We start from the raw sequence: 64812 nt of genomic DNA, 5'->3' as shown, positions 1-64812 counted from the left end.
CACAGAAGTGAGACGTTTAGTGAGGAAAATTGTTGTATGAAAAATTATTAAAGATTTTTTTAAATGTTTGCACATCACTCACGCTTCTTCTTCTTTTTACTAATTTCCTACAGAAATTTCGAGGTATTTTTGGGAAATATTTTTTACATTATAATTAAATTATAAGGGATTCTTCAAGCTGTACAATCATTGATGTCAACATTTGTAAAAGAGCAAGCAGAGCAAATTGGAAATCTTCCAGAAAGTGCATCAGACCTTCTGTTAAAGAGATAAGGATAAAGATGTTTTGAAATAGTTTGTTCGACTGGATAAAGTTAGAAGATAATTAAGGTTTGATGCTTAGATGATGTTGCTGACTATTGTTTGTATGTCTTATCAGATGAATGCGTTGATCACTCTCTGAGAATCACACAGACAGTTCACCTACCTCAACAGACTTCCAAAAGAAAATCGATGCCTAGATAAGCAGAAACACGTAATAAAAAGAAAGGAAATTTTCTAAATATAGTACTAAATTAAGGAAATTATAAGAAATGTTTATGTAAGTAGTGTAGTGCGCGTTATACACGGTTTCAGGGTTTAGTAAGCGCTCAGTTACTTTTATTGATTTAAATATGTAGTTAGATAATAAATATGCTTAAAACATTTATATTTATTTTAAAGTTAAAATAGCACGCACTAAATATTGCAACATTAATAACTAAATTTTTCGTAATTGTAAATATCCCTTTTTTTTTTATGTTTTCAAAGATACTTTTCAGTACACGTGTACTGAAAGGTAGGTGCATGTGAACTAGAGAAAGCTATCAACGTCCGAAGTGATAATCTCAATTATGCAAACAATAAAAATGTATCAGATTTGACTATATCCCCTATGGAAGAATAAACAATTTAATATATTTCTTTGTTAAAAATGCTTTGTTTAGTTTAAAAAATTGCTATTTTTTTAAATATAAATTTAATATAATAATAATAATAGTTTTAATTATTATTATTTAACGTTTTTCTTTAATAAATTATGATATTTTTTAAGTTAAAATTGAAACTTTTATGAAATAAATATAAAAAATTGATATTTAGGAATTAAAGGATTATATAATTTTTTGCTACAAGCTGTCCTGCAAAATGTCTTAATTCATTTCTCAGCTATTTTATCAAATTAATTAACAATTTAAACCATAATAATCAAAAATTTGCCACAATATAAGTAATTCAACATATTTATTATAGTTTTAAATTCCTGCATTCAACAATTTTAAATCAGATCCATCATTTTTGAAACAAAAATGGCAGATTATAATGTTTCAACTAATTATATTTTGAACAAATATCATGCATTTTCAATAATTTAATACAACCAATTTTAATTTAAAATAAAACCCGGCATTTGTTTCTATTTATGTAAATGTTCTATCTGCCATAAAAAAAAGGCAAAACATTTACAGAATTTGTTGCGTAAGTAAAATAAAAAATATTGATCAGATAAATATTTAATATAATATAAAAAGAAGATAAAACATTGCAGTTTTAAAATTTTAAACATATTTTTACGTAATTTAAACCTTTCAAACACGTAAAGGTTGGTATCATCGACATACTTCAGCTAGGAAAACCACAGAAGTATCTGTCAAAGGGTGCTGTAGATGTAACGATTGATGCTATAAGAGTAGGCCTTCTCTAAAACTAAGCTTTGTAAGAACTAAGAAACCCTTTTTAAATACCCATTGTGGGTTTGGCCAGGCATATCTGAGTGGTGAAGGATGGCACTCAATGTATCCAAGACAAACCGTTCATGATTTAATTCCAAGTTACAATTAGAATTAACCACCTCAACTATCTAATTGTCAATATATAATAAAGGCTTAATGATTGGCTCTTGTACAGTATTTTCGCGGATTGTCCGGATGTCGATCTATCTCGGGAAACCATTAAATTAGATATTTCCGTATGATAAAAACCTGCATGCGTGTTTAACGAGGTTATATACATTCCTCTCTAAAGAGCGCATGAAAAAAATACGAACGAGTTTTTATTCTAAAACTGTGAGACAGTCAGCCGTTAATAAAAAGAAACTACGATTATATGTTTAATTTTCGCATTTCGTTTTATTTCTAACGATGTAAAATACCTATTGAATGCCGAAAGTGCTTTTCTTTTGTTTATTTTATTGTAATTTGATCCAAAAAACGCATAAGTAAACGTATCAAATTTCACAAACTCGTTGTAAATTATCTCAATTTACATCGATTAACATCCTCTTTGTGTGAAATTTGAGAGGAAGGTGCGTACATCAAGTCTGATTTGACGGACTTATTGTATTCAGAGTATGTTTTCTTCAACATTTAATTAACAATTAGTTTTGTTAGATTTGATTAATTTTATTTTTTAATCGCAGTTTAACCGGCATGCTGGTCAATCCGCGAAAATACGATATAATTCTGGGAACAATGATTACTTCAAGGTAAGTTTCTCTCCCAAAATCGAGTAAAACAAATTCATGCTACTGAAATTCCTCATCTGGGAATAATACAGAAATAATGATTAGTGCTACAAAAGTGTCTGTTCAGGAGAACTATAGAAGTAATAATTGATAGTATAAGAGTGTTTCACGTGTTAAATGTTTCTAAAAAATAAAATTTTAATTTTAGAACTTTGCAATAATATTCAAATTGTAAACAAAAATATACCTCACACCGTAACGTTTGTCCAGATAAGGAGAGATAACATTATATTTTATTACATTAAACGTTATCTCATATTCTATGTATAATGCAATGAAATAATATCATAGTACAGTTTACTGATAACACGAACTCAATATCATAACATTACAAAGTGTAAATGCACTTAATAAAGATAAAATAATTCTTACTGTATATATATATATGTGTGTGTATATGTGTGTGTGTTTGTGTGTCAGGAATGAAAGTTCAATTTAGTAGGCAAAGTAGAGTACAGAATAAAGATGAAGTTCATTAAAACCTTACAAGAGTATCAATCAAAACTTTTTGATTACTTTTTAGACAATTTATCCGGATTTTTTGGTACTTTTTTAACCAGTATCATCATCTTCTTAGCTGGCTTAAGCATGAAAGGTAAATTTTTAAAGTTTTTCTAAACATTATACTAAAGATTCTAACTTTTTGAAATCATCTTCCCACAGGAGAATGGTTGATGATTTTAGTACATTTCATGAAACAATTTGGTTTAGATCGTACCCCCAAATTTACTTCCGAAAGGTTTCATGACATTCATATTTATCTTATACAATCTTACTTGACTTCTTATATTATTTATTTTGGTGTGTGTGGCTTCTTGCAATGGTAAGTCTTCGATTCAAGTATTCTTTGCAATAATGATGTCTACGCTATATTTATATTATAATTATTTTTAAACAGGTACTTTTATATACGTCAAAGGGATACGCCAGAAAATTGGAAGTGTCAACCGAATAAATTCTTAAGTTGGAAGGATGAAAAGTTTGAAATTATTCTTGGAACCATAAACTTGACCATAGGTAATGCTGAAGATGAACTTATTTTTCATATTAATGCTTTATTCGAAATGTTTTTTCCTATAATTTAGGTGCCACAATTTCTGGTTTACTCGCATGTTATACAATGAATGGTGGATATACAACAATTTACTATAAAATATCAGATTATGGAATTTTTTATTTCCTCATATCTATTGTATTATATTACATTTGGGTGGTAAGTACTTCAGCACTTATTCTGTATTAATTTATTAAATTTAGTTTAATTTTTTTCATATATCGCAGGATCTTATGACGTATTGCGTGCATAGAATGCTTCACTTACCATTTTTCTATAAAAAATTCCATAAGATTCATCACAGATTTAAGCAACCGACTGCATTTTCTTCGACTGCAATGCATCCTGCAGAATTTTTATTGATGCAAACTTTCATGATGATTCCTATACTGTTTTTACCAATGCATTGGGGTAAGATGTATTATTTTATATACTTAACTCCCATAACAGTTCATATAAGTGATGAAACACAATTATGCAAATACTTAAGAATTGCGTAATTATTTGGAAAAATTTTTAAATTTTGTATTGCTTTGTTGTTCGGTATCGTAAGTATCAAAATTATATAATATATTATATATTAAAATTAATTATTTGCAGTTACATATATAGGAGTGATCGGATATGTATTTTACTATGGCATAATAGATCATTCTGGTATCAAGATGGAGGCTATATGGCCATGGCAACCAAATTCTTTATTTCATGATGATCATCATAAGTAATTACATATACATAAATTTAAAATGTGATTCTTCCTTCTTAATTAAATAATAAAATTAATGTACAATTATATTTATTTTTAGATACTTCCATGTAAATTTTGGATTTAATTTGACTATATGGGATAAATTGCAAGGAACTTACAGAGTAAAAGACAGGGTCTATAACGAAAATACATTTTATGGAAAGGGAAAAAGTTTAGATGAAGCTACGCCAGATGAATTAGATCTACACTTTAAGGACGATTAAAATGTAAAACATGTATTTTTTGTATAAAACGTTGAAGTTATGTCTCCAGACGAATGGTGGCTTCCTTTGTCAAACTAATCTGACAAATGTGACTTTTACATGCCAATTTAAGCAAGAAAATGGCAATTTTTGGTATTAAATGGGTTTTAGTTTATTAAAAGTATAACCGAAATGAAAATAATCAACATTTTAAACCTTATAACTACTGATTTGCATAAATAAAATATTTATAAGAGGGAAACCAAAGAAAAATATATGTCACTAATGGCATATTAGCAGTATTTAAGAATATTTATTTATTTATGAACATTGTTATATTGTATATTATTATTAAATACATTTTATGTGCATATTATGAAAATTTGGCATTAATTAATTATTTAGGAATTTAATTAATTATTACAAATTTCGCTATTGATGTTGTATATTTGTAATATATATCGAGAAAAATTAAAAATTCCTTTGTGTATCAATGTTTCAACATAATAAATACAAAAATCAATATTATATGTATATATTTTTAAAATTTAAATGAGATACGAATCCGGAATCTTCCTCCCGACATCGAAACAATGTTTCTTGTCTATTGATCATAAAATTTATTTAAATATTGATTTTTATATATTAAAATTGTCATATAATTAATTTTTGTAACTTTTCCTTTCATACAAACAATATATATTATATTTTTGTAATAATTGAGTCTGTTTCTGTTATTTCTAATGTTTAGTTTGCTTTATTATTTTGTCGTTGCCGCACATTTCCAGGCAAATGGCGGATATTAATTAATCACTATATCGTTATTCCTCAATTATTATTCAGCAATTTTCATAAAAATTAAGTTACAAATATTTAATTTTAGAGCATTTGGCGAGAAAGAAATTAATTTAAAATTAAACTATGTGTATGGTTATATATATATATATATATATAGGTATCCCTTGATTAACGCAGTTAATTAATCTCTCGATGCTACCGCGTATATTCAAAATTGCATTAATCAAATACAGTGATACCTCAGTACTAGACCAAACAATCGCGACCCTCTAGAACAAATTTTCGGTTAATAACAAATATTTTTATTTTAATTTGTCATCAGTAAAAAATTTTTCTACGATAAAAATGAGTAACTAATTTAAAAATAAAATAAAACCTTAGAGCTCCTTTGGGAATTAAAAAAGGGCAACAAAGGGGAAACACGTGCCCCAATGTATGAGCATCCCTACAGGTATATACAGTAGATTATATAGATATAGCGTGTTTCTAAGGGACAAGCAGCTGAGTACTAAAGTAAATAGCAAAGTACAGTACAAAGAATTAGTGTCGTTACTTATCTTCTTGTCACTTAGAAGCACCTGTAATGTAAAAAATAATTTGTATTTTTTAATTAAATTTATTTTAAAAATTTAAAAACTTAAATGCCATTTTTCTATTTTTCATCTATTGTCTCGCGGGTACTAAAAGAGCCTTTTACCGTGTATGTCATGGGGTTTTCTAGGCCCACAATTGTAGCGGTCAAGTGTTAAGTATCTAGGTCAGATATATTTAGAACAAACCGCCCATAAAAATTCCTGGGTATGTGCGCGGATTCTGTACGGGTTCCACAAAACAGCAGGTTGAAGCTTTTACCGCCGTCAAACTCCATTTTATTGATTCTCTTCCTCTGTTGTTCTACTAATTATATAGTAACAAATTAAAATTTATATTTTGTTTTGGAGTTATATATTAATTATGATTTATTAAATTTCTAATTATTATAATCAATATTTCGATATAAATGACTGTTTTTATTATGTTTCGAACTAATTTTATGTCGGCGTAATTTTGGCGGATTTTTAATAAATAGTTATCTTTTAATTTGGCACAAGTGCTTGGCGGGAAAATTAATGTAAACAATCCATGTGCTTTTTGTTACAATGACGTTTTCGTTTATGTTTTATAATGCTTTAATTAAACATAATTTAACCTGATTATATTTTTAAATAATTATAAAAGTTTAGCAAAGCAATTTCTTGGTTATAAATGCTCATATATAAAATATCAGAGAATGGAAAAGGTATTACATACGAGATGTAAAGGTAAATTCATATTTAGCCATTTTTATGTAAATTTTACTTGAATAGAGGTAATTTCAATTATTTATTGATGTTAAAATGGATCTAGTTATCAATATATATCAATGTTACAATATATAAATATTGAATTGAGTTTAATATGTCTTCTATTTGGCTACTGACACAATAATTCATTTCATTTCCATGTAAAAAGATGTAGGTTATTCTAGTTACTGAATCAAATCACATTAATTTACCAACATATTATACAAACAAACTATTAAACTGGCCTAAATTTATCCAAATTGTCTGGTCTAAATTGGAATGGAATAGACCAACATGAGTAAGAGAGAATGATTTATGATCAGGGATAAATTTAAGGGGTGTGCAGGATGTGACTGCCCTCCCTTTGAGACCACCTGGATTTTCAAACGTCCCATTAAAATTAACTAGTCCCCTGTAGATATGTTAGTTACGTATTAAAGTAACCATAAATCAAATATGAATTAAAAAATTATTTTCATATTGAAGAAATTCAAATATAACAAATTATTGCTTGCAGTTTGCCTGGATAAAGATTGAGACCAGGATCAAAACAGCACAACAAAAACAAGCAACAACTTGTTTTTGTTGTGCTGTTTTGTAAAATTGCAAGCAACAACTTGTCTTTGAATTTATTAAATATGAAAATAAGCATTTATTTCATATTCAGTTTATGGTTATTTTAATACCTAAACAACAACATATTCACAGGAGATCGGTTAATTTTAATGGGAAGTTTGAAAATCTAGTGTCTTAAATTTTAGTTTTAATTGATATTAAAAATTACTCTCCAGTGAATTTTATAATTTGAAAATATTTTACACAAATTCATTGCTGGGGATAACGAAAATTAAATTTCCAAACGTTTGATGCTTAATGACAAATCTTTATAATATGCATATAAGAGTATTTAATTAATAACATATAATATAATTTATTTCATGAAAAAATAAAAATATATCAGGTGTTCTATGTGGGATGAAGTGCAGACAAGCTTTGCCTGGTTAAAGGCTGCCATGATGTCAGGTTTGGTGGTGTATGTGGCAAGAGCGATGGTATTTCTCGAGCCTCACTAAACACTCCTTAGGAGTCAGACTACAAGAATGCATAGCGGACATACAACGTACGAGAAATACCACCACTCTTGTCACATATGCTGCTGATCCTGACATTGTGGCAGCCTTTAACCAAGCAAAGCTCATCTGAACTTTGTCCCACACAGAACACCTAAAAATATTTTAAAATAATATATTATAATTTGCCATTACTGACATATACTGTATTTTTTTAAATTTTTTCTCTTACAAATATTTTATGAAATTAATAGCTACTTAAGTTTAAAATGTTGATTTTTTTGTTTTGATTATATTTTTAATAAAATAAAATAACTGTGAAAAATGCAATTTGCTTGGTTAAATCGAAATGTAAAAGCTGCCATTTGCCTGGTTAATTAGACAGAGGAAGCCACAATTTTCTTACTTTTATATATGAAAGACACCATTTGACTAAAAACAAATTTTTAATACTTTATGTAAAAACACATATTTTTTACATTTTAATTGTTTTTAAAGTTTATATCTAATTCTTCTGGTATAGCTTCATCCAAACTCTGTCCTTTACCATAAAATTTATATTTTATTATTGGGCTGCAATTTGAAAAAATTGTAGACCTATAAATTCCCACTGTTGTTTGTCTGTGTGTCTGTCTGTCTCTTCCTTAATCTTGAGAATGGAGTTAGATAGATGAAAGACAAGACCAGATATGGAAATCTTAGTGGAAGAAGGCCCTGATATAAAAACTTCAAAAGTCATATTATTTCAATTCAAAAATTTTTCCCCAAAAGGTGTTAGATAGATGACTGGCATGACTCTATTTGTCCTGGCATTGTGACGATGTCACAATAAATAATTGCTCGTATTAACAAACAACTTTAAAAAAATAATACTTTTAAAGTTAATTGTAATTGTAACTGTCAGTCAAAATAAACAGTTTTAGTACATACAGTAGGCAAACATGTTACAATCTTATTTAAAAATCATCACACTCCTTTATCTGGATTTTTCTAATATATGGATTAGTTTGGATAGCCACATTAGTTTGGATATGAGAAAGTGGGAGAGTCTATTGTAGTGATACCCAAACTTTTCTGAGCCACTGCCCACTTGATTTCATTAACTTATAATAACCCAACACCCCTAACCCTTTTCCTTTGTGTTTGAAAGGCTTGGAAATATTCTTAAACAAACTTTTCTATGAATCTGACATTTTGTGTCTTTACTGCACATTATTCTCCATATTTGGAAACCATTAAATGCTATTTTTTTTTCTTTTTTAACCTGTTTTAACAGAGTAAGGGAAAATGTTAGTGACTCCAACCCTTGCTTATGGTCATTGTTCAGTACCCTGTCTCCAGTATCCCTGCTGCCTACTTGCTTCTTTTTGCCTCCCGATTTACTCACTGGCCATAGGGGCAGTAGCACCCACTTTGGGTATCACTGGTCTCCTGTTAAGTACTGCATATGTAAATATCATGAAACAAAGAGTTTGATTTGAACAAAGTATTAAAAAGGCTTGATAACTGTATCACATTTTAATTTAGCATCACAAATGATGTTATGACAGAAATGAAAGAGGTTCCAGAATGATAATTTAATAGAAAGCATAAAGCAGTCTTTACTGAACATCAAATGTATGTTGTTTTCACTTGCTTGGCTAATACTTGCTTAATACATTATGATTTATGAATGAATTTAATTATAGTGCATTCTACTCATACATACAATAACATTGAAAGAATTGACAGAAATACACTTCCACGGAAAATATTAGATTATCAAATAAAATGTATTTGGGATACAGACATGTATAGAGATTATTTATCTGTGTTAACTGCATCTAACATTATATTTCATAATGTGATGATACCAAGTTTATGTTAGTAAAAACCAAACTACAATATTATTTTAGTACATTGCACATAGAAAGAAAATGAGATGATGTTTAATTTGATAAAAAATAATGTTATCTCTTGTTATCTGAATAACTATTACTGTATTTGGTAAATTTGTTTACGATTGCAAAATTATTGTATTAGGATAATTATTCTGCCTTTGTGTCCTTTCTATCATAATTTAAAATTTATTTTTGTATACTATTACTTTTTTATATATTAACAGGACTTATTATGCAGGACTTATTAACTATGGATGCAGGTATTTAGTCTTACAGATCAGAACTAAATAAAAAACATTATTTCTGATCTGTAAGACTAAATATCTGCATCCATAGTTTCCAGTATAATAAGTCCTGTTAATATATAAAAAAGTAATAGTATACAAAAATAAATTTTAAATTATTGTATTAGGAATTTTAATACAGTAGAGTGTTGTTATCTGAAACTTGATTAACTGAAATCGATTTCACAAAGTACTAATTCCAGAAATTATAAAGTTTTTACATAACAACAATCAATTATTGGTGATCTATAGGTTCATTACAGAGCTATCCCATTATTAATTTTGCTGTTATGTATTTTTTTTATACTTTAAAGTCAAAGTTTCATCAGTAGATTGTAGATTTCAGGGAAGACTAGTGCTTTGTTTTCAATGGATTAGACAAGTTTTTTATTATTTCCTATCACTTGTATGTATTAAATTTCTATGCTTTAGCTTAGCAGTTCCCAACAGGGTCAATATTGATGCTGGAGGTCAATAGAATTTTGAAAGGGGTCAATTGGAGGTCAAGTCAATTGGGTCTTGTAACAAGGTGTTCTCAAGAAGCATTCATTATGCTTTCAAGATCATTTTGTGATCTGCTGGCCGTATGGTTGGGCTTGCCCTTGGTTGGCTCAAAAGGTTCCAATTATAAAAGTAGCAATACTCAAGTTATGTCAAATAGGAATTCTTTTAATCTTTAAACAAAATTTAAGAAAGTACATTAACAAAGTTAAGATTGCATAGGCCATGTGGTCGAACTTGTCCTTCTTGTCCACTTAGAAAATCAAAAAGTGGTGTTGCCAGCTCTTTTCTTGTTCTTTATCTTCTGTCATTTTAGTTAGTGTTGCTAATTCTGTCAGTCACAGGTCAATAGAGGCATTTTCAGAAAAAAATTATTGAGACAAACTTGTCTGTTCAGTTTAATCTAAATCTTAATTAAAAAGTGCCATGTTCCATTAAAAAAAAATTTGACTTTTGGCCAATACTGGAAGTTGAAAATATTGCCATTCAATAGAGTGTATCCAATTTACTTACCAAAATTTTAGAACTTTTTAGATGAAACTCATTTCTCTTCATTTTAAACAGGGATATGGTGGTCTGTGATAACCAGTATAATCATTTATTGCTCTTAGTCTTCTTGAGGAGGTACTCCTGTAGCACAAATTCATTGTTTCCAATTCTGGGTGAAGTACTTCCCCAGAACCAATCATTCTCCTGGAATAGTACAAGAATGAAGAATTCCTGTAGTACCAGTCATTAGGTATATATATTGATAGTTAGATAGCAGAAGCAGCCTAATGCTTTTGGGACCTGGAATTGAATCTGAGTGATAGAAAAACCCAGAAAATTTTCATCCTGGATACACAGTGTGTCTTCCTCATCACTTGGTTGCCCATATTGTGGGCCTAGCAAAATCCGCAATGGGTATGTAAAGAGGTTCTCTTAGTTCCTATAAAGCTTAAACAGTTTTAGAAAAGGTCTTTTATAACACCAGTTGTTATATTTATAGCATCCCTTTACAAGATACTTCTGCAGTTTTCCTAAATGAAATATGCATATAATACCAATCTTTGTATTTTTGAAGGTTTAAATTACGTGACAAATGGGCTGACCAGTGGCCAAGCAGTTTTGTTCCCTAAACACTGGGATTTTAGTTGTGGGTTTGTGCTTCACCAGGACAGGTTAGCCACATGGAGTTCTCTGGGTTTACTCCATGTCTGTAATGCTTGAATAGGGGCCAGTTACCCTAAAAAAGACCTCCAGGAAGGCATCCCCTAGGCCAGGGGTCGGCAGTTTGTCAAGTGAGAAGAGCCAAATTGTCATGGAAACAAGATACCAAAAGTACCAGAGAGCCGCATCGAGGCTTAACTGCTTGGCCGATCGCCGATCAACTGTGTTGAAGGACGCCCCCTACTGTGCATTACCGGCATTCCGTGACAATAATAAATTCCTATTACAAATATACTGAATTATTTATATTGTTATTGGCTATTGGCCAAATGAATAATAACAATTTATACTGTTAATGTAAATAATAATTTATATTGTTAATTTAAATGTGCGAAATATGACACACGACAGGGGGCCTCTAGTGGCCGTTTTCGGCATAACGTTACACGGACGGACAGACATGCGTTCAATAGGTTATACATATCGATATGCTTTAAATGCTACCACTCGCATGTGATTCATATTGATCAATGCGAGTGGTCATGTGCAGACAGGCTAAAGAATGGTAGAGAGTGTGCCGTACGAGTTGAAGTTTGTTCGGCGGCTCTATCTCATAAACTCATAAATTATAAGGCTTGCTTGAGATGAGGTGAGATTGGACTTTGTCCGAAGAGCCACAAACGTCTATGCAAAGAGCCACATGTGGCTCGTGAGCCGCACTTTCCAACCCCTGCCCTAGGCAGATTGTCTAAGTGTTGTATTGCCATAAGTTAATAAAAGCAAACAAAATATGACAAATGTGTAAAAACTATGTTTAAAATTTTAAAACTGCAATGTTTCTCTCTTCTTTATCATATTACGCATTTATCTGATCAATATTTATTTTACTTGTGTAATAAATTTTGTATATGTTCTGCCATTTTTTAAAAATCCCCCAATGAGTTGCTTAACTTTCCTGGCAACATTCGGTGATGCCATCTGTTATCATATTTTATTAAAAAACTTTTAATATTTTTAACTATTATAAAATGGCAAAAAGCTTAATTTTGAGGGTAGGAATGGGTTTTATAAAACTAATAACAAGTAAATTCATCATTAAGTTTTGACCCTACTGGAGATACACATGACCCCATTCTCTCAACCTTTAATCACCAAAATTTAATAGCATAAATCCCCTTAATAAACAAACCTTTCTGCAAAATTTCAGAAATTTTCAACAAAAAGCACAGGAGTTATTAAGCTTCAAAGAGGGTGAACAAAATTATGCCATTCACATACACCCAGACACACACATTAACATTAACATCCATACATACAGGAAAAAAAACACCTTAAATTATTTTGCATTTTTTCATGTTTGAAGGTGTCTTGAGTCCAAAAATTTTAAAATCTTGGGGGGGTCACTTTTTGATCGATTGTCATAGCATCCCTGTGTTATATAATTATAACAACCAGAAAAGTAAAACTGGCAGATGGAATATTTACATAAAGAAAATGAAATGATGGTTTTTATTTTAAATTAAAATTTATTATTTTAATTTACTGAAGATATATGATATTTATTGAAAATATGATTAGTTAAAACATTATAATCTTTCCACATCTGTTTCAAAAATTTGCTTTTAAATTGTTGAATGTAGGAATTTAAAACTATGGTAAAATATGTAAATTACTTGTATTGTGGCAAATTTTTGATTATAATGCTTTAAAATGTTAATTTGTTAAAATAGCTGATAAATAAATAAATCAATAGGCTAGTGTAAATCCATTGTTGGTTGTGTTTGGACCAAATGTTTAATTAATTATCTAAAATACAAACAAAAGGCATTCAATATATGAATTAGTATATAATACTATATTAAAACATTTTTAACAATAGAGAAATTTAAAAATTCTTTTAATTTATTTATTCTTTTATGGTGGATATAGTCACATCTGATATATTTTTCATTGTTTACATATTAAGATTATTACTTTGAACATTGATAACCTTCTCTAGTTTACATGCACCTACCTATCTTCTAGGACAGATGTACTTATCTATTTAAAAAAAAAGGAAGAGAAACAATATATACAGTTTAATTGCATAAAATTTGATGTCATAATTTTTACCGTATATTGTTTTAATTGTTTGTACTTTTGGTACAAACCTTGACTTGGCCATATTATTTTACTTCTAAATAATGACATTGAAAGAAAAATACTATATGTTGGTGTAATCTACACATTTTTATTTACTTTTCTGTTATTGATGTGATTCTACAAGCCAAAGCAAGCAGTTTACTTTCTTGTCAACTGTCATCATTTGGGTGACTAACAGGATCTGTATAAAAAAACACTAAAATTACATAGTGCTACATTGATAAAATTATTTTGTAAAAACTTCAAAAGTTAGGCTCTTAAATATACCTTACTGCTTAGTTTTAATATTTATACATCCTTAGTTATTGAAATATAAAATTGTGTATTTACTACACTTTAAGTTTGGTTTTATGGGACATGGCAATGTAGCACATGATTCTTGGGAGAAGTTTTTATTGGAAACTAGCCCCTATTTAAGTGTTCCAGTTGTGAAGAAAGTCTTGAAAACTGCATGTGGTTGTCCTGTTGGTGAGCATGAACATGCAACCAACTTCCAGTGTCCTTGGTTTTATAGTTTTATACGCTTGACCATTGGTGAACATGGACTTAGTATTTGACAAAATGCAGTTAAACAAAACAATGAATGAATGTTCCCTATAATGATAGAATATGTTAACAACTGGTTCAACCAATCAACCATTTTATTTATCAAGGTCAACAGAGGCAACTCACGACACTAGCCACTGACGTTCAATGTCACTTTAATTTTGCTGTTCACATGAATCCACCTTAATGGACAAAAATTCAAGCCTTCCATTTAGCACATATACATATACATATACATTTAGCACATATATCATCTTGTATATGTGCTAAATGGAAGGCTTGAATTTTTGTCCATTAAAGTGGATTCATGTGGACAGCAAAATTAAGGTGACATTGAACGTCAATGGCTAGTGTCGTGAGTTGCCTCTTTTGACCTTGATAAATAAAATGGTTGATTGGTTGAACCAGTTGTTAACATATTCTATCATTTATAATTAGGGAACATTCATTCATTGTTTTGTTTAACTGCATTTTGTCAAATACTTCTTACTGGATACTTTCTAATTTATAATACTCAACAAAGACAATTTAAGCAATTCATCAAAAAATTTTTTGAACTTAACTTAGACTTAAATAAAACTAAATGATTTTCAGACGATTTTAATGGATTATTTCTTTAGAACTTACTAATTTAGATACATTTTTTTTTTTTAATTTCAGATTCTGGAGAACATCTAAAATAAAAGAAATAGTGAAAAATTTTAAAAATAGTACAGATTACTTCAAACATATTTTGTAGACTTATTTAACAGGTAAAAATGATTTGACAGTATAGTAAGTTTCTGACTTATGTGGATTTGGGTTAGAGTTATGGTGAAATCATCAGAATGAAGTGTGCTTCTCAAAGGCAAAATACTATCTCCAAAAAAAAATTCAAAATAAATATTACACACTTGTCATCATGCATAATTAATAATTATAAAACATTTTTTACACAGGATATTTGGAGTATTGATAAAGAATATTAATTAGGCACGATAACAAGTGCACAACTTGATTTTAAAGTTTTTTGAAGATAGAGCTTTTTGCCTTTGGGCAATACAATTACCCACATAAGTTGAGAACTTAATGTATTATGTTTAATTTTTTTTTTTTTTTTTATTATGATGTAAAGGTCCGCTTTTAGCTTCGTAGGTCGAAAAGCCACGCGACCGAGATAATTAGTCCCGCCTGGCATTGGGGCTATAAACGGCCGGAAAGAACAAAGGGAGTAGCGTCTCTGTTTATGAGTACACGTCAATATGTTTGCCACGTGTTGGTCGACTTGAAAAACGTAAACAAGGGACGGACGCGATTGTAAGCTACGTCGTCCAGAGGAGGGCGGACGTCTTTGGAAGCTTCCAGGGGAAAAGAAGAACCTGATTGGCTGCAAGTTGTCGCCATAGAATCCCTTAAATTGTAAGGGTGGCGAGAGAAACGGGGAGAAGGGCGAGAGACCGATTGCATGGTAGTCTCTGACACTAGGGAAGCCTTTGAGGTGTAGAGAGAGCGTTCTCCTCTTAGAAAGTCCTCTGAGAAGGGTTAGTGCAGAGACAGGACGGCCACGCGGTTGAGCCAGCTCCGAAAAGCGACCTGAGTTCCCCGGAGTATAATAGTCCCCAATAGACAAGCCAACGTGAGATACCACATCCTTGTTGCATAGTCACATAGTGTATGTAATGTTGTCGAACTTGTACATCCTGTAAATATTTGTTTTGTAAATAAACTGTAAATATTCACTGGACTGAGTGTGGAGGTGTAGCTTTCCTTGAACCATCGTACGGATGTTCTCGAGTCATAAAGACCAACTCGAGGCGGATCATCGTAAAGATCGTAACGGATTATGTAAGGATCTTCACTTATGAAATACAGGAAAAGAAGTTAGAGAAAGTTTATTAAAGGATAAATGTTATTGGAATAATTATATATAGTTCAGTGGCATCATTAGGAGATGTGACTGAACCAGGTGACTGTCAAACTTTCCTTAATTTAAAGAATACAGGTAATAATATTATGTAGAAAAAAACATTACTAAGAATTTTGTATGGTCTTTTACAAAAAAAGATCCATGGATGACACTAATCTTAGTGATGCTGCTGGTATTGTTTGTATTTAAAATAATAGCAAACTTCATATAAATAAATCTTTGACAACAGCATGCAATAACTGTCTGGTAGTGACAGCTATGATTTTAACTCTGCAATATGAAATGACATCACTTACAGTATAGCAACCAAGTTGTAACAATGTGATGTGAGAAAATAATGGGTAACATCAATAAATTGAAATCTATTCATTGATTTGAATTCCTCATTATGGTGAAAATTCCTGCAGTAGATATTCATCAAAGATTAAAATGTTTATATAGAGAAGTTTGCATAACTGTATGATAGAAATCTTGTACTTGACATTTTTATAGACAAAAACTGATGAAGATACATGATATCTTGTTAACCTAAAATGTATGTAGAATATCATGAAAAATTGAAGTTTCCTGTGGACAAGATACAAGAAAATGTTACCACATTTCTACAGAGTCCACATGATGGACACATTTCTGGGAAACCCTTACTAAGACTGATTTTAATAACTGGACGGACAATAAAATACAATGTTATATTACTAACAGCTAACAGTGGTCTTTCAGAAAGCTGCCTGTTTCTTGTAAATCAAAGACTCTAAATTGGAAAGAATCCCTGCAAAGAACAAATTACAAGTTAAAAGAATTTTTGGTACCTTGTAGGATCTCCTTGTGCCAGAGTACATACGGCAATATGGTTGCAGTTGGAGGTATACAGGCAGCATATGCTATCCTGTGACAAATTTGTCTACAGATACCATTCCAGATTCTTCACACTCATAGATGGCTAAATCTGGCATCCTATCTAATCCCACAGATATAATGCCAGCTTTGGTGATAACTCTGTAGACTAGCAGGCCAAGGAAATGATACCACATTTCTACAGAGTCTACATGATGGACACATTTCTGGGAAACCCTCACTAAGGCTGACTTTAATAACTGGATGTACAATAAAATACAGTGTTATATTACTAACAGTGGTATTCCAGAAGGCTGCCTGGATCTTGTAAACCAAATCAAAGACTCTAAATTGGAGAGAATCCCTGCAAAGAATGAATTACAACAGCATCCAAGTAACATAAACAATTATGAAGTAAACATGAACTTTGATAAAACCATGCACAATTGCACTAACTGGCTCAAAGAGCAAACACTGATATACTGATAGCTCAAAAAGCGAACACGGAACAGGGTCTGGTATTGTCATTCTCCGTAAGAATGGTCACAAGACATACCAGGCACATCTTAAGTTGGCAGCCCACTGTACCGTCGTTCAGGCCGAGATATGGGCCATTGCACAGAAGCAGCCAAAAACATTTCTTCTATTCATTAATTCAAATTGTGTGCTGGAACAGGTATGAAAAAGTGTGTGTTCATTACAAATCCACAATTTATCAAATATATTAGATGAACACATTAAAATCCTGAGACCACGAAACATATATGGACACCTTTCCATGTCCAGATTGTGTATCCAGACATGGAATTGAACCTCTATAGCAGTAAATGTTAGAAATTTGGTTTCAAATCTAATCTAAACCTCCAAATTTTATCATACTAACCGAGCAAGTGAGGCCCATCTGTAACAAGCAAAACTGTGGCCCATCATGTAACCTTAGTTGCTGCCTTACTTTGACAATTCACTTAAAGTCTGTTGCCAGATTGGTAAAGTTTGTTAAGATATGATAAGTTAATTCATAAAAGTCCAGTTATTTGAATTGTTTAAATTTGACAATTTTTTCATTTTTTTTTTAAATAAAGGTAGACATTATTGTAGAAATATGGAGTCGTGGGAAGAATTTGAAGCAAAATATGCAGATGATATGGATGTTCTGCATGAATTTGAAAGTAAGTGCTAAGAAAATATTAGAGTTAATATATAAAAGCAATAAGTAGTATGTGAATTGTTAAGTTCCATTTAAAATTATTCATTTGGAGTAATTTTTTTTACATTATTATAATTTGTAGGTTCTGAAAACTCAAATTTTCATACCACGATAACTATGAACAATGATAATATTGAACCTCAAAACAGCAAGAAAGATTTGGAGTCATGGGAAATGTTTGAAGCAAAATACTCGGATGACTTGGAAGTTCTAAATGAATTTGAAAGTGAGTTTGTTATTTGAAGTTTTCCGTAATCAGGTACACATGTTTGATCAATGTGATTAAAATCTGGGATAAAAATGAATTTGCTGTCATCTTAGTATCTTCTTTTCATATCGCAGAAGCACAATTAAACCCTAGCAGAATTGATCTTTTTTCATAGCTTCACCCCCAACTGTACACGGTGTTCATTTTAATATTTATCCAGGTACAAAAAAGATCTTTTTAGCATTATGCCTTATACTTTTAATTTTTCAGTGTAATGCCTTATACTCACAAATTACTACTGTCAACAATTATGTTACTTATATGATTGCTTACAATAATATATATAAGTAGTATTTGTGAATATAAGGCATTGTAGAAGTGCATTAATGATTAGCAGACTGCATGATGTTGGCCTTTTGTAAAGGCTTTGGCATCATATATTGCCACATGCTGCACAGTTTGTCTCTTGTTCTTATGATTGGAAAATTTTCATATTGTCACAACTACTGGGTAATTTATACATGTTAGTTTCTCGAATGAATGAATTTATTTTACTGTAAACATCACAATGAAACTAATGTGCTGTCTGCATATGTGTGCAAAACTGCAAAGGTCTCTTGTGCATCTAAAAAAATATTAAAGTAAATACCTTGTATAAATTTGCTTTTAATAGTTTTTCTGGCATTGAAATATTATGAACATTATACAATAGTTAAAATTTAGGATGAAAATATACTTAAAAATATAGTAAGATGATGTCTAAACTTCACATTATACATATATATTTAAGTTATCTTTTTTTTTTATTTGATAAAGCTTTGGATAATGAAACAGAAATATTTATTATAATTAAAGCCAAATTATCTGCTGAATTCTCAGGCTACATTAAATTGCCCAATAATTTAGCAGATTGTTTGGCTTTAATCAGTTAAATTGGATTTTGAGTTGACATTCTTTTATTTGCTCTGATTTTGAAAATGCTTAAGCATTAATTAATGTTATAATATTAATCAATCTTCTCTCAGAACAAAAGCTTTTTAGAAAATTCAAACACTTTCTAGTTGTATGCACATCAGCAAAGCATCATCAAGAGAAAGTCTTGCTGACTCCTGATAATGAATGAATAGTTGTTTCATCATCATCAGGAGGCTTCCTTAACAAATATACTGGGTTGTTCTTTAAACTTTTTCACTATATGCAATGTACAGGAAGGAAACTTAATAATCAAATACTTTAGATTAGAGTCCATTTAAAATATGAATGGACTCTAGCTAGAAAAAACAAAATTTCATGCATTGGACATTTCTTACATTAGGTTAATGGATAGATAAAATATTTTGGTATACAATCTATCCATTATTTAAAGGAGAAGAAGTGGACAAGGGCATAAGTGGTCTGCAGTTTATCCATGATTCACTTTAAAATATCTATAGATTGATAACTTTGAGGACCACTGCTTAAATGATGTTGTGTAAGGAAGAAATTTATATTTTTAATTCATACAACAATAAAGAAATTTTTACTTTTGAATATTGTTACTTTTTATTCAAATTTTATTCAATTTACAGATACTGAAATTTCAAAGCTGAAATTCAAACAAGAGCAATTTAATGCAAGTAACATAGAAGCATGCAAAGATTTTGATGCAAAATATGCCGATGACATGGAAGTCTTAAATGAATTTGAAAGTAAGTTTTAAGAAAACATTATAAAAAGTAATTTGTTGTTTTTCTCTATATCATTTTTAGATTATATTTGTTAGCCAGATTGCTTGACTGTAAGATGATGGCTTACTGTTATAAGGATCTGGATTTTGAAATTAACTTAAATACATACTTGTAATTTGTTGTGGATACTATGAGTCAAAGAGCTATTCCTAACTCCCCTGTGTGGATTAACCCAATAAGATCAATCCCTCAATAATGGGCATAACTGACAAACCATATAAACTTGCTTTTCATTATTTTTAAAAAATGTTCTACTGTGTTTGTTTTGTAAAATAATTTAAAAAATATTCAAAACTACATAAGATATGATTGTTTAATTTTTTTTTACAGACTCTGAAAATGTAATCAATAAAATTCATCAAAAAAATCATGAAGATAACAGAAATAGTAAAGTAAAACGTTCTTTGAAGAGAGAATTTGCTTGTGTAGAAACTTCTCTGGAAAGAATCGATAAGTCAACAGGTAATGAACTTACCAATAAAGTTTTATCAAGACTCATTCAATCTTTTAAAGCAGCAGAAAAGCTTTAACAACAAATGTTTTTAGTCATTTTCAAAACCTTCAGGTTTACATACTCTAAATTGAACAAAATTTTAAATTGTTTGATTTAGTGTTTGTAAACCTGAAGGAGGTCTTTGAAAATGACAGAATGGTTTTTATTAAAATTTTTTGTTAGTTTAAAAGGTTCAGTGAGTCTTACTATCTACCAAAGCAGTTATTATTGTTTAATATTTTTCTGTAAGAAGTTTAGGATGTAAGATATTCCAGCACAAAATGGTCAATGAACATGATTCCCATGTTAGACAAAAGTTTTCGTACTACACTTATTAAGAAACCTCTCAGACTTATATCCCAACCCAAACTGTTTTTCTTGAAGTGTAAACTTTTTGGAAAATGCTATTGCTTTTGAGTCTCTACCATCAAAGAATCAACAAGGAAAAATAAGATTCAAACAATTAATGTCTTATTTTTGTAGAGTTGATGACTGGCATTTTACATTAGAATTTAACATAAATAAATAAGTAGAAGGAATAAATAGAAGGAACATCCTTGTAGTTGCTTTTTCACATGTATAGGAAAGTTCACATGCATAATGAACATATCAACATGAAATAACCATGCATTGTTAGTATCTGATGTCTTCTCTTTAACATTGTTTACTTCTGTAGATGTCTGATGATAAGTACATAACCCAAGAACATTTGGGAGCTCATTCTGATGTAGGATATTAGTCAGTAGCATTGGGTTTCTTGATCGTCATTTCTTCTTTTGTCGTATGATGATGAGTACATAACCTGAAAGCACTAGTTTTCTATGAATATCAACCAGTGACCACTATGCATTTGCTGATGTTTCTCATTATCTACTATTAAAGCAGTCCCCCTTAACTAATGTGTTAAATATTTCAAAGGCTTCCAATGATCTTAGCTTGTGGTTATCAAATGCATTTTTTATCATCTCTACTTCTTCTCAACAAACGGACACCCCGGGCTTGCTGGCATATTGGGCCAGTGTGGTAACATGGTTATTTTTATTGATGTTGTATTGGTGTTCTTTAGCTCCTTGAGTCAACAATCTATTCATTGGTCCAAGATATGTTAGCTGCATGTCAAATCTGCTATCATAAAAGGGGAGTGAGTAAACCCCAATGTTAAATCATATGAATTGTCATTAAATGCCTTGTCTACAATTAGTTTTGAACTCCATATAATTAAATGTTGTCTACATATCATGTGTATAGGATAATTTCTGGCAAGAATTTTTATAGGATTTTGCATTCTAATAGCTAATTCTCTTAAATGTAAATTAGTTGAAAGTAAGTCCCCTGAAAGTGGACTTCCTATTGGAGTGCTGTGGTTCTGCTGATAAGTTTGATTGTTAAAATTGAAGAATGAATTGATTTACAAAACTGGACATATCATTTTATTTTAACTTTATTTTAGTTTTATTTCATTTTATCTGTACTTATTGTTAGATCATTTTTATTTATTGTTATCCATATTTACTGTAAAATATGTACCTTTATTTAAAGTAAGAGTTATGGTAATTCAAAAATAGTGATGACAAAGAAGACTTTAGAATGTTCCAATCTGAAATTCTCAATAAGTGAATCTTGAATTTTGATCTTTAACAATTAAAATGAATGTTTTTGGCCTCTTTCAGGCTGAAAACGTTCATTTTAAATGAATCACTGCTGGCAAAGTGTCAAAGGTATTGTCATTTACTCTATGACAGTTCCAGCTTTTAAAGATTCGTGGTACTTAAATTGTATATAAGATTGAATGACTTCCTTAACAAGTGTTACTCTTTTATAATCAAATATTTATCAACTTACATAAAACCGTATATTGCAGATTTTAAAAAGTTACGAATAGAAGATGACATTCTTTCTGAAGATTCGTCATATTTTTCTGTTGCCAACAGGTCTGAGGATTTATTGTCAACTGCAGAATACAAACCAGTTCGTAGAAGGAAAATTATAGAATTCCTTTCGATCAGTAACTCCGAGGGTTTAAGAACACGTTTACCATTACTGGAAGAATTTGATTCTGAAGTATATTCTTAAAATAATAGTTTAATGATATAAATTTTATATTGTAAAAAAATTCTGTAATTTTATTATCATTATTTTTTAGCCAGAAGATTTGGATGTTAAAAAGACTAATTTACTTTCTATTCCTATAAGTGTCTTGAAATATAAGATATTGCAAGAGGTATAGAAAGATTAGTGCATTAGAATTGTTTTGTTATTCAATTACATTTTAAAATTTAAATTTCAGAATTCTCACAATTATCGGAAAAATTTAGAATTGGAAAATGAAGAAAAGGATAGTGGAAGGAACCATCAGATTCCGAAATCTCATGAGTCGGAAGACAATAGTATGTTATGGGTAGAAAAATATCGTCCTTTTCATTACATGGAACTGATGAGTGATGATGTGAGTACATTCATCTACAATAATTTGATTGTAAACTTCAATATGTTGCATTTATACTATAATTTTAAATGAAGTAGCTTATCTCTTTTAGCATTATTAGATCCATTCTTTTTATTTGAGATTGTTAATTTTTCTGATTTGGCTTCATTTTTAAGACATTTTTCAACCTAATCTTGAACTTTGTCAGATTTTGAATTAGATCTGTCATGTTCAATTGACATACTGTCTCTGTTTCTTGTTTGCTGAATTTTGATGATCTGATAAAAACCAGCATCTTTAGCTAAGATTAGCTGTTTCTTCCAATAAACATAATATCTGATTTAATTTTTTATAATTTATTTGAAACAATGAGGTCATTGGTTAGTGTTTCTGTAAATAGTCCTATAATTAGTGGGTTATCTCCTTTTTAAAAAAAAAAAATAGTCATTTGCCTAAATAAAATACTTGAGTGTATACTCCCAACTTCTGTTTTCAACTACCAGAAAAATTGTGATCTGTGTATTTTAGTTTTATGTTAATAGCTATCCACAAAGGATTAGGGAAACATATGCTGGAAGTCTGTGGTGAGGGCCCATAGTAGAAAACTACACTGGATCAAAATTTGTCAAGGAGTCCCAAGTTGTAAAGGGAAACTTTCTAAGTTTTTGTATTTTATTTATAATCACTATTGCTCTTAAATCTCTTCATAAGATATTGTGAAAATATATTAATTGCAATTAACAATCTCTATTTTATGTAGATCAGTATAATTTTAGTAAAACTTATGGTTTTCTACATTTAATTGTCAATAGGGAGTCAACAGAACTCTTCTTCATTGGTTAAAGTTATGGGACAAAGTAGTTTTTAATCGACAAATCAAAAAGAAGAAAACAAAACTTGAAAATGTTCAACAAAATGCTACACAAAATTCAAAATATCATAAGCCAGCATTTAGAATTAACGAGGTTTGTACAATAAAATGATTTTTCTCAACTTTCTTGTAAGAAAATAAATTAAAGTTTCTTTCTAGGAATTAGATGAGCAAAATCGTCCACAGTATAAAGTGAATATCATTTTCTTTTTATGTTTAATTTTATAGAATATATAAAATTTTATATATAAAAAAAAATTTTTTTTTAGGTTGCTCTTCTAACTGGTTATCCAGGATTGGGTAAAACTACCTTAGCTCACGTAATTGCTTATCATGCTGGTTATAAAGTTGTGGAGATGAATGCCAGGTTTGCATTAAATACGAAGCTAATATGTCACAAATAACCATGCTAATATGTTGTTTTTTACACCACAGTGATGATAGGAATCCAGAATACTTTAGAAACTTATTGGAAGCATCAACTCAGATGAAAGCAATGATCGGTGAAGATCCCAAACCTAACTGTGTCATAATTGATGAAATAGATGGAGCACCTCTTGTAAGTTTATTTAGTGTCATATGACTGCCTTTCTATTTATTATAATAATACAAAGATATGCAAACAAATAAGAAGCCATTGTAATTTGTTTTTGCCAGTTTGTTCTATTCATGTATTCCGAAACCCTAGATTCTCAGTCATTACATTAAGTTTATAGCTAATTTAATCTTGTCAAAATGACTAGAGCTTTAACAGACAATGAATGTATCAGCAAGGATGCATTCATTGCCTGGTAAAGCAGCTCTAACACGGTCAGATAAGTATGTCAAATAATGTTAGCTAATCTGGATTGCAGTAATCTGTTTCATTTGAAAGAGAATGTGCCATTGGCTTGCTTATATAGCCATATGAAAGCCACTTTTCCAGGCAGTGCATTCCTTGTTTTAATAGAATTTTTAATTCAAAAGAATAGATTTATATATTTTTTTAATGAAATGGTGTTTATTTTTATTTTAAGACAGATATTTGGAACTGTACCATCTTGGAAGTTAACTTGAGATAATATAATTTATAGGATATTTCTTTACATATTTAGGATGTGAAATTGATCATTTTATATTACATATTTTATTTAAATTTAATATTTCCCTAATATTTTTATGCATATAAAACAGTGTTGATAGGAACTGTGCAATGTTTTAAAGAGAAAATATAAGTTTAAAATATACAGTAGAGCATTGATTATTCGAAACAATTTGGGACTGGAGTTGTTCCGGTAACCGATTATGTGTGAAAAAATATATTTACCTATCCCATGTTGAAAATTGTTGAAATCCTGGCACATCCTTAAGTACCCTCTCATAGTCATGCCAGCGTTGCCGGCTAAAACATACACACCAACAAAAATAACATTGGAGTAGCCCAAGACGTAGCCAAATATTGCACTGGCGGAAATTTAAATTTGCCGACTGGAATGCTTTTGGTTGATTGATATTCAGATAATTGATGCTCTACTGTATTTGTAGTGTTTTTTTCAAAAAATTTGTCATAATGTACTTTATTGATTAGAGTTATTCTTTACTTTAGCCATCTATAAATCTCCTTGTGTCATTTATAAAGTCTACCGGTCCAACAAAAGGACGTAAAAAGAAAGATGATTTTCCAATCCTTAAAAGACCTATCATATGTATCTGTAATGATCAGTAAGTGTACCACATTATCATAATTTTCTTGTTTATATTTTACAGAATATTTTTCTATAGAAATATAATTGTATATGAAATTTTATATAATACAGAATGTAAATAATAAACACAGAATATTCTGTAAGAAAAGAATTGGCATGGAACAGTACTTGAACCTGCAACTCCTGTCTACCAAGCAGATGCATTGCCAATTATGCTACCCGGTGATGCAAGTGATTGTATGGTTATATCTAAATTAATTAATAGTTCTAGAAGCGAATATAGGTTGGAGGTTTCTGAAGAACATAGATAATATCCCTGTTTACATTTATAAATTGTAGACAAGGGTGTAGATCTGTTCAGAATCAATATGTCTTAATGTGTATTAGTGCTCACTTTTGTTGGAGAAGGTACAAGTTTTGTTCAGTTTGAAACAAAGTCTTAAGAGAAAATTCAAAATTACACTTTTTGTTTATTAGAATAATAATGGTTTGACATGAAAAATTAAGTTGAAGTTATCCAGATTGCAATTAATAACTAATTTATTAGAATATTTAGAACGTTGAGAGAACAGAAAACAAATTATTGACCTTGTAAGTGATAAAGTAAGGTGTTAAATTTCTGACCCATAAATTTTCAGAAAATTTCTAGTTTTCTTGTCTCAGGTCTTGAGATTGAAGACTTCTAGCATTAAATTTTTGAATATGAATCTGAAAAATACCAAATTTATTATAATTTTTAATTTCGAGAAATAAGTATTGATGGTGATTAAACCTTTATTACAAATTAACGCAACTATTTACTAACTACATTAAATATATTGTTGATTGTTATATTATACATCAATTCATGTTTTTTTCAAATATGTTGATTTATAGTCAAAATACACTAATACTATTATAATTGAGTTCAACAAAAAGTTGCAGATAATACATTTTTATTGTACTTGCCCCTTCTGAGTCAGTTCATTCATGTAATTAAACATGCTAATGCAAAATATTATGTTGCCCCTCCATCATTTTTTTTAACTCTGCTGCTAATTAAATATTAACATATATAACAGTGATTCTTAACAGGAGGCTGCAGCTCCCTGGGGGTCCATAAGAAGTTTGCCGGGGGGCCGCCAAATTATGCAAAATTTCCTTCAGAATACAATAAAAAGAAAATTGATGTATAATCGAATATTACTATATACTGAAAAGTGAAATAAGAAAGATAAAGTTTTCCTATTTAGTTTTTTTTATTTCTTCCTACATACAACTTTGTTAGTACAGAAGAAATAAATGCAAATGCTATTTACACCACAGTATTTACTACTTTTATTCCAAAGCAATTCTAAGAAACTATTAATGCTTGGAATTTTAAAAATAATTAGGAAAAATAGTAGGCTTAGTTTGAAAATTTAAATATAATAAATCACTAAATGAGCGCCTAAATATCGGGCTACTATATGGCTACTTAAATGATTGATACAAAGTAATTTGTCACTAGCAGTAGACGTTTAATAATTATAATTAAATAAATAAATTATTAAACATCTACCCTTAGTGACAAATTACTTTGTACCAATCATTTAAGTAGCCATATAGTAGCCCGATATTTAGGCAACTGTTTGGTGATTTATTATATACTCATTGGGCTTTGAGTTGTTATTATTTGTAAATTTAAATATTTTTGCAAAAGATATGCAAAATCTTTACGACAAGTTGTGGGTGTTTTAGTTTAGTTTTAGCATCGACTTTGGATCGATTTATTGACATGTTTCTTATTTTATTTTTTGTTAAAAATTAATGAGTTTTCATGTTTAATTGTGAAGTTTGAATGTTATTTAAATAGATAATGAAATAATAAAGTTATGATTTACATTTATTATATAAAAAAATAAAGCAATAATAAAAAAATCAATTTATTATAGATAATTTAACAAATATAAATTATTATTAAAAAATGGGGGTCACAAAAAATTATGAAATATTTGGTGGGCCGCGGGTATAAGAAAGTTAAGAACCACTGATATATAAAATGTGAACAAAATTTATTTTCATATATTTTTTTGTTACATACAGTCAAAAACGTCTGTTTACAAACATAATTAGTTTCGAAAAGTTTGAAAACTGATTTGTTCTAAAACCAAAACAAATCTTTCCATAAGAAACAATATAAAATGGATTAATCTGTTTCTGACCCACAAAACAAAGCCTTTTTCTTTTCTTTTTTTTAATTGTTTTAACTGTATTTCATGCATAAAAATGCCTACAAATGCAATATAATCTTCTGTAGGTCTGCTCTTGACTATCTCATTATCGGCACTAGGATTAGGGTTTATTTATTACAGTACAAATGGAAAAGCATGATTAATCAGTTATGGGCTTTAATACTTACTTACACATACACTTACAAATAATCACTTACACAGAGTGATACTGTTTTTCACACATCAAATTCTTCAATGTGGTTTGAAATGCATCCTAAAGCAGATGTTTTAATATTCATGATGATCCAGCAAACCAGGGATTTACCATACAATACAGCTCAAATATTGTTCTCCATCCCTCATCTCAGTCTGGTTTTGTTGTGAGTCTGGCCTGCTCATAATGGGTATAATTGTGGTGTTTTGTATTTGACTAATCATTTGGTTATCTGGTTGAGTGACTGAACTATTTTGTTGATTTTTGCAGTGCATTGGTGAAAAGCTTAATAAAAGTTGAGCTGGTAGGGGAAGTAGGAACAATCCTATCGTGATATCTGCTTGTATCGAGTCTGTTTATTATAAGCTTGTAAGAGTGTATTGAATATCAGTGATAGAAATCACTAAACTGTATAACTGCAATATAACTCAAACCTACTATAATAAATTGTTATGGATACCTTGTTTGATTTCTTTCATAGTAATATTTTAATATAAAATGTACAGTACATCATCATTACTTTATCTTTATTGCTGCCTACTGCATAATGATATAAACCAAACTACATTAGTTTTCATTTAATCTTTTATTAGCAAAATAGGGATATTGTGTTCTGAAACTTTCTTGCTATACTGACTTGCAGGTTTTTTAAAAGTCACAAATGTGTTGATTTTCCCAATTTTGTTTTCATTAGTACAAGTTCTGCAACAAAAACTAATGGCTTAACAGAAAGCTCCCTCGGAGCAACATCTGCTGATTATCGAAATTTGCCAACAGAGGGACAAGAGTCATTTTGCTACTTAAAAAATGGCAGAAAGCATTCTCAAAAAAAGCTGAACCAATAAAATAGTCCAACAGAGATGAAATAAGCATTGCATATCATTCTGTTGGTATTCCAACAGAATCATATGTTCACAGTTCATAGCTTTATGTTCACAGTTCATAGCTTTATGTTCACAGTTCATTACCATGCTCACAGTTCATAGCTTTTGCAGAACATAACACTTCTAAATGTGAGGAAAGCTTCCAGTCAAGAATATCCCTAAAATATTTTCATGTTAAATACTATTTTATTAAATTTACAGCCTTTTATTTAGTTTTGATATTTTGGTCGGTGAATATTTACACTCTTGCAAGTTTTTTTTATTTCTAATTGACAAAAATCTATTTTCAGATATGCTCCGTCTTTGAAACCGTTAAGACAGATAGCTCTAATTTTGAACTTTCCACCTATTTCTACTTCGCGACTTGTTTCCAGGTTACAAGAGGTAGACAACAATCAATGTCTTTATTAGATCAATAATTTTAACTCTTTAACAAAATTACTCCCAAATTGGTTTTATTTAACAATATTTCTATCTAGATTTCCAGGAAACAGCATCTAAAAACTGATATGCCGGCACTCCTAGCACTGTGCGAGAAGGCAGAAAATGACATTCGTTCTTGTTTGTCAACATTACAGGTCTGTCAGATATTTTCGGATTGTAAATAGTGTTTAAAATTATTCATTTAATTTATTGTGTATACGTGCAGTTTATTAACAAGCAAAAAAAAGTGTTGAATGTCTCCGATGTAAGGAATTTAACAGTCGGACAAAAAGATGTGCAGAAGAGTCTCTTTTCTGTGTGGCAGACTATTTTCCAGATTCCACAACTCAAAAGGTTAGTAGAAAATGATTATTGCTATTTCTATGCAGCATAATTTAATGAATTTACATTGCGTAAATGATAGGAAACAGATTGTGCAGAACGTTCATCACATACCTACCGAGTCATCCAATAAAGTGAATGAAGATAACACAAGCTTAACTTCAAGGTACAATTAAATACACAAAAGTTACGTATACAGTGGCTATATAGTCCCTATGCATGAGATTGTCCAGGTTCTCCAGTTTGGCAATATATTAACGAGAAATTCAGTACACAATGGATCTAATACAGTGTGTGTCTCAAAATTCAGACTTAATGTGCAACGATTTAAAGCATTTTTCCAATTATACTTACGGTAATTGGAAACTTACAAACAGCCGTTGGAGGCGGAATACTTTATATACAGATGTATGTGGAGGAGGACATATAGATAGCATGTAGAGGGCCTTTGTGGCCACTCAAGTTTTTTTAATTAAACAAAACTTCTTTGTGTGTTTATAGATTTTATAATGTATTGTGGATGGCCCAAAGATGTGATTATGAAATTCTTATTCAAGGACTATTTGAAAATTATCTCTCTGTTAACTTTCGAGATCCTCATTTGTATGCGGTAGGTCAAAAGTATTTTGTAATTTGGATCAAATTTTAGAATTAATATAGTATAAATACAATGTTATCTCTTGTATAAAGGGGGTTAGAAATGGCAAGTGTTCAAGTACTCAGGCAAAAGAAACTATCTTAAAATTGACTTTTAAGCACCAGCTATATATAACTTAGACATTAATGTTAAGCTATACCAACAGAGAATCTTATTGTAATGCTATATTTAATAATGCTTGCATTTATCATTACAGATTGAGAATGGAACTTCTTGGTTGTGTTTTGCAGATACAGTGAATCAGTATATCGCCACCACTCAGCTGTATTCTCTATTACCTTATATTTCATATGTACCTGTAATATTTCACTTTTTATTTGCATCTACATCATATCCACAAATCAAATTTCCAAACTCATATTTTGAGGTAAGAATTTTTATATTGTTGGGCTGCAATTTAAAAAAACTGTAGACCTATAAATTCCCACTGTTGTCTGTCTCTGTCCTTCGTTAATCTCAAGAACAGAGTTAAATAGATGAAAATCAAGACCAGATGTGGAAAGATCAGGGGTAGGAGGCCCTAATTAACTATATACGAACTTACAGTTTTAACCATATCATGTTATTTCAATTCAAAACTGAAAGGGTTAGATAGAAGACTGGCACAACACTATTGATAGCAGGAAAGTATGATGTACAGGGGCAAGACACTACTAATTTGAGGCAGAGAGCATATATTTTAGATTAAATAAATTAAAAATATCGTTAAAAATTGCAGCCTGGCATTGTGATGATGTCACAATAAATAATAAAATTAACTGGTAAACAAGCAATTAAGCTATACAACTGACTTTACATTCAGTTCAAATCAAGACAGAAGAAATCAACCAATATTCTGACCACGCTCCATAACGATCTTTCTGTTCGTGCAAAATGTTTTTTAAGCAAAGAAACTGCCATTTTGGATCTTCTTGCACCATTAACTTACATAACACAGCCAACACTTAGACCGGTAAGACATTTTCCATAGTGAGACATTTTCAAAAACACAACAGTTGATATGAATTGAAAATTTTATTCAGGTGAACACTCAACTGTACACGGAAGCAGAGCGGAAAGAGTTACGTCGAGTAATCGACACTCTGATCGACTACAATTTGAATTATTCCCAGCAGAGGACGATCGATGGAACCTACGAATATGTGTTAGAACCGTGAGTATAAAATGCATAAAAAATTTAACTGAAGTTTTAAAAAAATTAATTTTTTTTTCATTTTGTAATTAGAAATATTGAAGAAATTGTAAAATTTCCTGGAATTAAAAGTGCGCCATTGATCACTTATGCCGCTAAACAGTTGATTGCAAAAGAGGTAAATGATTTTATCTTCCTGTCTATGGACAAATACAAAAACTTAACATTCGTTTACAGGTAGAGTTAGAGAAAATGAGAACTAACGATACAATAAAAGTCAGAACAAGTGTTGTTCTGAAAAATAATTCAGATAATTCAGAGCTAAAACCGAAAGTCATGAAAATTCGAGTAAGTCATTGCATAAAAATTATACTAAGGTATCATAAGATATATCAGTTATTTTCACTTTACAGCCAAATCTCGATTTCTTTGGTCGGAAAATGGATATTTCTGAGAAGACAAAAGGTAAGTATGTTTCAGTTTCCATAGTTTGATATTACATGCTTGGGATATAACTTTGTTGCTGTATTGGTATGTAGACACAATGCGGTTTTACTACATATGATTCAATTTTTATACAAAAAATATGTATGTCTCAAATATAATTGCACCATTTCCATTTTGTTTTTCACATGTATTGCCTACTTGTACAGGGTTAACACTTACGTGCTACGAACATAAAACTACATTTTTTGCATTCCTTTGCAAAAAACGAAAAATGTATTATTATTTTTTTTGATATATCCTGTTATGTCTAGTTTTAAAATGTATCGTTACGTGTGCAGCAAAATGTGAAAGAATTATTTGTGTTTATTAGTTCGTCTTTTGACCATCAGAGGGCATATTGTTTCAGAAATTCAAACAAAAAGTTTGTTGATTTGCATAGTTTGATTTGTATCAGTGTACCAAGTGTGATGTAGGACTGTGTAACCCCATTATAAATTGTATCATACAGTACTACATTATGAAAAATAAATTAGCAATGTATTATTATATGTTTCCTTAGTACAAACCACCACAATGCTTATATTATTTCTCATTATGTCTATTTGTAAAACATGCTCAAATAAAATTGCAATTTATTAAAATATTGCACACATACATCAAAATTCAGTGTAATATAGAGAAATGTTCAACAAATCAGAATCTGTTTTCACTTTTTACCTAGCTTCAGTGGAACATTTTCTATCTTCAGTAGAAAATACAGTAAAATTACAAAATTCAGCCAGCACACAGGTTAGGAACTAGTTCAACTGGACCAGCACAGTAAGTGTTAAACAACACTTTTATTTTGTAATTGGACTTTTTTCCCTTTCTCTGTTAGTTTTCTTTAGTTCCATATTTTGTCACTAGGAGTACTAAAATTGATTGTGCATGATCACTTTCCTTTAGGTGCACTACAGCAGATAGTTTAAAAGTTATAGGGGGATGTACAGACTTTCCTTTGAACTCTGTATATATGGGGATAGTTCTGGGACTAAACTATTTATTCCTTTATCAGTCTTCAGACAATCACTGAAAAATTTTTCTCTTCTAAATTTGAAATGATAATCTTGAATGAGTTCAAAAAATTGAATTTGCATTGCTTTCTTAGTGCTGCATGTTAAAAAATTGAACAATTATCCAGAGCCCTCTCTACATTATGGGTTTAATATACTTCTGACAGACAAAAGATAATTTTCTCAATCATTTTGGTTTCCTGCAAGATTGCGCACACATCTCAGAGCTGTACAACAGCTACCTGGGAATGTGACAAATGCAGAGTTGTAAAACACCAGAAAAACTACACAGGTCTGCAAAAAAAATTTTTTTTTCAGCTGCATGGGATATTTTTGCTGAATTATATATTTTAAAGATCGGACATTCTGAAAATGACTTCCATAACATCCCATCACATATACCGTATTTTACGGACTATAAGACGCACTTTTTTCTTCGAAAAATTGCCTCCAAAATTCAGGTGCGTCTTATGGTCCGTAGCGTTTTATAGGTATTTTTTTTTAAAATTGCTTAAAAATTAAGGTGCGTCTTATAGTCCGTAAAATACGGTAGGTTTTTTGCAAAATAAAAACAAATTTTTGATAAAAACTCTTATTACAATGAACTAAATATATTATATTTTCTTACAACTAATCAAAAAATTGTTTCTCATATTTATACACAAATTTAGGTCTCTTTTTTCTTATGAAATGTTTTTTTCTTCTCTGTTGGGGCCAGTGAAAACTTTCTCTTTTAACTTGGCTTCGAACACATATCTGAAACAATCCCCATCTCTTGACAGTGATTTGACAAACTATTTTATGAGCCCCAATTTAATATGAAGAGGTGGTAATAACACTTTCTGGGGAACTAATGTCATATTGATGATGTTTTTCTCGCCGGGGGTTAAACTGTCTAGTGGTGGCCAGTCAGTTTTTGTCCAGTGCAGCTGTCTTGCTCTACTATCCTATAAACAAAGAAAGTAAGGATATTTTGTATAATCTCCCTGTTGACCCAACAACATGGTTAGTATTTTGAAATCTCCACAAATGATCCATTGATGCTGTTGATATCTGATTTTCTCAAGAATCGTAGCCAAGTCAATAAAGTTTTCTCCCATATGAACCGAGTGTCCCATAGGAAGAGATGCAAATACATTTCCATTATGCAGCAAGACTGCTTTGAGGCTAGTTTTAGATGAATCAATGAATATGTGCTATTCTGATGAGTCATATTCTATTTCAATGCACTTCATGAGCCCATGAACATCATTACAATAAACCAGATTTCCCTCTTTGGAGAAAAACTGAGTAAATTCTCTCTCTTGAGGCCTGTACCACAAAAATGAGGTCCCAGATGATACAGTAGAGAGTCGTTAATCGGAACGATTTTCAGTCGGACTGTGTCGTGCTGAATCGAACGTTTTTGATACTAGATTTACTTCTAAAGTATAATTTTCATGTTTTTATATTCTTCAATATATTTAGTTTGTACAAAATGAAGAAATAATTTTTAACAATACAATAGCCTCGATTATTATAATAAAAATTTTCGTTAGGCTTAAAATCGATGAAAATTCGACATGAAGCGACATGCAACGGAGAAAAATTTGAACATCGGACAGGTTAATATATTTTTTCGTACATAATCAGTAGTCGGAACAAATCACTAATCTGAACAACCCCAGTCCCCAATTGATTCCGATTTTTGACTCTCTACTGTAGTAGTTTTTTGTTTTTTAGCCTTGATTCTAGCAATTCGGCTGCATCTTTTGAAAGACCTAAGTCTTACTAAGTCTTACTAGGTCACTTGAACTCACTCTGAGAAAAAAGCTTGAGGTCCTTCATCAACAGAAAAATCTTAGCTAGATTTGTCCTGGGAAGCTAATGTGTCTAAGTCCTTTCACTCAAGATGTCATCTAAATTAGAAGGTGACTGTGGAACTGGTATTTCAGAACCATGGGACACTGGACAAATAGCTGAGTCAAGGTTAGGGTAAAATATTTTCTTTTTATTTTTTGTATTAATCCTTTAACATCTACTGAACAAAAGTAGCAGTTGGTTGTGTGATTTTTCTGTTCGTGCCATACCATAGGAATGCCAAAATGAAATGAGTTTTTCCTTACCTTTAAACCACAAACGAAGATCTTCCTCACATCTGCACACCTTATGCGGAGCCCATGCTTTGTCTTGATCTCCCGAGTTTCAATTTAAAAATGCAAAATAAACTTTCTTCACAAACTCACTTATGTTTCTTCTGTGTATTCACCACAAACATAACAGAAGCTGCCAGGAGGAATTACACAACCTCTGTGAGCTATATTCCAGAAATAAAAATACAAGCACAGTAGCATTTGAATGCTGGATATAAACTGAGTGTGGCATTAGATGGCCAGCGAGATACTGAACTTATTTAGCTTGTTGAAACATGATCTAATCCAACAGTAGGTTTATATTTATTCCTAGTATCCCAGATAACATGTCAAAACATGCTCAACCTCATCAGTAATATTACTATCAACTTTTAACCAGTTTCTACATGATCATGCAACATTCCTCCTAACACTAAAACTACTTAACCCACCTCTCCTCTCTTCAACCATTAACATGGCAATAAATAAAAAAAAACAAAGTCCAGCTATAATTGATAGAACTAATGTGAGAAGTCTTTGTTTTAATGCCATTTTTTAAATTAAAAAAAAGAATACTAAATCTTAAGTTAACTAGGAATTTTATGCTAAATACAAAAAAACTTGAGTGTAACAAAAAAAAATTGACGAGATGGAATTTTTTTGGTATTTTTTTCGTTTTTACCAAGTTGAAATCTATAACAAAATGTATAAAAATCCTATGCAGTTTTTTACTTGCAGACCTGTGCTATCAGTGCTTTATGCACCTTAGCAAAGATTTTTACTTTCGTGTACAAGGCACAAGTGACTACAATTTGAAATACAGTGAGCCTGGTTAGCTCAGATTAGTTGGGAAAGAAAATTGAATTATGGATATTGTGCATTGGTTTATTGGTGATCTGTAATAAATCGGCCATATGATATTTCCACAGGTCTTACTATGTAGAATCATCGTGTCAATGTAAACCTCTAGGCATTGGATAAACCATTTTCAAGATGTCAGACATTCTTGGCTTCACTTCTTGGTAAGGATTTTTTTTGTGATAATTTTGCACCCATAATATTTTTATCACAATCTTTGGGGCAAAATTTGTAGTTGTTGGATTTTTGATATACCACTCTTAAAACAAATATTTATTATGACAGCTAGTTGATTAAAAATTTTGTTTGAGTGCCATTCAAACCTGCCCTTTTTTCTTATTTGTGTCTGGAAGTCAACAACTTAGCACCTGACGTGTTAATTTTCTAAGGCATGGAAACCATGTACAACTATAATTTTAATCATATTTAAATTAATTTTAATTCAGGAGAGTTTATAAAAATACTGTATTCAAAACTCCAATTTGAGTAAACCATTTTCAGCCTAGGGATTTACATGTTAAATTGAATTGGCTAACACACAGTGGAACTTGACTTTAAGAGTTTCCAACACATAGAATGACTTTGGCAAGAGTTAGTTTTGTGTAAGATTATAGATTATTAATCATAGATATGATACAGCAAAGGTTTAAAGCACAAATGGCATTGTCTCTGAAATACAACAATAATCTAAATGAGAGAACCATTTATTGTTTTTGCTCTCCATTCTCCTAAAACATGATGCAATGAAATTTACTGTATTTGTTGTTGATTATATAACTAAATTAATGCAATAGAATAGGGATTTGACATCTCTAACCTGAATTTCCTCCAAGTCCCCAACACCAATTTTAATATTTATTCTATTCAGTGATCCCAATTATTGGATTTCCATGAAATTTTCAACAGTTGGATAGTAGATACAGATGACCTCTATCATTGTAAATAAATGTTAGTGTTCTCACTTTATCTCAACAGATGTACTGGTACCTGCAAAACTGTTTGATAGTTTTTTGGTTTTAAACTATCAATCAGTGTAACTAATGGAATCAAATAAAGATTCTTTATATATTGCAAAAGAGTGAAAAATGCCTATTCCAAATAGATTAAGTTTAGAGAATAATAGATGTAAAAATAGTAAAGCTCCAAGGGACAGTAAAACTTCTTTACCTTCAGGAGACTGAAGCATTTTTTTTCTTTACCATTACATTTTCAATTAGTCATAGTTATTTCTGAAACTAATTGAGAGAAATGAGTCTACTGTGGATACATTATCAATATGAGAGTTTGGATTAGGTTAGGAACTCCCTAATTATCTTGGGGCAATAGACCAGGCGTAGTTCCCATCCTTTACTTATATTGTCTGCAGTGTGACCATCCAACATGGATAACTTAAAATGCTTGTAATAGGTACATCCCTAGTCCCTTAAATAGGGTTTCCAAAGAATGTCTCAATCACATTGCCACACCTATCTGTGTATGGCTGCAAAATTTCCTGAACATACAAGGCACATAAATAGTTGGTTTATCACTATTAGGGGTGACCGTCTCATATGACAATAGTATTTATCTGGGGAGCCAGCAATGAGAAAAGTTGTCATTTGGTGATAAAGGTGGGATTGAACAGGACAACCACTATATTAAACAGAATAGAGATTTGCTACTATTCCATGCCAAAAATGTTAGGGTGCTAATGGCAGGATGTGTGGTAAATTTTCAGGAAGAGAAGGGTTCTGTAGCAATGCTTCCACCATGGATGTGTGATCAAGAGACAACCTGCAATGACATCTCTGTGCCATGACACATCCATTGTTCTGAGCACTACCATCTTGCATCCTTTAGCCTGATGATGTGACACTTGACAAAATTCTGTCATATAGGCATGCTTGTTCAGTGATTCAAACACTGAAAATTTTGAACCTGGTGAGAGAATCTAAGCCTTTATACAGGATACTATGCATTCTAGATTGGTAAGGATTTTAAAACAATCAGACCCTGTACAATTTAGCTGTCAATGACTGTAGTACTTCAAAATGATAAAGGTGTTGAACAGAATATTTTATTGGTAAAGGTATTAGTATTCACACATTTCTGTAAGCAGTGACAAAATATTAAATTACCTATGAATACTAAGCCATAAAGCTATAGACAACCCTAGTCTCTCATCACAGTTGGTGGATTAAGTGATGTAAATGATGGTGTATATTTATCTGAAATATTTGCTCACTCAGCTTATCTTGAGTGTTTTAGGAAGTAAGATGCCTAGCATTTCCAGAAAAATTTTGGTTTTGTGTAAATTTATTAGACTTTTTTCTCTTTACAGATAAAGGATTGCAGAAAGCACAAATTTGGTTTCGTTTCAAAGAAGGCTATAGCAACGCAGTTCGTAAAACTGTCCGAATTCAAGAGCTCATGTAAATATTGTAAAAACACTAGAAACAGTGTTATTTTTGCACCACGATAATTTATTTATTCTTGTATAAACTACATAAATTTTTATATACAGGATTTGCACTATATATGAAATAAATAGCATCCTCATAAAGAATCATTCAATTTATTTTTTGCGAGATCCTCCTCCTGCTAAGATTGTGGCAATTCTAATGAATATATTGATTGTATCCAAATAGATAGAAATGGACCTGAAAAAAAATATTTAATAAAATTAGCATCTTAATAAATTATGAATTTTAAGAATTAATTGAGTTATGAATATTAATTAGATATAGATATATGGAAAGCCAACTACCGTATTTTACAGACTATAAGACGCACTTTTTTCTTCAAAAAATTGCCTCCAAAATTCAGGTGCGTCTTATAGTCCATAAAATACGGTACTTATCACAGTAACACTGTGCTCAAGATCCAACCTGACCTTTGTGTGTCATTGCATGTAATCCATCTTGAACTGAAATTAAGGAGGAACTTTTACCTGGACAATCTCCCATTGATCGCCATAGTTTGACAGAACAAGTGTCCAAAGAAAAGCTCGTCAAATATGCTGTTGGGTGTATTCAACTGAATGCATCAAATAGCATGTATATATGTTAGTTTGGCTTAAAGAAAAAGTTCACTCAACTCAAACTGACAACACAATTTCTGTAGAGTTTCCAAATGCTGAAGAAGAACTTTTTTACACCAAACAAAATGGGAACATGATTCATTGTCCATGGAGATGAATTAATCCTTGCAAATTTAAAGCAGAAACTCAAACCAGAAGATGGGGGATTTTCCACAATGAGTGAAAACTAACAGTGCATATACTGAAATAGAAGTGAACAACAAATGGATAGTTCCCTACTTGCCTGTGCTTTCAAAAATGATCCAATAAACATGCTATATCATTACTACTGCACGGAGTCAAAATTAAGCTGTGTTAAAATGTTACATAATAGGTTAGCATTTTCAGTGTATTCTATATAAATTTATTGGCCAACACTTGAAAAAAGATACCTTTTCTAGAAATGTTGTTACATTATTATAAAGCAAAATAGTACTTTAACTTTTGACATTTAAGCTCTTCATTATAGGTTATACTGTGAAAAATATGTGCTCCTTAATAAACATTTAAATTCATTATGAATTTCTTCAAGTTGTGCAGAATTTTTTTAAAAGTCTATCCATCTCTCAAAGTATAGTCCAGTACTGATATTGCCTTGCAGTATTTTAATGTACAGCTTAATACTAAACTTCCTTTAGAATAAGTTAAGTTAAGTGAAAGATGGAACCACATCATCGCAGAGTTTCTTCATATAGTCATATGTTTGTCCTATCTTAAATTAAGGATGCTAGTATCAGCAGTCCAGGAGGAGTTCTTATAAACTCCTTGCTCACAGGAGCTTCTTCTATAAAGATGTAAATTTCTGCTTCTGTTTTGTAGAAGTGCCTATCCTTGCCAAACAAATAAGACATTAAGCAGCTTGTCAAAATGTTGATTTCTTCCATAAAAATTTTATCTATAATTTTACTTCACTTAGATTGGAAGATCAACATCAATTTAGTAGGCCTTACACTAAAATTAGACAAAATTCTGAAGTAACAAGCATCTGAAAAGTGGAAAGAGTAATAATTTACAACAAACCAAATATAATTCCTGCTTTTATATGTACAATATCAAACAATCCTTTCCCATATACAGTTGCACTGATCAGAAGTTTCAAGCAACAAGATTTTCATCAATGAAACATAACAGAGCAAATAGCTCAAACCTTCTCATAAAAATTGTCACTTATTGATTAGTAATAAAACAAGAAAGGATTTCAGAAGGTTGATCTGCATATATATGTCCAAGTTTAAACCATCACCCTCACTCACAGAATAGACCAAACCAAATGGTTAAAAGCAGAGGAGAAAGCCGGAAGCCTGTAGTATGGGACACTATCGAAAGTGTGTGTTGTGTGCATCATGGCTCCAAACATGAATCAGCTTCGGGAGGGCTATGTAGTTGCACAGAAAAGAACATAGTCGTCAAACCCAACGTGCATCTATCAAGAACATATTTAATCGGCATAAAAACCAAGAGGTACCAGCAATTCAATCACCCACAAAGGGGACTAGAAAGCAAGCATGCACTGCAATGATGTTGCCTGTCTCAGAGGTTGTTAAATGGCCCTTCAGGAAAACCTCCTATGCAACATGTGATGGCCACACAACTATACATGGCATAGTCAACTGTGAACTGCACCCTGCATGAGAAGTTAAATCTCCGGAAGGTCTTCAAAAGTTGTGGACATTCTCTCATGCTGATGGGCCTCACTTAGGTAAAGACTGACAGAAGAAACCTATATGAATGCCATTTATCCAGGAAATGTTGAAGTGTGTGGTCACGCTGGATGAGGCATGGGTGTACTGATCAGACTGTGGCAAAATTCGAGCCCTGACACACATCTCATGCGATGCGCAAAATCCCGTCCCCAGTTCATCCGTCATTGCAAAACAACTTTTCCAAAGGGATTTCTGGTTATTGTGGAATACTGCTATCAAGGTAAGTTAACTATTTGTCAGGTCCCTAAAAATGGTAAAATCAACTCTGCCTTTTTTCAGTAACATATCCTCACCCCAATTTATACAGACGGTCTGCCTCATTTGTATGGAAATGCCCTCAATCAAGTCTGGGTTGGACATGGATAAGGCTTTGTGACATACATCTTGTTCTATCTGTAACTTTCTGCAGCAGATGGCAAACACCTGCATTCAGGCCATTCCATTTCACAATATTCCAGTGAAGTCACCAGATGAAGTCCTGTTTCTGCAGGTTTGAACTACTGAAAAGGGCACTTTTCTCTCATCATGTCACATCTCTTTATGGCCTGTAGAAAACCTGTCAGGAGGAATTGCAGAAGATTCCACTTCCTGTACTTCATCTTAGTCTCCTACGATGGAAGTTACAGTGCAAGACTATTGCCAAGACACACGGTGCTCACATTGAGGCCAACTGATGGTGGTCTCAGGATCTTCATAAAGTAGGCACTAGTTTAAACTTGGACACATGCAGATTGACTATCTGTGCCATATTACAAGAACCATTGTTCTGCAATAGCATTCATACATACACTGTATGCCTCTATGTTCATTAACCTTCCCTGTTGGTAAGGTGAGACAAACAAGTAATGAGAAAGCCTTCAATTTTTGATGAGTTTAGAAATGACAAAGCTGTAAAATGGCAGTGGTTTACACAATCATTATCACAAATGACTGGTAAGTGAAAACAGTACATAGTACTGTATGACTTTCAAGAAATATAACAACCTGTCTTTTGAGATTTTTCTTCAGTCTACCTTTTGTATAGTGTTAACTTGTATATTTTTTTATTAAAAGCTTCTTCTGCTAACTAGGAACAGATGTACAGTAGAGCGTCGTTTATACTTTTAGAAGTTAACTAGTATCAAAAACGTTCAATTCAGCACAACACAGTTCATTGGTTGATTGGCTTTTGGATAATTTTTTTGTTTTTATATTTTTCAATATATTTATTTTGTACAAACAAAATAAAGAAATAATTTTTAACAATACAGTAGCCACGATTATTATTGTAAAGATTTTCATTAGGCTTAAAATCGACGAAAATTCAACGCGAAGCGACATGCAACGGAGAAAAATTTCAACATGGGATAGGTTAATATATTTTTTCGTACATAATCGGTTAACCAAAAAATAAGTTATCAGAACAACCCCAGTCCCCAATTGATTCGGATAAATGACGCTCTACTGTATATTATTATACATTAAAATAAGGATAGTGGAAGAGCTGAGTATCTACCTCCACATAAAAGTGTCTTATAAATAAATGAAAAGAAGGACTAGATTCCTGATTTGGATATCACAAGTAAAGAGCTAATGACCTTACCATCCAAGTGCAAAGAAAGGAATTTAAAATTCTTCATTTTATATTCGATCTGCAAATGCATATAGGCAATATCTGAAAACTGTTACCAAAATATTTAAACCAACCTCTAAAAATGGTAGTATAATAAAATTTTCATACTAATCATCATTATTGTGCTTAATGACAGAAATCTGTTTCAACCTTATCAAACTAAAAAGTATTAATATACAGTAGAGCATCGGTAAGTGGAATTGCCGGAAAGTGGAACGATTTTCAGTCGGACTGTGTCGTGCTGAATCGAATGTTTTTGATACTAAATTTACTTCTAAAGTATAATTTTCATGTTTTTTATATTCTTTAATATATTTATTTTGTTTGTACAAAATGCAGAAATAATTTTTAACAATACGATAGCCTCGATGATTATTATAAAAATTTTCGTTAGGCTTAAAATCGACGAAAATTCAACAGGAAGCGATACGCAACGGAGAAAAATTTGAACATCGGACAGGTTAATGTATTTTTTCGTACAAAGTTGGAAACTGGTACAAAGTTGGAAACTGGAAGGACCCCAGTCCCCAATTGGTTCCACTTATCGACGCTCTACTGTATTTGAGTGAACTTGATAAACTTAGTTTTTACAATGGATTTAATTTTATGCACATGTTTATATTAATGATAAGGTATTCTGTAAGTTTAGTTGAGATAGTAGACATAAGGCATATTATTTTAGAATAGCTTGTATGATACTGAAACTATTTCTTGACTTATTATATTTGGAAAAAACTCTCTTGTTAAACTTTACAAATTTTTACTTACGCATTAATCGGATCAAAAGGTTTCATTCCATACATCGGATACAACTCTGCTTTCTTTATGATTCTTTGAGTGTCAAATAGCAAAAATCCGCTAAAGAGAAGCAATCCTCCATAAAGACTAATGGAATAGATTCCTGCTCCCAGAGCAGTTGTTGGAGGAAGGAACATTGAACCTTTAAAAGAACAAACCTTTAAGTCTAGAATTCACATACATTTACAAGAAATAAACATGTTTCTGTAAAGTTTATGAAATAAATATCAATGAATTTTGCCAAGTGTCTTTAAATTCACCAAGTTGTGACATCAAACAAAACAAGAAATAGAAGACACAGTTTCAACAAATCTAATAAACAGGAAATAAACATATTACCTAGTGATGCTGCAAACACAACTCCTAAACCGATTGCTAAGGGACCACCCATGTTTAAAAATTTTTCACTTGGTGCACAAACTGCAACAGTAGATAATCCTGAAAATAATATATATCATCATATTGTGCACGATAAATTTTAGATCTTTATATTTTCTTAGATAACAGATCACTTATTTTATGGCTATACTTACCACCAATAATACCAGCAGTTATACCATGCTGCTCTAATCAACAGAGGACCCCCCAACAGACAAAGTGGTGCAATTACTGCTCCCATAATACCACTATGAGCAGCCCAGGCTAATTGTTTAACTCCCAGACCTTCAGAATAGGGTATTGATCGAACAATTATTCCACTCCCAATCATTGCAGCAATTGAAGCACCAATTGCCTAGAAAGAATACAATGGCATGTATACATATTCTATAAAAGTGATAAATTACATTAATGATATTACCAGCCAGGAATTGCTTGCCACCAATCTGAAGAGGACAGGAGAACGAAAAACAGCGGCAGCAGATGCAGCAGTCAAGGCGATGCTTCCACCAAAGTACATGTACGTGTCTCGAATGCGTTCCTTTACATAAGATGGCCATAAACTAGCAAACAAAAAAATTATTTCATAATAAATAATTGGTTGTTTTTGTCAACAGAGATATGTTCACTTACACAGATTGATCTATAGCTCCAGGTTGATTAGATAGTCCAAGACCATAGTAACAAAGTGCTCCTATTCCAAATACTGATGCTCCGGCAACAACTCCTTTCCCAAGATCGAAAGCTGCAGAAAGTAAAAGTTTCATTTTAATAAGAAAAAAGGCAAAAATTTAACAAACTATGATGAAATTTACCAGTATCACCAGCCGGTTGCAGTAAGGTTTCTTTCATAGTTCTTCGTCGGACTCCAATACCGGCCCTCCTGAATGCCGATCTTGAGCTGTCTGCTAAACATTGCGTTCGGATTACAAATGGAGAGACTTTGCTCAAAAGTGGTTTACTAACAGATTTTAGTGAAATCTGAGTCGCCGGACTGCTCAGAATCTTCAAAATAATCATGGTGCTGCTAAGCAAGAAAATATTTGAGTGAGTGAAATTAAAAAGTAGAAATATTTATGAATTTCTCACTTTATATTAGCATACATCAAAAATTCAAAATATAAAATTTTGTCTAAAGATATGATTATGCACTTTTTTGTACATAATCATATCTTTAGACAAAATTAATTGAAATTAAAAAAAAATAAACAAATTAATTTGAAATTACAGATTTCATCTGTTTATCTAACTATTATTTTACATAGTCAACAATAACAATGATCCAAGTCTCTGCCCGAAGATGACAATTATACAAGGATGGATGTAATTTACAGCTTGGTACACCTTTATCCAGTTATCCAATTTAAAACCCAAAAAATTTTGCTTTCCATATTTTGTAACAAGAATGAATTTTACTAAGAGAATAAAGGTCACTTTCTGATTTCTCATCTGTTTTCACTATTCACAGCCAATATGAGAAAACCTTTTGAATAATTCATTCTTTCACATAACTGAAGTTTTGGAGGAAGGAAACAACTGATCAGAAGACCATCAGAAGAAAGACTACAAACAAGCAAAACTTACGAGGGGACAGCATGATGTTGGGTTTACAGATTTTGATGAAACTTTGTGAGGATCTCCAAGTGACGTGCCAAGCAGTAAGGTTTTACACTCAAAATTAAGAGAGAAAATTAAAGTTGAAAAATTGAACACTCTCTTAAAAACTTTAGAATACCTATTATTTACAGAGTGGTCAATGGCTTGATGGAAGTGCACCAGTTTCATAATCATGAGGTTGCTGCTTTTAATCTTGACGTATTTCTTTTTATTTATAAAACCATAAATTTAAAATGATTTAAAAATGATTTTTAAATAAATATAATAATTTCACTTTATCCATGGTATTTTAAATTTATGGTTTTATAAATAAAAAGAAATATGTCAAGATTAAAAGCAGCAACCTCATGATTATGAAACTGGTGCGCCTCCAATGAGCCACTGGTCACTCTATAAATAATAGATATTCTAAAGTTTTTAAGAGATTGTGCAATTTTTCTCTCTTAATTTTGAGTGTTGGACCTTACAGCTTGTCTTATGTTACTTGTTAGGGGTACACTATATCCTCACTGAGTTTGATCAAAATTCATGACTCCAATATCATATTGTCCCCTTGTTAATCAATGTTTTTTAGAAGCACATAGCTTAATTTCACAGTTTTACCTTTTCTTTATATGTTGTCCAAAGGTATTATACATAGAGCAAATCAAAACTTCTTTGTTAAGAATTACACATACAAACTCAGTTGCACAGTGTTAATTTGTGTTGTGCCATACTTTTGTGACTATATTCACTGGAAAGGAATTCAATAGTAGTTCCACTTCTATGTTTTTCTTACTTAGACAATATTTTTCTCATTTCCCTTGAAAACTACATAAACAGGATTTGGTTGTACAGGTACTTTAAAACTCAAAATTAAAAGTTTTAAGTTTCATTTCTTAAAATTTAGTAAATTTAATTATAAACCAAAGAAATGTGAAGTCTTTCTACTGTTCCTAGAGTATACACATTTTTACAACTGGTATAAATTTTACTATCAATGTATGAAATGTCAAATTATTTTGTCAGGAATATAATTTCTATAATACTGAACCTCTGAAAAAGACTATAGCTCATTTGACAATAGATTACTGAAAACTTAAGCTATGTAATATGGAAGTGGGGAATCTATTGTATATATAAATGTTAATTAAAAGTAAGAGAAAATTTGAATTTTATTTCTTCCTTGCATGCAATAATACTATATTTATGGTAAAAAAATGTAGTTATTTCTGAAGAAGTTTAACTATTATGCTGTTCATAATAATCACAATGAATTTAGTTAAATTACTTTGTATTGTGTGGCACAACAACCACATTGCTATAAAATTAAACAGTATGCAAGCAACGTTAGATATATCGAAATCATAATTCTGACCAAAACATCATCCAAATTTCTAGGTAGCAAGATTATACAGTAGTTCATCGATTATCCACCTTAATTGGGGACTGGGGTTGGTCGGATAACCGAAAAGTATGAAAAAATACATTATTAGTATAGTGTATTAGGCCTGGTTTAAATACTAGCCTCCCTTTCATGGTCGAGCCAGTGCTGCCAGCTGAAACATGTAAAAATTTAACAAAAATAATATTAAAGTAGCCAAGACATAACCAAATATTGTAGTGCCACATCACTAGTGGACATTTGAATTTGCCAACTAGAACGCAGTCGGTTAATCAGGGGTCGGATAATCGATGCTCTACTGTATTTCCAAAGTGAAAGAAAATTAATGGTGGCACATCTGGTTCTGTTCAAGACCTGTATCTAATGAGATAGCTTGAGTACCCTATGAAGAGTTTAAACTTCCTAGGTAACCCGGTGTAAATTTAATTAAGCAACTTTGTGATATTTTACGCTAGCTCAGATGAACTAATTCTGTTAAAAATACAACTGTTAAACTTGTTTAACAATTTTTACTAGAAAAGAAAAAGAGCAACCTTAAACTCATTTAACTAACACGAGTTTAACCAGTTTCACAGAGGAATAGTAAGTAACAAATAGGATCTAACATGTACAGTGGTAGCATGTACTTCAAACAACTATAACTTTGAATGCTTCAGAGTTTGAACTGTGCATGCACTGAAAAATGTGCTTGAACCATAAACACAAGTTATCTCTCACTCTGGGCATCATTTATGGTTAGAACTAAGGCAGTATCTGATCGCCTTCAAATCTCTAACTTTCGATCTTGATTAATGAAAACATTCTTGGCAAATGCTTTTGAAATGGGTATTGTTTGGGATCAGGAAATAAATTAATTCACTTTCCATTGTTTCTTATGGGAAAAATTGCTTCAGACTTTGAACAACCTCATGGAATGAATTAAGTTTTGAAGTACAAGGCACCACTGTATTTCTTTTCAAGAATTGAAATCCCAAGAACACCACCACTGTGTAGCCACCATTCTGAAGAATTTTTGCTTGTCCAAACTGTACCTAAGATGAAGACAGAAACTTGCTATTCTAGGGAACTTGGCTTCAGATACTTTGGCTCTTCAGAAATTGTTAAATTCCATTTGTTACTTGCTGCTCTACTGTAAAACTTGTTAAATTTGTAAATCATTCATACTGACTTCAAATCTCAAATGTATATCCTTTTCTCAACCTCCATAATAAATATTTCAATATCTACATTTTCTATGTCCAGATCATCTACATCACATTGAGAATCTTTCTAGAACAAATTAAGCAGACAATACATCAACTGTGCTCTCTCCCACACAACTGCCACTTCTGCTTGTGAATTATTTAATATAATAGCTTGCAGCCAATCCGTGACTGCCACACAGCACCCATTCCACTATGGGGGATGCAGTTGGCCAGCATGAAGTTATATGGCTCCAGACTCTCCCTCTAATGTAAATTATTACATTTAAATTAGTATGCCATGTCATTTAGTACAGCTGCTGCTTTGCAGAAATCCACTGATCTGAATAGAGCCTTAGCCATCAATAAGAACTGTTATTTATTGAGTAATGAATTGATACAATCACATCTATGCAGTTTTGTTATTTAGAATAGAATACTTTAATAATAAAAATAAATGTTTAATATAATATAATTTATGTAAAGTGCCTATAAAGTAAAGTAAAATAAAACAAAAAAAAATGTTTCTTATCATGACATAGATAAAACATTAGTTCAGTTTCTACTTCTGGATTTAATTGATGATCTAATGTTAAATTCTATGTTGTAATTATTCACAGATAATTTTTTTTTCTTGATATGTACGATTTATAAAAATTCAAAGAAAACTTCCTAAACATTATTAAATAACACAAATATGATCTAAGCATTCATTCAAGTGAAGTGATTCATCAGATCAGAAGTCACTGCTATGACTCTCCTCCAAGTAAAAAGGTCTGACCTGTAAACACAGGAATCCCAGTTGCCGATTTTTGGGGGTCTATTTCTCCACCCCCAAACACCTGAAGTAATTCTGAATATCTTGTTCAAAAGAAAATTGCTTTCTTTGATAGTGTGTAAAATTTCAAGATTTTCTGTAATGCAGTTGCCAAAATATAAGCAGTTGAAAAATGCAAAAAAATTGCTAAAAAAAGCTGAATTTTGTTCTTCATCTGGCACTGCAGACACTCATAGGGGAAAAAATTACTGGCTCTAGAAAGCTCAAATTTTAAACTTATGCCTTTCTCATTATCAGTGAGGTGCTGGCAAAACTTCTGGGTTAATAGGTCAAAGTTCACAGAGATTTCCCCATAGAGCAAATTCAGTTTTACGGCTTAATTTTATGCTTATAAAATTGCAAGGAAACAAATGAATTTTATTCAACAACATGTTGAATAAGGTGTTTTAATTTACATAAGGTGTTATAAGGTGTTAATCCTGAATAACATATTCAGGATTACTCAAAAGCTCAAATTTATGTAAATTAAAACACCTTATAATGATTTTTCTAAACAGTGTATCAAAAGCATTGATCAGCAGTGCCAACTGAAATGAATATTGTAAGTGTTCTGTTCAGTGGCAGAGCCCCTTCACTTTGTATAAATTTTTATTTCCAAAGACAGCCTCAACTCCGCAGAATGTTTACAAGCATAATACATGTAAAACAGGTTACATAACAAGAATATGTCAGATTACAGCTATATAAGTTTTAGAATTCAGTTAATGTACTTGGCAAATTTTGACCACAGAGTATCCAAATACTTACATAAAATAATTTGCATAGGAGTTGATTACATAAATACATGGTAACATACATCAGGTATTATTAACAAATTAACATAGGATAATATAATACAAACTATTATAATCAATGATAAACACATATGAACATTTTATAGATAATAAGAGCCCAAATGATTAAGAGTTGAAAGTTGAAATTTGGTACATAGTTAGGGTACGTCACGAGAATGCACACTAAGAAGGGATTTTTCGAAATTCCTCCCCATGGGGGAGAGGGACAGGATTAAGGCTTAACACTTCCATCAACAATGGAAGTGTTACGTAACAATAAAAGTGTTAAGAGAAAGCGACGTGCAAAACGCAGATGCAATTTTTTTCATTTTGCGGAAAAATCTAACATATTTTTAGACTGATCTAAAAATTCTCTAGTTAGTCTGAAAACAGGGGGACCCAATTCTTGCATTCTGTGAAAACGGGTAAGGTTGACTATAATGTAATAATCTTAATCTTCGCTATCATTACTTTTGCCCAAGCAACGCCGGGCCTATCTGCTAGTACAAATAAAAAGGAATGAACACTTATGAATCAATGTAATATACAGAACATTGTATATATGTATATTGCCAATTAAATGGACAAGTTAGTTAAGGCAACAGCCTACGACTCTGGGTGGTGCTAAGCGTTAGCCCAATATGGCTTATACGGGCATCATCACGACCTTACAGTCCCAAATTAAAAGTTACAAAATGCACATTGTGGCAGGCCAAATGTCAGTTTGCATAGGCCATTCTGCAGTGGTTCATGTCTGAATCAAGGTCAATCGTCATAAAAGTTTCAAGTGTTAATAATAGATGTGTTGCCACAAACCAGAAATCTCTCTATAGAGCTAGTGGAAGAAACGATGAAACTAGATCGAGGCACCTCTAGACGCCGGGTAACAGAATTGGCGCTACAAAGCCGGCACCAGTGTTGTTCCACCTAATACTTTTGTACTAATCTAGTACCTTTTTACTTGTTCCAGTATTAAGATACCCAACACTATTTTCCTAGTACTATTCATGAAATCCTAATACCTTTCCTTTCAATTTAGTACCTTTCAAAACATTCGTTTTTATTCTATATTTCTATATTTTTTACTTTACTTTGACAGTAAATAGATGCTTTTATTGCTTCCTCATTCAGCAGTTGAACGTATTTTTTGCAATAAAATTTAATAAAAACTAAACTACATAATCGAGTTCTTGCCGATTCTTGTGAAGCACTGTTATTAGCAAAGGAGCTACTTAAAAGCAACAACGATAAAACGTTACACTTGGAAACCATCATCTGCGCTTCAACCATACAAAAACATTCTAGTGAGGAAAATTCCGATGATGATGATCTTACCAGTAATTTTTTTGTGATAATTTTAAAGTTTAGTACTTCATGTACAGTACATTACTTTTGTTTCAACATTTTGCTCATTTGATTGTTATTGAGGAATAATAGCATTCTTGCAATATATGAATTTATCCTGTATGAATTTTGTATGTTACACGTAACACTAAATATATTTTAATAAATAGAAATTTGATAAATTATAAATTTATATATTATAAGTATATATTTAAATAATATATAATATATACGTACGTTCGGCAGTTTACGGTCAAATTAATGCCTGCATTAGTCAATACATTCACTTCTTGAGTTACGACGGGGTTCAGTTCTGCAACTTTGGACGTAAGTCGAGAAGTGACTGTACTTACAACAAAACAGTTAGTCATCTTACATAAGCACACGCAAAAGGTACAACAAAACTAAAGATGACGCAATCGTCAGAAGCGTGCAAGATATATATTTGACGAAAACTATAAAAAATGATACGTTTTTAAAATTTTTTTAGGAAAGTTTTTCTTCATAACTCGAGAAATAACTATAGATCATTAGGATTGAGCAGTATTAATATTGCTGGATAGTGTGTAAAAAGCAAACTATATATCCATTGCATGGTAAATAATGAAATTTATAACTAACCATATATATAGAGGAGCTCCAATAAGGACCATAGCAGTAGCTAATAGTATTGTATTAACAAAGAGAACTTTTACCTTCATTTTCTCAAAATACTAATTTTGCTTCTTACTCCTTTCTTCCACAGATCTCTTAAATTCAAATATCACATCATATGCCAATTAATATCTGTCAGATTAACAAAATAATATAAAAGAAAAAAGAAAATTACTAAAGTTTACATTAGAGAACTAAATTTAAAATAGAGCCAACTAAGGTTTTATAACAGAAGATTGGTTAGAATGCAACACATCATTATATAGGCCTAATTAACCTCAGGAATTAAATTGCAGCCAGCCATTTCTCTTTCCTCCCAGGGTATTGTTCATTCGGGAATGAATAAAACTTTGTACCTGGCAGCACAGTAATATACGTAACACTACAACCGACCACACAACAGTTATTTTTTGAAGTTTTGTGTGGCAGAAAGCTGTGGTTCATTATCACAGGTAGAAAACAAGCACCGCGTCTCAGTACGTATCTAACCAAAAGACGCTCGTGTTTTCCCAAAAAAGTTTCCTTTCCTGCGTACAGGTGGCACTCAACGCAGTTCCACTAGCTCTATACCAGACAGCTTATAGCAAGAATTGGAACAAGACTTTTGTTTTTAAATTTAATACAATACACAAATAGCTAGTGCTTGTATTTTGTTTATTAATTTATTTTCCTAAGTGAAATAAAACATATAATTAAAATAAGAAATGACTCCCAAGCAAATAGCCCATCAGGAAATTTCCACTTCCAAGTAATTTGGTATGTTGCACTTTAAGTGCAGCAAAATGGTGTAGTAGTGGAACAATTCGTTGTATATTACCGATTCACCCAGAATCAAAATAAGACAAAATGACACATGGACAAAGACCAGGGGCTGTATTCTGGTCAGTCTCTGGTCTCTCACAAGCTGTCGCTGATTGGCTAATCAATTGATTAGCCAATCAGCGACTGGCTTGTGAGAGATGAGAGACCAGAGACAGTGACCAGAATACAACCCCCAGTGTAAATCGTATCAGTGACATAGGCACAGTGATACAGCACTGCTCATACTCGGTCAGGGAGACTGCAGACAAAAAAGTTGCTGCTTAATTACAGTTTAATTTTTTAAAAACGTTTTGTCCAACTTAGCAAACGACTACTGTATTTAAAAATTTGCCTTATAGACATATCAAGGGCCAAAACAGTAAATGCATCAAGTTATAACTCTAGGATTGTAATCAGAGTCCAGGTCTGATCCTCAGATATTCATACAGTTCTATTGTATCCTATTGGCCCTCATTACCCAAATGCCCATTTGCCCATTGAATTTATTATGCACGTGGAAAGGCTTCAATGCTTGTAGGAGCATAAAGAGGAATAACTGAAGTTTGTGAACTTAAAAACATTAAAAAAAATAAGAAATTTCTGCTCATACTTGTATTATGCAACAGTTTTGTATGTTTACATCATAACTCTGTCAAAATAACGACAACAGCGTGTAAAATTCCCGTTTTATACTTAACTTCTCACTAATTTATACTTAATTTTTAAAATAAGTTTATAAAACTCTACAAAATAATTGAATGACTTACTCTTTACACGTGAAAAAATTCAAACACGAAATTGACTATTCTAGAACACAATACGAATACGAAATAAATAATGTCAATTACCGGATTAATTTAAAGTCGCCAAAATATATAGCCAAAAATCCGCCCGTTTAATATTTACCAAATTGCGATGAGTGTTTAAATATATATATTGATATCAATAATGTTATACACAAATGTTTATAACATAAAAATTTGTTCTTTTGACAAAGTTATTTTTGTATATTTATCAGTAAATAATATCGTTTACGGTACATGAATATTAAAAATTAAAAAAATAGAACAATATAATTTTTAGTTTTAAAAAAGAAGTCATTTGACGATATAAATTAAATTAATTCATTTATATATAAATCACCTACGTAGGATTTACCAAAATTAATCTTTTAACAAACTATTATTGTTATCTTATATATAAAATTCTCGTGTCACAATGTTAGTTACCTTACTCCTCCGAAACGGCTTTACCGATTTTTACCAAATTTCATATGCATATTCAGTAGGTCTGAGAATCGGCTACTATCTATTTTTCATACCCCTACACCATTTCCCCCTTTCAAAAATATATTTATATATGGATTAAGGCTTTTATGTCCAACAGATGGCGCTAACTTCCGACGACCTAAGTTTGCTTTTCTGTCAGGCATTCTGCTTTTCTGTGAGAATGGACTGAAGCAGATCATTTTCTATCTTCTATCTATATAAATAAAAATATAACGTTCGTTTGTTCCTACCGATTCCTTTGAAATTTTGACACAACGTTGCATTCGAATACGCACGTGTTTTTATATAATATACATGTCGAAATTCCCCCCAGTGGGGGGAGATGGACGGGATTAAGGCTTACCGTGAAGAACTCGGCTTCTATTATACTATTTTACATGCGGTTTTTTGCGTTTTTAATTGCGTTTTAATAGGTTACGTCAACAGAATATACACTAAAAAGGGATTTTTCGATATTCCCCAGCGGGAAAAGCGACGGGATTAAGGCTTACTGTGAAGAACTCGGCTTTTATTATACTATTTTAGATGCGTTTTTGATTGCGTTTTAATAGGGTACGTCAAGAGAATGTACACTAAGAAGGGATTTTTTGAAATTCCCCCCACGGGGGAAGTGTTATACATTTATAATAGATACATTTTGAGCCACAGCAACGCGTGGCCGGGTCAGCTAGTAATATCATAAAATAGATAAAATCGATTTCATTTACAAATTAGAAAAACGCGTTTTAATTTCAACTTTACACGTAAAAATTACGAAGATTTGCTCAATATTCCGGTTTTTCTTATTTATAATCCATTTTTATTTACGAGTACATTTAATAAAATATAAATCGTAATTAATGAAATATTAGCGTGTAATTAAAGCTACAAGCCTCTGATCGGTAATGTTTTTACCATAAGGACATGCAGTAGAGCGTCGATAAGTGGAACGTCGGTAAGTGGAATGGCCGGAAAGTGGAACGATTTTCAGTCGGACTGTGTCGTGCTGAATCGAATGTTTTTGATACTAAATTTACTTCTAAAGTATAATTTTCATGTTTTTTTATATTCTTTAATATATTTATTTTGTTTGTACAAAATGCAGAAATAATTTTTAACGATACGATAGCCTCGATGATTATTATAAAAATTTTCGTTAGGCTTAAAATCGACGAAAATTCAACACGAAGCGACACGCAACGGAGAAAAATTCAACAGGAAGCGATACGCAACGGAGAAAAATTTGAACATCGGACAGGTTAATGTACGCATCGGAAGAAAAGCCGACAACGGCCAAACCTTCCAACATAAACCCACGAACAAGAACAAGAACAAGGTTAATGTATTTTTTCGTACAAAGTCGGAAACTGGAACAAATCATTAACTGGAAGGACCCCAGTCCCCAATTGGTTCCACTTTTCGACGCTCTACTGTAGTAAGATATTTCGTTTTCGACTAGAAGTGACGTCAAATAAGCAACCTATGAGAAGCGTTTCTTCTCTATGAGCTAACCTTGTATTCTATGACCTTGGGTAGAGGGTAGATGTGTTTAAGTCTACAGTATGGAAGGCCGAGCGGTCAAGGTAACAGCCTACCGCTCTAGAGACCCGGGATGGAATCCAGATGGGTGGAGAAATTCCCAGGAATTTTTGGGAGTGGTCTGTCCGGATATGTCGTGCCCCGGTCGCCCCATTGTGGGCCTGGCCGAACCCGTAATGGGCTTGGTAAAAGAGGCCACTCTTAAGCCTGGTACTCACATGCGGCGACGGACGATGGGACGGTAAAATGACGTCACTTTTGCCGTCGAAGCAGACGGAATACGAAGTTCAAAGTTTTCAACTTTTGCCGTCGCGGAAAGCGGAATGGCAAAAATTAGACCAATAGAAAGGCCGTTTAGCAATGTCGTCATAAAGATCTGGTGGGACGATAGCATTCGAACTATAGCGGTCGCCAAGCTAAAAAGCTTTATTTGTACACTAATACGCTAATATATTTCATTTATACGCTATATTACTATCCGATTTAAATATTAATGCCAAATAGACGTAACTGACTGCGTAAAGTATTGGGAATGGCGTAATCGAAATTCGGTGACGAAAGCTAACTTTCGACGATTTAGAATATTTTTCCTATCCAAATTATTCGTTTTTGAGGTTTTTTATTTGCGATAAGATCAAAGGCAAACTTAAAAAGTTTAATTGATATAACAAAGCAATCTCGACTACTGGCACGTGGCCTGCCTACTGTAGTAGCTTGTTCTGACACCAGTGTGAGGAAATCGCCCCTTTTTGAAAGGGGAAAGTTGACCCGACTCGCTTCTCTCGCTGCCGGTCAGGATGACGCGAGAAAGCCTTTACAGTATGGGGGTAGTGTTTTAAAGGACGCAAAGGGACTTACCCAGAGACCGCATTTACGATTTTAACGCATTTATTTATATATAAACATGCTTACAATAGAAACAATGATCTGTCCAGCGAAGAGATAGCGTCCAAAAGATGGAGAGTCCTTCCCAGGGGCACGTGAGTCACACACCGGGAAAAAAAGGTTCTCCTGCGTCGTCGGTTGTTGAGGGTTTCCTTTAATCGTGTGGAGGAGGAAGTGGTAGCAAAGTCCACGTAGCGCAAGACCACGGCGTTCACGATATTCCGTTGGGAAGTTCGCGGTGGGAACTTTGGTCCCGGAAATCTTCTGCCGTACTTGATTCGTTCGCCAACAATCCCGAGTTGAATCGACTGAACTGATTTCTCCCAACCTCCCCGTATCCTTGGGGTCTCGGGTTTTTATACTAAAATTTTTCCCGAAATTCCGGGGTTCTGGTTGGTCCGAACGAGGGTCTAACTTTTATCCCATTGGTCCCCGTCTGTTGCCAAGGACGCGATTCGGGGCGCGGGGTCGCCGAAGATCCCCGAACTCCCCCATCCGGGCCGCTCCCCGTCCGAGTCGGGTCAAGCTAAGGCCGTCTAGATGATACAGGCCGTAATACTAGTTAAGTGACGTCATATGCTGGGGCCGTGTTAGTTTATTACGTACTCCATTTACATTTTATTCTAGAGGTATATCTCTTAATACACCATATGTTATTGTAATTGTATATAAATTGTTCAATTCAATACTTTAACATTTTATCAATCATAATTATTTAAATGTGTTTAAAAAATTATAAAAAAATTATCAATTCGTGCTTATATGTTAAATTTTATTAAAAGTTTAAACTAAATAAATAAAACAATTTTAGTTACAGAATATTTTACATGTTTATTATTTACAAAGCTGTTTATAATCAATATTAACGTTACTTTTTAAATGTCATTAACTTTCTAACCAGTTTCCTTTCTTTTAATTTATCATTTCTAATTTTGCAATAATTATTTATTAATATGTTGGACATTATTTCGACACAACATTTCATCAATTGAATTCTATCTTTCTTACAACTGCAAATATTATTTTGAAAATAAAATACATTATTTTCAACTAATTTATTCATTACTAAACTTACTAAAGCTTTTTTTTCCATTTTTTAGTGCCAAAAATTCACATTCATAATCATTCAGAATGGTCTGAAATATCTGAAAGGTATTTATGCATATTACAACAACAAATTCTTGCGGCCATTTAAGACCACCTCTGTCAATTATCTTCAGATATTTTGCCAAATCATCATCTGTGCATTCATATTCTAGTGGAGAATCACATGCTAGTAATGATTTACATTGTTCACAAGAAGTTTTCTTAATTACTGAATATGCAACATATCCTGCAGTGTAAATAAGAACTGACATGTTCTGTTCTGTGATAATAATATCATCAGATTTTTCCATTATTCCTTCAAATGCTTCTTCAACATCAAAATCAAATTTATCCAACTCTGCACTATTAGCACAAGATTCAAGAAATGCTTTAATTTGAAAATTCCCAATTTTGGATGATTTCATATTTAGCAGGCTTATTAATTTCAGTTTTCTTTCTGATTCAATAACTTCAGAAACAGAAATATGATAATTACTTCCTGACATCTGTCTATACTGTCCAAATCGAGCTTCCAGCATATCTGTCTGAAATTTACCCAATAACACATAATGTGCTCCAAGTTCATTTAATATAAATTCTATAAGTTCATACATTGCTTTAATTGTATGCTCTAATGCTTTTTGAGTTTCTACTGTTAATTTCCCATGCCGATTACTGGGCATTTGAGCAACCTTATGATTATAATTATTCCATATTAACACACTACATGTCATTTCATGTAATTTTATGCCAGTTAAATTTTTAACGGGAAATAATGCAACTACATCTTTGTTTTTGGAAAATACTGAAGATATCATAAAAACTTGCATTGTAGTTGCCTCGGTGTTTTCAATATTTTTTGACATGCCTTCAATTCGACCACCTTTGTACAGTAATTTGGGTTTGACATAAATCTCATCCAATAATAAATTCACAATGCATTCTTCCTTATTTAAAATTTTAGATTTTTCAAGCAGGTAAGTAATATGTGAATTATTTATTCCGGATTGATAATGACCTAAATCCATTACCATTTTTTTAAGATAAACAGGATGTGGCAGTATCAATATTGAGATATTTCGAATTAGTCTGTATGCTGCAGGATATGTGAAAAAAAACTTACAAGAAAACATCAGTGTTTCTGATGAGTATTTTGGCACTTTCATTGTAAGAAGATTTTTGTTCACAAATAAAACGTAATTTCATTGAAAGATTGGGATTTGGATCAGTTTCTAGACATTTGGTAATCAAATTGGATGCATATTTCAATTTATCACTTATATCTGACTTATATGAATTCAAATGACTTATTAAACAATCAAACTTGCTCCATAGATCACATTTCATGCTATCACTTAATATCCACTTAAATTTTGATAGAGCAATCGAAATTTCATTTTGCCATATTTCAACAGATAAATCTTCCATAACTTTGATCCCAATAATAATTTTTGGACATTGTGTAACATCTATTTTTAAAAAAGAAATATATTGTAATGAATCCATTTCAGATGGTATTGTAATCCAATCTTCAGGAATTCTTTTCCTTCCAATTTTTTCTAACTCCTTAAAATTAATCTTATCTGTGGATAACCAATTTTTATACTTTTTTTCTTCTCTTTCAAGCAATTCAGTTGATCTTTCTTCTAAATTGCATCTATTTGTTGGAAGTATAGTAGATAAGTATGATGGCTGATTTGGAAATTTTGTAGGAAATGCATCCTTTTTTAGACTAGGATGTTTGCGTCGAATAGTGAGAACAGTACCATCATCACGCACTGCACTATCTTCTCTAATAATAAACTGTTCATCAAAATGATGTATGCAAACTACAGAATTAGTACTTGGTTCAAAATCTTTTCTATGTATTGCTTTAATCCATTGTTTACATCGAACAGGATCTTTGGGAAAACTGAAAACATTAGTGTATTCCTTCTGTGTACCATAATTAGATGTACAACCAGGCACAAAACATTTTCGTGGCATCTAAAATTAAAGAAAATAATTTAAATTGCTATTTATAAATATACACATAAAAAAAATCTGAAAAAGTATAAAGTTTTAGTTTTATATACATAAAATATATAGTACATTTGTATGCAAGGTATACAGTATATATGCATCTTATGTTAGAAGCTGGTCTTTGTTTAAAAAATGTTAAATAAATTTAAATGTAATCAATCTGAATTGTCTCTATTGTATACGTTCTTGCATTATGGACATATGTACAGTAATCAGTTACATTTCTATATATACATGTACAGTACAAAGATTTGGGAACTGTATCTTTACCAATATTTTTCGTTTGACATATGGTATTCTTGGAACATATTGTTTTATTGTTTTGTTTGTAAGAATTTTTATAAATACAGATTTATTCATCATATTTTCAAAAAATATAGAAAATATGAGTCATATTGTTTAAATTTTAGAATGTTTAAACAAGTTTAGTATCATTTGCTTATACGGGTATATTTACATGTAAAAACGATAAATGTATATAGCTCTAAATTCTTATTTCATTAATAAGTTATCTTATTTACTCAACTAGGAAAAAATAAAATAACCAAACTACATTAAATTATCAAAGTATGAATTTTTTGAAAATCATTTACATTGAAAACATCAGTTAGGCTTAGCGTTCATGAATAAAAATAGCTCATTTTCTTTAAGATTTAATATGTGAACATCAATCTATTGTATTCAAGTTTAACTTACTTTATTGATTTAATATTAATCCATGGAAATAGTTTACAAGTAATAATTTTTTTAACATCTGAATCCAACTACAGCTAATCCGATCACAAACGAAATCTCGTTCAAGTCTATCTTGTTCTAACGTGTTTCTAACGGACCCGAGGAATGACGTCACCAAAAGTTTCGGCTTCAGAGTTACGGCCTGTATCATCTAGACAGCCTTGGTCAAGCCCTTCCCCGGACGTCGATCCCGTAAATTACACTCTAAATGTGTTTTTCTGACTCGGAGAAGGTGCAGCTGGGACCGTTCAGGCCCCGACCACCGCCCTCTCCGAGGAGAGTCGGACAAATTCCGCTTTGAACTCGATGTAAAACGATGACCAAAATTATCTCGACGGGCGATCCCTCAGTATTAATTAACAGATCCCCGATCGTACATCGTTCCCACGATGTACGATTTGTTAATTAGGTCGGGAATGTGACAATTAAATCGTCTCGCGCACCCATTCCTCGGCCACCTCAGTCTTGTTTACGAAATAAGTCATTGATTTAACGACTTTAGCTCGACAGCCACTTTGCCGCCGGGGGGGGGTGAATATTTACGGCTGGCAGATGGCGCGTTTCAATTGTAGGGTAATTTCCGCATGTGAGTACACTTGACACGGAAAGACGATGGAATTTTTCTGACGTAATATCACGATTATGCTACACTGAAGAAATATAATATGCCTTTGTTCTCACATGACAACGATATCTATTATACGACACAACGTGTTCATTCGATATGTTTCAATTCGAAATTCCATACGTTTATTTTCTGGCATTTGTTGGGTTCATCTTTACTTTACTAATTTTAATCCATTCTTTGGGCATCTTCGTTAGCGGATTAAAGCTCTTCGTTTTCTCTAGATTCTTCCCTCCCAATGTTAAGAAATATGGAGTTTGGGCAGTGATCACGGGCTCCACAGACGGAATTGGAAAGTCCTACGCCAAAGAACTGGCAAGAAGAGGAATGAACATCATTTTGGTGAGTAGAAACTTGGAAAAATTAAGAATAACTGCAGACGAAATGGAAAAGGAATTTCATGTTTGCGTACAAGTTATTCAGGCGGATTTCACAGAAGGTTGGACACTATACGAAAAAATAAAGAGTGAGTTAATGTCGAAAGATATAGGTATATTGATCAACAATGTGGGATTAATGGCGCCTCAGCCATGTCACTTTTTGTCACTGAGTCAATGGAACATAGTTGATATAATTCACGTTAATATCACTTCCGTGTTGTTAATGACCAGCGCAATCTTACCGAAAATGCTGGAAAGAAAACGTGGTGCCATTGTAAACATGTCCAGTCTCATATCTTTGTATAATATACCTCTGTTCAGCTGTTACGGTGCGTGTAAATCTGCTGGTAATTCGATCGGTTTAGCTCTTACGTACGAAAAATTAGAAGGAATCGACTTTCAAACTCTCATCCTTTCTTGCGTCACTACAAATTTGTTAGATTACAGCAACAAAATATGGAAATGGTTATCATTCTTTGCTCCTAATGCAGATTCGTATGCAAAAAGTGCCATCAATACACTAGGAAGTTCCAATCATACGACTGGGTACATTGGCCATTCCTTGCAAATCTCTTTCAAGATTTTTCCCGAAACTGTTCAAAAATATTCATTATATTGGATATGCTCTTATTTGTTTAAAAGAAAAGAAAATCGAACTTGTCAGTAACGTCATTGTATAAATTCTCGTATAATACAAATTTATATAAAATATTATATTAATATATAAGGTTATTTTAGCCGAACCTCTGAACAATGGACACTAACAAGGATGGTTATTTAGAAATTATTTTGTCAGCAACGTTCTTAAAAAAGTAACCTCCGTTTACAGGTGGCCGTTGTTGGCAGGTGCGACTCTAATAATAAAATTTTGTATTGTTACTATATAAATATAATGTAAACTTTATAAGATCGGCAGTATTATATTTATTAATCAAGGTCAGTATCATCATCCAGTCTTTTGTTATTCATTTATTATAACACGAGTGCATTCAAATTACGTGTTACAAGCAATAAAAACAGTAGGAAAGTTTGAATTTTATATTTATGTAAACACATAAACATAAAATATATCGTATTATCCATTATATTTGTGTGTTTGCTTATAAAATATTGTTTTATTGTTTATAAAAAATAATTTTAAAAAATTCCTTTGTTATGAATAAATTATTAGTTTTTAACAGTACAGATGTATTTTATTTGAAAACTTTCAATGTCGATAGTAATTATACTTTATAACAAATACAAAACGTAATCTCCAATTACAGTAAAACCTGTGCAAACCGGATATGTTTACCGGCTTGACAGGTTTTTTTTAAACATAGAAAACTGCTCCGTTTTAGGCAGGTTTCCGTTTTATTCAGGTTCCGTGTCAGACGGTGTTTTCTGTATTTACTTTACTTTTTCCTTTACACCCAGTTTTTACGTCTTACAGTTAATTCTTCCTTTCAATTGACGGTTATAAACAGTTTATCTCGTTTAATTAAGACAATTCAATCCATTGTTTAATGCCACGTAATAGAATACCGACACCAGGTGCAGCATTGGCTCTACTTTCAGAATAGAAAATAGGAGACGTGGTATCGATCAAATTCTTTTAAAATAAAATCTCATAACAGATGAGCCACACATACTTTAATTTTGTAAATTGTGAATGCATGCAAAGTCGTGCATTCACGTTAAAAGGCAGAGGAATTGCATGTGAAAAACAGGGTCTATATTAAATACTAAAATCTAGAATATTAAATTAATTTTAATCTTAAATTCTTTCTACTTAGAGGGGGATGTGGAGTTTTAATTATAAGAATTAAAAAAACACACTTCCTTCAATTTTGATAAGAAAAAGGAAATTGTTACTTACATCCGAAATTTTTTCCGATAAATTTCTAATTTACGAGGACATTTTAAGATACAAGAGCTTAATAGACAGAAGCCGTTCCAAGATGATGAAAACCGTGGAATTATTATGTCTTCTAGCAATAATATGGGGAGTTGACGCATTTACCAAAGAAGAATTTCAAAATTTTGCTTGCTGTAAATTACTTTCACTCTTTTATAGTTTTAATGTTCGATTTATTCATAATTAACTGTTTATTATATATATTTTAATAGCCTTTCCGGATGAATATTCGCACCGATTAATCAATTGTACAATGGGAAGAAGTAGCACTTATGTGCAAAAGGTGAGTCCTATCACGTACAGTAGAAACCTGTGTAAACCGGAATGTACCGAATATTGTACAGTACACTATTTCTTAGAGTTAATTTAAATTTTACACGCAATTCTTCCATTCAGACTGGTGAGCTCTTAGATCGATGTGTTGACAAGTTCTATGAAACCGAAACTCAAGCAGAATCGTTTTTATTGTTTCTGTGCAGGGATGAAGTGTTTGACAGTGAAGATGTAAGAAATTTTGCTTATATAATCGTTTCTAAATATGCTAAATTATTAATTATATTGTTGTTTATTGGTTAAAATTAATCATGCGTGCATTATTTGCTAATAAAATTTAAAATATGCCATACATTAACACGATTTAAATGAAATTTCAGGTGCACCATTGCCTCCAAGAAGGAATAGAAGTAAGTGAATATTCATATGAATAAACTTTCATTATTATTTAATACTTTTCTGGTGGATAAAACTCCATTGAAGCGTGTATATGGTAAGCGGTGAAGCTCAATTTCTTCCCTCTCTCCCTCCCTTCAAGCGTTATTTATGGGCCTTAACTCTTTATAAACGCTTTGTTCGGCCCACACCAATGGGCTTGTCACATGGAGTTCTAGAGGTTTGTAACATCTAAATAAGGAACCATAGAAAGTCTTCCGTGAAGGGAAACCGCACATATGTGGCGTTACCGTGTACAAACACAATAAATTATATTTTCCTTTAAAATTTATAATATATATTTTCCTTTAAAATTTATAATAATAATTATTATTACTATAAATTTTAAAGGAAAATATAATTTATTGTGTTTGTACACGGCAACGCGACATATGTGCGGTTTCCCTTCACGAAAGACTTTAATAATAATAATAATTAAGAAGACGGAAGACTAATAATAATAATAATTATTATTATTATTATTATAATTATTTATTTATTTATTTTGTTCTCTTAGGACGTGGAAGATCCTAATGAGGAAGACTTGGAAATTTTTATTGATGCTGCAAAATATTGTTTGATTTTTGGATAAAATATTGAAAAAATCTTGTTAAATTTGCTATGAAGTGCACTTCATTTTACTCTTTTAAATAATTAAAATGAGTTTATGCATTAAATCTTTGTGATATTTATTCGAGTTGTAGATAATATTATAATCTTCATAATATTAAATTTCATTAATATTATGAAGAAATTTTAAAATATTATCGCTAACAATACCATTAAATTCCTCACCACTGAACACTGCTACATGGTCTTGGGTTCACGTCTGACCAACGGGGAGTTTTCTGCTTTTTCTAACGTAATATCTAAATAGGGGCCAGGTTTTCATTGAAAGTCCTTCATTGAAAACCCCAAAAACAGCAAAAAAATGGGAGTGGGAAATTCTAGAGGGTGGTGTGCGAAATTTCGTTCAATATCTCAGGTTGGGGTAAACATTAAGAGATAAAATTTGGCATGTTAATGTGAAAACCGGGTGTTTGATAGGGAACATTTTTATAATTTTAAGAGATTTTTAGTCAATATTTTAGAATATTTTTGACACCCTCTTAGTACCACTTCGATTAAACTAAACTAACCGCGTGGACCAATTTGAGTCTGTTGAATGGTTAGTGTTCTGTCAAGGCATTTCAAGATCCCCTCAGTCCAAAAATGTAAATATCTTGGGTGGTCATTTTTTAACATATCGCCGTACTTTCCCTCTGCTATATATAACAGAACCTAGAAAGTAAAAATTAGCTTATAAACTCAGTGATGTATCTTACAGCTTTGTTGAGGAAGATTTTGTAGACCATGAAAAGTTAGATATAGGAGCATTAATAATATACTACGGCACAACGGGGAAGATTTTGTGGATGTGAACAAATTTGGATGACAGAAAAGTAGCATCGGTAATAAAAAAAATCGATTACACTTTACCCTGTTATGCAGAAGGTTGGTGCAGACTGATGTCATTGGTGGACTGGAACTCTGATTCATACAATTTCCACCATTAGAGATGTGGTTTAGGTCGAAATGTGTTTCGGTATGCATAAAACATGTAGATCGATGCTCCATACCCAATTATCTGTGAAAAGTTACGAGGTTTTCCTACATTGGT

At 31.7% G+C, this 64812-nt stretch overlaps 5 protein-coding genes and 1 long non-coding RNA gene across 6 annotated transcripts; 5 read left to right on the top strand and 1 right to left on the bottom strand.

Moving 5' to 3' along the window:
• The first annotated feature begins 2937 nt into the window (after window positions 1-2937).
• Window positions 2938-4678, top strand: LOC136970289 (lathosterol oxidase-like). The gene is made up of 7 exons (XM_067264706.1): window positions 2938-3095; window positions 3164-3323; window positions 3399-3517; window positions 3586-3713; window positions 3782-3965; window positions 4155-4275; window positions 4361-4678. Exons 1-7 carry the CDS (start codon window positions 2966-2968, stop codon window positions 4524-4526), a joined length of 1008 nt encoding a protein of 335 aa, XP_067120807.1. The 5' UTR covers window positions 2938-2965; the 3' UTR covers window positions 4527-4678.
• A 1764-nt stretch (window positions 4679-6442) lies between these two features.
• Window positions 6443-18497, top strand: LOC136970287 (uncharacterized). Its single transcript, XR_010879968.1, has 4 exons — window positions 6443-6604; window positions 14858-14949; window positions 18020-18106; window positions 18227-18497. It is a non-coding gene; the product is annotated as an uncharacterized lncRNA (long non-coding RNA).
• Window positions 18498-19816: 1319 nt separating this feature from the next.
• Window positions 19817-38560, top strand: cutlet (chromosome transmission fidelity protein 18 homolog). The gene is made up of 23 exons (XM_067264673.1): window positions 19817-19823; window positions 19921-20040; window positions 20410-20541; window positions 22434-22633; window positions 22716-22793; window positions 22860-23018; window positions 23810-23962; window positions 24028-24060; window positions 24138-24235; window positions 24304-24427; window positions 25454-25569; window positions 29134-29227; window positions 29323-29421; window positions 29493-29620; window positions 29691-29774; window positions 30110-30218; window positions 30463-30633; window positions 31069-31218; window positions 31289-31419; window positions 31492-31576; window positions 31636-31746; window positions 31812-31863; window positions 38187-38560. The coding sequence occupies exons 1-23, from the start codon at window positions 19817-19819 to the stop codon at window positions 38279-38281; spliced, it is 2529 nt and encodes an 842-aa protein (XP_067120774.1). The 3' UTR covers window positions 38282-38560.
• Window positions 38308-52822, bottom strand: LOC136970212 (growth hormone-inducible transmembrane protein-like). The gene is given in 9 exon segments (XM_067264639.1): window positions 38308-38505; window positions 43008-43179; window positions 43377-43475; window positions 43571-43589; window positions 43591-43770; window positions 43837-43978; window positions 44049-44160; window positions 44231-44439; window positions 52775-52822. Coding segments are annotated over 8 exon segments (1014 nt in total). The 5' UTR covers window positions 44436-44439; window positions 52775-52822; the 3' UTR covers window positions 38308-38420.
• Window positions 52823-60192: 7370 nt separating this feature from the next.
• Window positions 60193-61299, top strand: LOC136970213 (inactive hydroxysteroid dehydrogenase-like protein 1). The gene has a single exon (XM_067264640.1). The coding sequence runs from the start codon at window positions 60267-60269 to the stop codon at window positions 61212-61214; it is 948 nt and encodes a 315-aa protein (XP_067120741.1). The 5' UTR covers window positions 60193-60266; the 3' UTR covers window positions 61215-61299.
• A 1140-nt stretch (window positions 61300-62439) lies between these two features.
• LOC136970286 (uncharacterized) lies at window positions 62440-63829 on the top strand. The gene is made up of 5 exons (XM_067264705.1): window positions 62440-62578; window positions 62657-62727; window positions 62841-62948; window positions 63098-63127; window positions 63670-63829. The coding sequence occupies exons 1-5, from the start codon at window positions 62488-62490 to the stop codon at window positions 63742-63744; spliced, it is 375 nt and encodes a 124-aa protein (XP_067120806.1). The 5' UTR covers window positions 62440-62487; the 3' UTR covers window positions 63745-63829.
• The last annotated feature ends 983 nt before the right edge of the window (window positions 63830-64812 follow it).

Source organism: Centruroides vittatus, unplaced genomic scaffold (assembly GCF_030686945.1).
Source record: "Centruroides vittatus isolate TY-2023 unplaced genomic scaffold, ASM3068694v2 contig_19, whole genome shotgun sequence".
Classification (NCBI taxonomy): Eukaryota; Metazoa; Arthropoda; class Arachnida; order Scorpiones; family Buthidae; genus Centruroides; species Centruroides vittatus.
Note: the sequence above shows the minus strand (reverse complement) of the source record. Positions and strands in the feature narration are given on the sequence as shown.

Coding starts and splice junctions, on each gene's coding strand:
- LOC136970289 (XM_067264706.1), top strand. CDS start 2,966: ATGAAGTTCATTAAAACCTTACAAGAGTATCAATCAAAACTTTTTGAT. Junction 3,518..3,585: donor AACCATAAACTTGACCATAG/GTAATGCTGAAG, acceptor CCTATAATTTAG/GTGCCACAATTTCTGGTTTA. Junction 4,276..4,360: donor TTTCATGATGATCATCATAA/GTAATTACATAT, acceptor ATTTATTTTTAG/ATACTTCCATGTAAATTTTG.
- cutlet (XM_067264673.1), top strand. Junction 24,236..24,303: donor GTTGTGGAGATGAATGCCAG/GTTTGCATTAAA, acceptor TTTACACCACAG/TGATGATAGGAATCCAGAAT. Junction 31,577..31,635: donor AACAGTTGATTGCAAAAGAG/GTAAATGATTTT, acceptor ATTCGTTTACAG/GTAGAGTTAGAGAAAATGAG.
- LOC136970213 (XM_067264640.1), top strand. CDS start 60,267: ATGTTTCAATTCGAAATTCCATACGTTTATTTTCTGGCATTTGTTGGG.
- LOC136970286 (XM_067264705.1), top strand. CDS start 62,488: ATGATGAAAACCGTGGAATTATTATGTCTTCTAGCAATAATATGGGGA. Junction 62,728..62,840: donor GTAGCACTTATGTGCAAAAG/GTGAGTCCTATC, acceptor TCTTCCATTCAG/ACTGGTGAGCTCTTAGATCG. Junction 62,949..63,097: donor AAGTGTTTGACAGTGAAGAT/GTAAGAAATTTT, acceptor ATGAAATTTCAG/GTGCACCATTGCCTCCAAGA.